This window comes from Drosophila sulfurigaster, chromosome 4 (assembly GCF_023558435.1).
Source record: "Drosophila sulfurigaster albostrigata strain 15112-1811.04 chromosome 4, ASM2355843v2, whole genome shotgun sequence".
Lineage (NCBI taxonomy): Eukaryota > Metazoa > Arthropoda > Insecta > Diptera > Drosophilidae > Drosophila > Drosophila sulfurigaster.
The window spans coordinates 2,088,178-2,149,125 of NC_084884.1; the positions used below are offsets into that span (position 1 = coordinate 2,088,178).

The 60,948-nt window shown below is 35.1% G+C and overlaps 3 protein-coding genes across 3 annotated transcripts in view; 2 read left to right on the forward strand and 1 right to left on the reverse strand.

The window, feature by feature from the left end:
* The window catches only part of LOC133846937 (eukaryotic translation initiation factor 4E transporter), a 10,449-nt gene extending 2,932 nt beyond the window's left edge, over positions 1 to 7,517 (forward strand). The window contains 6 exon segments of the mRNA XM_062281649.1: positions 1 to 257; positions 2,439 to 2,553; positions 5,900 to 6,073; positions 6,127 to 6,561; positions 6,641 to 6,946; positions 7,017 to 7,517. The exon segment at positions 1 to 257 is cut by the window's left edge and continues 249 nt beyond it. Of these exon segments, the coding sequence (XP_062137633.1) occupies positions 1 to 257; positions 2,439 to 2,553; positions 5,900 to 6,073; positions 6,127 to 6,561; positions 6,641 to 6,946; positions 7,017 to 7,138 (1,409 nt within the window). The 3' untranslated portion in view covers positions 7,139 to 7,517.
* A 2,367-nt stretch (positions 7,518 to 9,884) lies between these two features.
* LOC133846887 (metabotropic glutamate receptor) lies at positions 9,885 to 30,402 on the reverse strand. The gene is given in 10 exon segments (XM_062281598.1): positions 9,885 to 11,454; positions 12,120 to 12,415; positions 12,488 to 12,661; positions 12,664 to 13,201; positions 14,104 to 14,210; positions 14,285 to 14,538; positions 17,076 to 17,154; positions 17,157 to 17,885; positions 17,888 to 18,368; positions 30,164 to 30,402. Coding segments are annotated over 9 exon segments (2,934 nt in total). The 5' UTR covers positions 18,255 to 18,368; positions 30,164 to 30,402; the 3' UTR covers positions 9,885 to 11,064.
* A 2,149-nt stretch (positions 30,403 to 32,551) lies between these two features.
* Positions 32,552 to 53,145, forward strand: LOC133846938 (eukaryotic translation initiation factor 4 gamma 1). The gene is given in 27 exon segments (XM_062281650.1): positions 32,552 to 32,750; positions 33,212 to 33,483; positions 35,575 to 35,725; positions 35,728 to 36,387; positions 38,495 to 38,795; positions 38,798 to 39,135; positions 39,208 to 39,391; positions 39,454 to 39,564; positions 39,645 to 39,654; positions 40,791 to 40,842; positions 46,151 to 46,661; positions 46,664 to 46,732; positions 46,735 to 46,917; positions 46,920 to 47,441; positions 47,444 to 47,764; positions 47,767 to 47,829; positions 47,832 to 48,271; positions 48,402 to 48,639; positions 48,696 to 48,868; positions 51,154 to 51,655; positions 51,781 to 51,825; positions 51,828 to 52,000; positions 52,063 to 52,090; positions 52,093 to 52,208; positions 52,279 to 52,501; positions 52,558 to 52,659; positions 52,715 to 53,145. Coding segments are annotated over 25 exon segments (5,535 nt in total). The 5' UTR covers positions 32,552 to 32,750; positions 33,212 to 33,483; positions 35,575 to 35,617; the 3' UTR covers positions 52,777 to 53,145.
* Positions 53,146 to 60,948: the final 7,803 nt, after the last annotated feature.

The window sequence follows — 60,948 nt, forward strand, 5'->3', positions numbered from 1 at the left end:
TTGCTAATGCTCAAGATCTGTATAAGCCCATTGCTCAAATTAAAAACACGAAATACTGTCATATCAACAACAGCGCATTGTTAAAAATGACTCAAATTTACCACATGGACATAATAATGACTCAATGCAGTTGCCACAAAATATTCTGCAAACTCCAGTTATGCCGAGTCCTCTTGATGCTATCTTACCTGGACCTGAACATAGTTCTTTACCCTTGCAAACGCAAAAACGCGTCGATGTTCAACACCTTCTTCAAAGTAAGTTGTTACATAATTTTGCCGGTGCTCATAGAATCTGGGTCCAGTGAATTGAGATGTTAAACAAAAATGTATACCCACCGTTTGAAATCGTTTGCCTAGGAAACAATTTTTTTTTTTAAATATAAAAAAATTTTATAAAAATTAAAAATTTGTTTTCAAGATTTTTTTTTATGAAAATTGCTTTAAAATCGTTTGCTCTTAAGTTTTTCAAAAAATTCGATACAAATTTAAAATCTATCACAAAGGGGCTCCTACATCACATCCTTTGCAATTTTGTCAAATTCCAAATAGCGGTTTCAAGCATCGTGTTTTTATAATTTTGAATATAAGAGTGGGCAAATAAAATGTTTCCTGGGCGAACGATTTCAAATGCGAACCAATTTTTGTAATAACATCTCAATTCACTGGACTTAGCTTTATTGAGCTGGTGCTACAGCGTTACTCTTTATTTGTACAAAAACACAGAAATTACTAGTGATTTGGGACACCACCAAACGTCAAACCACTGAAAAATGTTCGCTCTGCCACAGAATTCCAAGTGATAAGATATCTTCTTTATTTGATTTGTTTACTACAAACTTTTTTCATGTATTGTGTTGCCACACAACACATGCTAAAAATGTTTTTGAAAATTGCATAATAAATACAGAAGAAGTAGAAAATCTATTATAACTAAATTACATTTTTCTTTACTTATTTTAACCAAGTTTTAACTTCATTGAATTCATTTTTTTAAAACAACAAAAAGAGAATCCTAATTCGGATACAAAAAGTGGTATCACTGTATATCAAATATCAGCACCAAACACTGAAGTGTTGTGCTGACTCAAGTGATTTGACTGGTGATTTACAAAATGTTAATTTTCATAATTTACTCCACAGAATATATTACTATTTTAACACAGTTTAATAACGAATTGAAAACTCGATAAATCAATGACATTTTTTACATAAAAGTTAAGTAGTTTTATTCGTGTTTTAGCATAAGCACTGGCAAATATTCTGTAAAAAGAGCTCTGTGCCACCACAAGTAAAATTAAAGTAAATTTCGAGTGGAAGTGTTTTTGTGGCACCCCTGATAGTAATTTCACAAAATATACTCTTTCACTCGAAAAAGTTAAATAACTTTACTTTAATTACAATATGAGAATCAACTTTCTAAAAACAGATCACGTGCGGGCACTTTTTTGAACAGAATTAGAGAAGAGACACACAAGCTAAAACAAATTTTTTCGGTTTCCTTTAAATTTTTGAGAATGTTTTTTTCATGAGAACATTTTTTTATAGTTTTATCATTTTATATATATAATTTAAGCATATTTAATTGGTATACAGAAAAAAGCGGTTGTCATTTACATGTCCCATATTCCACGACATTAAATACCTTTTTAATTTGGCAAACAAATTTTAATTCATGATCTAAAAGATCAAAATTAACAATTCTATCTTAATCATAAAAAAACTAAATATAATTTAAATTTGACCAGTTATATGTGCACCAAACTAAAACCAATCTATTAACTTAATAATTTTTCTGTTCCGAAAATTTCACGGTGCAAGTTGTTGAATACATTTTTAATACACCGTCTTTGGAATTAAATTTACCTTTGTTTAATATTTTAGGTTAGGTAGGACTGGCTGCCCCTGCTAGGGCGAAGCATAGATCAGTGGAGGTTTGTAGCTGTTCCGGTAGAGGGTATCTTCATCTCAGCAGTCGCACAGTGTGGATGCATTTTTGGCAAAAGCCAGCAGCATCCTAGGTGGTAGCCGTGAAACGTCACGAAGATCGTTGTGGCACGGCGAATTGACGTATTTCAGCCGGAGTCGGGATAACGCTGGGCATCTGCAGAGAAGATGCTCAAGTGTTTCCTTAACTCCGGACTCGTTGCATTTCCTGCACTGATCACTGTTCGTAGTCTGTAGTCTTTTCTTGAAAGCTGCATGACGTATTTGGTTAAATTATAGTTTATTGAAGCACACATCAGCCTTGCAGTTTTGCACGAGATGGTATTACGCCAACTGGCGTCCCACTGAAGCTTAGAGACATATAAGCACATTGCACATGTTGCCGACATTAAGCCCTACCCCTCTTTGGCAAGAGTGTCTGCGATCTCGGATCCAGTAGATACGCACGAACGCAGATGCGTTGAGCGACTCAATTGCTCTTCTGCTTTCCAGGACAGCAAACTGGTTGTCAACAAAGATGTTAATCGAGTTGTAATTGTGCTGTATAAGCCGAGCCACTTCTGCGGCCTTGCCAATGGCAAAGACTTCTGCCTGGAAGATGCTGCAAGTATACTCCCGCACCGACGCCTTCGTCCATATTCGACCCGTCGGTGAAGAGGTTGAGGGTTTCGGGAATGCGTAACCCTTCCTGCCAGCAGCCCGGTTCGACGTATACCGTTTTGATATGGTCAGTACAGGTGATGGATAGCTTTCCGTGGCCTGTCACCACACTAGAATATCGTAGGTGAGGAAAGGGGAAAAACAAAGATTTATAGCCACCGCATAAGATGAGAAAAGTGGCCCAAGTGTAGCTAAGCATCTTTTTGCCATATACAAGAATCCGGTAGCCTTCTTCAACCTTTCTAACACGTTGAGCTTCCATGTCAGTTTGCTTTCCAGGACCACACCTAGGTATTTTACTGCTTGGCTCGGTTTTAGCGTAGTGCAGTCTATTTTGGGGGACCACATAGGTACCTTATACCTCTTAGTGAAGAGGATAAGGTTCGTTTTGTCCGCGTTAATGATAAGCTCGGCTGCTTGGACCCAAAGCTTCGACTTCCCGCAAAGTAAGTTCCATGACGGAACTGAGGGTGGTTGAGCATTTCCCAGTTATCAAAATGCTTATGTCTTCGGCATAGGCAATTAACTTGGGAGGCTAGTAAATTTTTGTAACAGGCTATTCACTAAGGTAAGGCCCTTCCTGATAGCGTCAGTAGTGATATTATTGAAGGCGCCTGAAATGTCAAGAAAAGCCACCAAGGCATATTCTTGAAGTGATCTGCTTTTTCAATGGAGGTTACAAGAGCATGTGGAGCCATCTCGATTGACTTGCCCTTTGAGTACGGATGCTGATCAGGGGTCAACAGATGCAATGAATTGCTGCTGATGTGCAAATCAAGTAGCTTCTCCAAAGTTTTTAAAAGGAAAGAGGTTAGGTTGATTGGCCGGAATTCATTTGGGACCACATGGCTGCATTTGCCCGCCTTCGGCAGAAAAATAACGTTAGAGGTCCTCCAAAGAGTGGGGATATAACACCATCCAAAACTAGCCGAAAAATGTCCGGTAACCAGGCAACAATCGCAGCATTGCTGGCCCATCAAGCCCGGGCGACCCTAACCCTCATAAAGAAGTCGATAGCGGCAGTTATAAGACCGGCAAGGATCTCATGACTGGGAGACCAGTCACTATTCTCTGTTCCAATACATCTCGGGAAATGAGCTGAGAGCAGCGCCTAAAAGTTTCAGCACTGCTCTCCGTCCACACTTCATCGCCCGACTTGAGTAGACTGGGACTAGAAGCGTGCATCTTTCTCAATCTGGAGGTGTTTTTGAGGTTGTCCAGGTTTGAGTAAAAGGCTCCCCATGAGGACATTTTAGATGAGCGGATCATCTTCTTGTAGGACTTCAGGAGAAACTTACACTCGTCCCAGACATAGACTTTGTCCGCATTCTTAGGAAGTTGAAACAGGCTTGTAGGCTCACCACGAAGCGATGAGAGATCTGGCTTCCTGTCTGGAGAGCCTATAGGATTGGCGAAATTCTGTACCGAGTTGATTGTTCTCGGCAGACCTAGAGAATTAGGGAAGAGAATGGATAATTTCACCCAGTTCGTGTTACGGCGATTTCTGAACGGCTCAGCCGTAGAGATCCTATTTAATGGAATATTAAACAAACTTCCGGTGGAGCGGGTCCGTCGTGGGCCATATATCAGGATACTAGCACCATACATCCTTCACAGCTCTCCAGCACCACTATTGCTAAAATTAGGTAGTAGATGCTATCGAAGGTTTCTGTACCAAAGCCGCGTAGATGGACCCTTCTAGAGCGAAGAGGATCTCCACCGAAGCCATTTTTGACTTATGGAGGTTGAGGTGCAGCTAACTCATTAGAGCGTTGCAAACCTGCGGAAGTCCTGTCTCCATGGATAAAACCCCCCACCTCCTCAATCTCGTCAAGTTGAGGGGCAGGGTGGCATCGGTCATGCTCTCTAGACCGAGATCTGCCTCTACTTCCCTGACCTCAACGTGAGTCTGTCCTTATCGATCGAATTTCCTTTTTGTGACACCATTTTCCCGTTACGCTTATACAGCAGATCCTCGGCCTCCTTTTTGATCTGAGTGGTCAACCTTCAGCACGAACCAATCACTCGTCGGAATGGCCGGCTTCTGCTTCTTAAGCAACTGAAGCGTCCGCTCGCGCTGCACGGCTATAGGGAACAGGACCTTTGCCTTCGGCATGGACGGAATGTTATTCCTGTCCACCACGTCCAGGTTGGCCCCTCCCATAATCCGTCCAGTTCAGGGACAGGACGGTCGCTTTCAGCCAAAGCAACGTTAGGTCGTCCTTGCATGTCAGGATGTTAACGCCATTGCATCCAGCCATTGGGGCGTGTCCATCCTAACAAACAGTGCGTCGACCAGCTTACTATGGGTCAACCGCCACCGCTCTGCAGACATTTTCCCGTTAGGGCCCCTGTCGATGGGAGCAACAGCGAGATGCCGCTTGGCAGTTTCAGCAACCGTTGCTCTCTGTCATTGTCTGTTGCTGTCCGTTTGGCTATTGTTGGTAGAGCTAGGTACTCGTAGTCTTTTGCTCACTGGAGCCCCTCGAACCATGGATTCTGCTTCTTGCCCGAAAGACAAGAAGCAGAGGATTTTGCCAGCCAATAATAATATTTTAAATTAGGTCGCAAAGTAATTAAGCCCTTGCAATTTTTACCATATATTTAAATTGCGTGGGGCGGTAGCAAATGTAATCAACATCTAAAACAAACCTCATATGCATGCAACAAATAGAAGGTTTGATAACAAGTAAATGGTAACTCTATCCCCTATAATTTTTATATTTAGGTATTCTTATAAATGGTCGAACATACATACCCTGTATATTATATATATATATTAGCAGTTAACGATGGGTACGGAGACACCTCCATTTGGCATAAAGTTATACAGAGGTGTCATAGAAAATAGTTCTAATGCAATCTCGCTTTAACATCACTACAGTGGTACTAAATAAACAATTGAAGAAGACGACCACAACGAACATGTAATCAATTTTGTGGAAATTACAAAAAATAAACGGTGTTTTCGAAATCATTGAAAATAGAGGTCTGTGGCACCTTAAACTGGAAGTGCTGTTTTTGGCACCCCAAATAAATATAATTATACGGCAATCAACGACTACTTCGATGGGATCTTAGCTGATTTTGTTGACAATCTGATATATAGTATTTTGTACTCTACATACATTTTAATTTTTTTAATATTGATTAGTTCTTAATGTTTTAAATTTACTCTATGCCGTCAGTAAGCACTTTTTATAATTAAAGAATTGTGTTCGTTTTTTATATTTTACAGGTGTCATTCGAGGCGATGTATCTTTCGAGTTTTTAGAAAAGAATTGAATAACCCCAATACAACAGCTCAGTCCAGGAGATGATTGCAACGGTTCTGTTTGAATGTACTAATTCCGGACGGTTTGTTGCTCAACAAAAATCTTTAAATTTGCATAATGATGCAAGTCCTACGAATGTTGTCAAGAATTATCCGTTGTTGAATAGAAATCATGGTGCTCTCGTTTCCGAAGGTTTGCTTAATGATAATTTTATTTAAATTTTTTTTAATTCAGTGTCCTTTTAGATTTATTTTCCAATATATCAAATCAAGTTACTAATCAACATCAACAACCCCTGAGACATAGCAATTCGCCGACCCCATTGGCGTTTACACCAACTTCGGTCTTGAGGAAAATGACAGCAGATAAGGAAACAACATCGTTATATAGCAACAACAATAACGCCATCAACTATCAGCAACAACAATATCATCAGAATTATCATCAATTACCTACGTCGTTTACAAAATGTTCAAATGTACACAATATGATGAATGATTCATCAGTCATTACAGCAGGTATTAATTTGCAGCCTAGAATGATTTTGGGCGGCAATTACGCAATCCAAAATCAGAATCAGTTGAATAACCCACAAGTGTCGCCGAAAATACTGCCGCAACAGATGTCACAATCTCGAGGTCAACAAACCTCGAAATGGCCACCAGCAAGTAAATCATATGGTATGATTAAATTTGTAATCATTATAACAAATCTACAAATCTCCTAATGTAATAAATGCTTTCAATACATTTAATTCAGGACGCCCAATTCTTAAAGGAAATATGAATTCTGCACTGACAGTGTCTTCATTTAACAATATGCAACAACAAATTAATCAACAAAGACTTAAGTCCATGCAACAAACAGATGCAATAAACTCTGAAAGTGTTCAAGGCAGTGGACCATCGCCACAACAAAATATACATAATGACGGAATCTCTCAGCAAATACAGCATCAACATTATTTACAACAGCAACAGCAGCAACAATCTAGACTTAGATTAATGCATGGAGATCTACATTGTCCAACTAATATACCAATTAAGCCATCGGCATCCATTATAGGTACTTTTAATTATGTGGGTTTGCTTATATATTAATTAATATTTAACATATACCTTTCATATTCATATAGGAGGTGGCACCGATGATAAAAGTTTGATGAACAACCGGCTCAGCCCGTTGAACTACCACAGAGATGACCACTTATCGCCAACAGCAAATCAATTGTCACAATGGTTTTCCCCGAATTGCTAGCCAGAGCATCTGCTGGTAAATTACCACTCTTAAATATGAACCAAGCTCTTAGTCTGGAAGAATTTGAGCGAAATATACAACATTCCTCAGCTACAGTGCTGAATTGAAGAACCCTAAGATACAAGTCCAGCTAAAAATAAAATCATTAAATTAATCAATTAGCCGAAATGAATAGTGAATTATGTAAACAGCAATTTCTTTGTTTCATAAGTTTTTCCGTTCATATATTGCATTAGTTACCAGCAAAAATGATGTGTATGAGTACATTTTTCAATACATTAATAATTTGATAATACATTTTATATATTTGAACTCGATTTTTCTATTAAATATATTAATATTATAAATATATAATTAACTATAATATTTAAAAATAAAACGTGAAAAAAAGTTTTTCTGTACATAATAAAATCATAAAATAACAACTATGTGAGTCGAAAATAAATTCGCTTATTGTAAAAACACAGAACCAGTTGTTTCCAATTTGTAATATTGAAATTTGTTGACAGCCTTTTGAGGGAAATATTAACGTTAAATTTGTAAGAGTACCCGCAACAGTTCAGATCAAGATCTAGTGGATTCCCATAAACTAAATGTATTCATTATAGTCAACAGCCAAGATATTGAGATATACAGTTCGACGAGACAGTGTCGCACGCATGTCTTTCCATAGTGGGAATCCATTGAGATAGTTCTGTGTAAACATTAATAAGAATAATATAAATAATCTCTGAAAATTAAACTACAATCGGAAGTTATATATGGAAATATTTAGGTTTAATTTTAAGCTGCACTGCTGGCTCTGGTTTTAACATTCAACAAATAAGCTTTTGATTTTTAAAATTGGATGCCCGTTAAATTTTCGAATACTCATAACAGTTTTACGCATTCTTTAGATATCCCAAGAATTAGAAAACAAAATTATCTTTTTTTTATTTTTTTCTAAATGTACACTTTTATATAATGTTATATGTAAACAGATTTTTATGGATACATAATTTTATGCCCATTAGATTGTTGTTGACCACTCAGCTACGTAGTTTCGAAACTACTCTTTGTATTTGCATTTACTTGCAGCTTTAAGAGCAATTACATGATGAGTATTAAAAAAAAAACAAATACAATTTTTAAACCGATACGTATATGAAAGAATTGAAAGAAAAATCGTTTTAAAATAATGAAGAAATGTAATTGTTAATTTATTAACATTTAAATTTATTATGTTTTTCTTGAAATTTGTAACATCAATTGACGAACGTAATATTTTTGCTCAGTTTGCTAAACATTATTTTAATTATATTCGGTCTTTTGTAGTAAGGATTTGTGAGAACACGATAAAAGAATATCATACACGGAACTAAAGATAACAATGCTGATGAAGATTGCCTTGCAATGTTTCCACTACAATTAATTTTTTTAATGTGCAGTACTTAGTCATTGAAAGTATTTAAATAAAATAAAATAACATTAATTTAATTGTTGGGATCGGACCTTCTTTTGGAGATGTCTATATACCTGTATAACATATGTCAGCGCATATTATATATTGCTCTTTCTTTCAAACTTGCGTGCCTAAACTATTAAAAATATTAAATAAAATTTAATTAACATAATTTAGAGTGGTAAAGAATTTTACTAAAAATAACTTTGCTTAGTGATTGCCCGGCATTGTAGCTGGCGCCTTTTTACCAAAAAATTTATTATTATTAATTAAATAAATTTATTAATGTTTAAAATGATTCATAAAGCACGCGGGTTATGTAGGCAATTTGTTTGTAGTTTTTGTGGTTTCTTTTTATAAAACCCTCGGGTTAGGTAAGCATCAAATTTGTCGAGTCGACTGTAAGATACGCGCTACCCATACCGTATAGTACACGATATATCACTACTAAGACCCGAAAGCATTTTTTGCCATACAAAAGAATTTCTTCAATTCAATTCCGTTTACAATTTTGATTCAATCGGAAACAAATATTCATGAATCATAAATATTGTGGTTGTTATTGTACAAAATCGTAACTATTTTCAAAATTACTCTTGCTGGTCGGTTTATTCCGATTTGCCTAGACCAAAGTGAGCACGGCAAAAATATAAGACAAACTTGATCTGCATGCAAAAATAACAAGTAAGAAAGCTACATTCGAGTGAGATACCCGCTACCTATTTTGAATAAAAGCAAAATATTGCGGTATTATTTTAAAAACATACCGAAAGTACTACAAAAATTTAAAAAATTTACCAAATGTTGTATTTGTTTTATTGATATAGTACCGCACTCAAAATATACCATTGACGGTATAATATACCAAATTGTCGGCCAAAGCAACTCAGACCCCAGTAAGTAGGCGTTTTTGCCCATACAAAAGTATTTCTTTAATAACTTCCACAATTTTTATCTGATCGCAATCAAATTTCCAGGAATCATAAATACTATAGTTATTATTGTATATACCAAAATTATTTTCGATAATCACGCCACTCTTTAAATTCCACCTAAAACATTCTGTAGCAATTTGATACACAGCATAAAAACACTATCGCACGCATAGAGCCATACACACATGGTAGTTTTAAGTCGCTATAAGAAGTTTCTTGTTCAAACACAACAAATTGTAAATTTAGTTTTTAGACACTTTCCTCAAACAAGACGCGTATCCCGCATTTTAAAATAAAAAATAAAGTTTATCTATGGATAAAAAAATAAAATCGTTTGTTTTTCTTCATGTAACCGGAAAATATAATTATATTATATTCTTGATTAGCCTCATCAATCAAGATAATATAGTTATAGCCGTCTGTCTGTCCGTATGAAACATTGGATATCACAGACCATAAGAGACAACTCTATATTCTTTTTCGAAAGCATTTATGTTTGAACGTAGAACGAGTTTGTTTCAAGTTTTTGTCACGACCACTTGCGCCCCCGCAAAGGTCAAAAATCGAATAACAAGTGTTAAGCTAGAGACGATATTTGGTACATATCATAATAACTATAGTATTTAAGATTCCTGAAAATTTGGTTGTGATCAGATTAAAATTGTAAAAGTTATTTAGGAAATACTTTTGTACATGGAAAAACTCATTGCAATGAGGTTTTACTTTTATTCACAATGGGTAGCGGGTATCTCACAGTCAAGCACAATCGACTGTAGGTTTCTTACTTGTTTTGAACCGAAAAATATTTTATTGGAATACCGGAACTGCAAAGTATGTAAATATGTATATTTATATATTGAATTTCATACGTGATTTATTAATTCTTTATTTTGTTAAACGCCTGGAATTGTTCAAGTCAAATTAACAAGGTATTTGTAAAATAAAATTGGTAAATTTAAAATTAATAAATTATTAATAACATCTTTGGAACTGGCCCTTAAAACCGGAAGTATTGAAAAAATATTTCTTATAAATAAAAAACGATATTTTAAAATTATAATTTTTAATAGTTCTTTTATAAATACCAATATAGGAATATGTGAAATTCGCTACAAGTTTTCGGAAACTGAGTCACTGTGTAAAGCTGTATTAAACTAATCTTAAAGCCTTAAATTGTAGTGCCTGGCAAGACCAATAATAAATTTCCATAATCAATTTCTTTAAAATCGTCGGCAGACCGTTCCACTTATAAATATAGCAAATTGATTTTTGTGGTGACCGATCTTGTAATATTTATATAAATGTTGACCATAATTGATAAGCCTACATTTAAAATGACTGAATTAATTTCATAGGAAGATTTTGTTTTACTGCATATATCCAACTTTTATCACTCAGCATAATTATGTGTATCTGATTGAAAAATTCTAATGATTCAAACAATTGTCATAAAAATATCTGAGCAATAGATATGGTTTAATGCTATGAAAAAAATGTATGATTTACTTTTTCGATTATGTTGCTTAAAAGTGCTTTATATTTTCGAAATTTCATTCACATTTTGGAGTTGCTTGTGAATCAATCCATGCTTCCTCATTATTTTGAATAATTGTTTGCTTATGTGTTATGTCGGGACTTGGGCTGTTTTGACTACCACTTTGTGAAGCTCGTCCTGACGACGCAGCTATTGTAGCAGCGTTAGCGCTTGCAGATATACCAACTCCAGTTCCGAGGGGCGTGCGGCTATATCCCGAACTTGTTGGCATTGCTTGACCCCCTGCAGTTGTGGCAGAGCGTCGATATACTGTGCTATTCATTGTTAGTTTTCGCACATTTTTATCCGGATGAAAGACCAATATGTATACTTTAGGCGAATAAAGGCAGATCAACGCCACTGAAGCACTTAAGCTAATTGAGATGCATAATGTTGTAATTTGAATCTAAAGGTAGAAGGTATTAAGTTAATAAATATTTAACGTGTTACTTAAACTTAAAATTAATATTTAATAAGTGTTTTATGATTCATTTATTATTTTAAAGTTGCTTTCGATAATATCAACTTAACGAAATGATAAATTTGAAATTTCAATTAGAAGCCAAACAAATTTGTAAGTATGTATATTAAAATTACAATTTATAAAAAATAAACATACCATTTATACGATGTTAAAATATATAAAACATAAATCAAAAATTGATGTTTGGAAAACCCCTGTAAAATTAGAAATTTTAAGTTAAGAATACCAAATATTCAGATTTAATATATGTCTTTTCGTTGACATGCTATTCTCAACTTCTCTTATTTTATACCCACTACCCAAATGTGAAGAGAATATTAAAATATTTAAAACAAAATATGTCGGCAACTCTGATAGAGAATCAATATCAACTATAATGAAACTCCTCTCCGAATTCTCTATACTCAGGATTAATTAAACACTCATATTTACATTACAATTCTTGAAAAAAACATTTTTTCTGTATTTTTGTAATGTGGATACCACAGTCACTAGTTTCAATGATTTAATCATTAGTCTTAATACTCTACCTGGGTAGTGGGTATATAATTTTTATTTGAAATTTGATTAATTTTGTACGAACTCACTTCATACGAGTTCCCGGTACCAAAGTAAATTGGCACAAACGCTAGCCATATGATACATGTGGTATACATTGTAAAGCCAATGAATTTCGATTCGTTGAAATTCTCGGGTATTTTTCTTGTCTTAATAGCATATACTGTGCAAATCGTAATTAGTATCATATTGTACAACTGCGAGAAGAGGAAGGACATATCCTGGATGTTGCACTTAAGAATCACTTCCGTTCGATCTGGGTAATAAAATCGCGTTCCTGGCGGTTCCACAATCATCCATATCATAGTGATTAAGACTTGTATTGCTATTTAAGCAGCAAGAAAGTGTATTGTTAACATAGCAATAAAAAACATAAATTAAACATTAGAGACAATACCGATCAATGATGAGGTTATCACAACTTGAGATTGGGGTGAGATATATTTAAGTCGTTGGGCCGACTTTGATGCAGAGTGAAAGATCCGCGATATGCGATTAGTTTTTGTAAGGAGCGCGCTGTAAATAATTGAGAAGCCGACGCCGATACCGAATCTTTGCAATACGCATGATCAATTGTTGGCTTTGCAATCAGAGCCAGCGTATTGCAGTAACACACCAAAATTCCAAACAATAGAGTGTAGCTTAGTTCACGGCCAGACGCTCGCACAAGTGGTGTATCGTGGTTTTTGGCGAAGAGCACAATAACGAATACAGTCATCGTAATACCAATAAGTGCAACTATCATAGGAACGATTGCAAACAATGAATTCCAGCTCATGTACTGTATGCTTAGAGCAAAGCATGATAATTTATCGGGGTAGGGCCATAGGCCCGGACCACAATCACGGCAAGTGAACTCATCATAAACATACTCGTATGGCTCACAACTGTCACAGATCCAACAGCACGTATCCCCTAAGATTATATAAAAATTATATATTTTAAAACATATTCCGGATATGACAGATAAATCGATTCGATCTAACCTGTTGTTTTTAATCATTCCCGCTTTACAAGGTAATGAGCATGCTGATGTTGGCATTTCCTGTTCCTTATTCCAGACCACGGTCTCCAAATTCAGCTCAAGGTTGTTGAACCATTTTCCAATTACCTTCAAATATGTTACATAACATGTTACATTATATAAATTAATTTTAAGTGTTATTTTTATTTAATTACGTTCTGTTATAAAATTTAACAATCTTACATTTGTGAATATGTCACTACTAAGATGTGTAAACTGTAAGCTTCTAAAAGTAAGGTAGGTACCCCGTAGGGCCTACACTAGCTTCGGACAATCTAAAAGGAGGAAGTATGGATGGATACAATGCTCGCATCACTACGCATCTATATTAACCTCGTTGACAATAAATTACCCACAGACAACACAACCTACGACCTCGTCCTTTTTAGTTAGGACTGAATGAGACATGTTACCGATGTAAGAAGGTTGGTCTCAACTTAATAAAACAACAAATCTTACCTCAGAGGATACAATTTACATGTTAGCTGTCCCACAGACCATAAGGTATTTCACTGGTGCACTACTGTGTACTGACTTACATTAGAAGATACAGAAGTGTACTCGTATAACCCCAAAGTACACCTTCCATTATAAAGTTGATGAGGTCTTACACAAAAACAGTGATTGAAATCGATCATAAGCAATAAATAGGATCATTGATATTACTGATCTAACTATTTACAATTAATTACAATTTGCTTTTACAATTATTATTATAAGAAACTCAACTTTTATTACCTAATGCTCAAGTCTGCAATGTGCAATTTTCACATTAAAATAGAGGCTTTTCGAAGGCAAACCAAATTCATTAGGACTTATTTGTTTTTAATGTTTTAAGTATTTATCAATGGAAAAAAATCTACAGCGATTAAGTACGTCTTAACATAATAAACATATTTACATATACATAACTGCATATTAATAATAAAGAGAATAGGTTTATGCTGATCTCACAATTTGTGACGTTTTAAAAAGTTAATACTGTTTACCTTGTATTGATACCCAGTAGAATTATCCAGTCGTTGATAATTTAATATATCATACCTAGCCAAGCCATCTCCTTGACGATCAAATTTTACTTCACTGCCAGCCAGATCTGCAGCAATTAAGAAATATTATCAAGGTTTGATTAAATGTGTGGTGTTTGTATAATAGAAAGCGAAACAGTACCAACAAATGAGACGTTTAACAAGTAATTATTGTAAAAGTCTTTGCCATCATAGCTGGCCATATCAGGACACGCCTGTGAATGGATGTCAACTACTGGCTTGCGATACCATACGGACTCGCTATGTGCATGACTTTGTTGACCTCCTTCATTTTCATTATTCAGCGTGCACAGATCAGTGTGTAAGTGATGAAGCGCATGGGCAAAGGCGTAGACGGCATCAACAACGAACTGTGTTTTTGATTCTTGTTCATATCTAAAGCAAAACACATACAAAAAAACATATATATTTATTTTCTATATACCTAATCGCTAAATTGTCGTAAATTATCGCTATATGTCGTAGAATAATATATGATATTTTGCTAACACGGCATATGTGTTATATCCTTGATCACCGCCAACGGCAAAGACGACTTAGCTATGTCTGAACGTACCGAAAAATATAGACACATTCTCGCTAAATTATCGTATGTACAGGTAAATATTACATGATATTTTGTTAACATGGAACGTGTGTAACACCGTCAACAGTCGAGACGATGTATATCCGCACGTCTTTCTGCCTTTCCGTACGAACACCTACATTTTATATCAAGGTACTTTTAAATGTTTGCTACGCTAACTTCCGATAACAAAAATACAAAACAAAAAAAATAAATAATATGCATGACTTTGAACCTAGATTCGTGGGTCTTGAAAATAAGGGTTTGGGGAAAAATTGTTTAAATAAACATTTATAAGATAGAAATTGCCATGCACTTTTATTTATTTCCATTATTCAGTAAAAAGGACCATTTAGAAAACCTATATTATTTTATTCATTATTAATGCCGATTTATATATTTTTCAATATCCAAAAATTTGGCGGTTTTACAATTTTAAAAAATTTGCCGACTTTAAAATTTTTCTATTTCCAAAATTTTGCCAATTTTAAAATTTCTTTGATTTTAAAAATTTTGCCGATTTTACAATCTTTTTCGATTTCAGATTTTTAAAATTGTGCCGATTTCACAATTTTTTCCGCTAAAATGGCTGGCACACTCAACCATTCATTTTTTTATTTTATTTATTTATTTTTATTTTATTTATTTTTTATCGTCTTGCTCGCGGCATTGCTGACTGTAAAATAAATGAAAAATGTATAAATACATAATATCGTGTATGATACGTAACGCTCACAGCCTACTTACTGTTATTCATTACTATAAATGCAGTCATGTCGGTGGAGTAATAGCAGTCTCCTGGCTCTAAGCTACCTCCCTACCAATTTTCACTTAAATCTGTTCTGCCGTTCTTGATTTATAAGTGGTCAAACATTATAGACTTTCATTTATATATTATATTATATATAGATTCAAAAGCATGTCGAACGAATGTTTTAGATCGTTTGGCCGGTGTGACCGCCAGTATGCCGGTACAAGCCTTTTGAATGGCTTCTACGTTTACGCAACGTAGATACTTTACGTCTTGAAGCAGAAACGTATTATTCGCAACAGCATTATTGCGACCTTAGAAGAGCCGAGCGCTGCAATTAGAACCCCAGGGCCTCTTCAACTCATTTTGAAATTCAACGTGCGAAGTTCGCACTGCGAACGCAGCGTACGTCACACACTCGGTTCAGTCGCATGCGGAACGATGAGCACGAGTTTGTATGTATGCGTCTATGTATCTATTAAAATGCGTATGCATGTGAAGTTTTGTAACTTGCAGTTGCTGCGCAAACTAGCGATAGAGCACGTCAATTTTGTTTTCCGCGACGCAAGTCTCGAAAATCAAAATGACATCAATTGCTCGTGTCTTAGATGATTGCATTTAAATGGCGCCTCCATAAGGACTGCATTGGCTTTGCTGATAGTTTGCAAGCAAGAATACACACATATTTTGTATTTTTTAAAAATGCGGCTTACAAATTTTCATTCCTTTTTTAGCTTACTTACAGAAGTATTAACTAATTTTGATTTTTGATGATTGAAAATTTGTACATTTAAATATTAAAATAAAGCCATCATTATTTTGTGTAAACTTTATTTAAAACTCTATTTAAAAAATTTGAACTTTAAAAAATAAATACATTCAAATCGGGTAACGATACAATTACAGAAATATATTACAAACATAATTACAATCAAAAATTAAATATATTAGCCAAAATAAGTTTCTGATATTAATATTTAAATGATTTTTTTATCAGTATTAATTTTTGTTTTCTCAAATTTTCTGAAATGTTATTGTTATCTACAGAATATAAAAATAATTTTGTTTATAGTATTTAAATATCAAACTATCGACAGAGCCAATGCATTCCCTATGTGTTTTCATCAGCTGTCGTTGTCATTTTCGATACTTTCGTCGAGGCTAACAAAAAAAATTGAAGTGCGCTAGTGCTAGTTTGCGCGGCAACTGCACGTTGCAAAACTTCATATGCAAACACATACTAATATAGGCGAACATGTATATACTATGTTATATAGACGCATACATACACGAAACCACAACGCGAAGAAATACGCTCGTGCTCATCGTTCCGCTTGCGATCTGCGACTCAACCGAGTGTGTGACGTACGTTGCGCGCTGTCTTCGCACTTCGACCCGAAGAGGTTCCACTATTTTTCTAGTACATTTGTTTACAAAGCTTAAACGATAAAACCGTATCATTTGTTATATTATATATATATTACACACTTATTTTAAGTCTGGTTTAATTAAAATATAATAAAATGGCACAAACGATAATTGCGCAAAAATGGCACAATACTAATCGAAATTTAACAATTTGTTTTAGATACTCACCCAACTTTTTCTGATAACCTTAAGTTATCATCACAAATAACTCTTCGTTCATGGTTTGTTGAATTATCTTCAGAGCTGTTTTTATAGCACAGTTAAAAGTATCTTCCCAGTATTCTGCGAACCAAGGATTACGCTGATTGGAAAGTGGCGTTAATTGCATCATATAACGATCAAAGTCTTCAATAATCTCCGATTGCAACTCAACCGTTATTGCACCCTCCGCTATGTCCTCCAATCCTTCAAGGAGCTTTTGCTGTTTGCCCCACCCGTCGCTTGCTATCCAATGCAGCGGATGCGTTAAATTTGCGCGTTTCGCCGCTTGTAGAATGCGTCGAGCGTCCTCAGCACGAGTGAAAAGAACAACACCTCTAGCACTTGGTTTTAGTAGTTTGCTAATAATTGCATCAAAGACCTTATCATCTGCTGCACTGGGTACTTTCTCAGCAGCAGCAATGCACACATGTCGTTCGCTTGCTTCCTTATGGAACGCTTCAATACCGTATTCGCCATAAGAGCCTTCCGAGTGAATTGTGGATACATAAGACCAGTTAAAGTTCTTTATAATATCGACCAACGCGACGGACTGAAATGTATCTGGCGGCACCGTTCTGGCAAACAGATCAAAGCGTGATTTGTCGGAAAGTGTTTTGGCTGTGGAAGCTGGTGATATTTGTGGTATGTGGAAGAGTCGAAAAAGATTTGCCACTTGCAGAGACACAGAACTGTAAGAGCCGCCGATGACTCCAAACACTGGTCCGGAAGACGCATTTTTCTTCAACAATGGACTGGAAGCATCGGAGCATTCAAAATTGAGGTATCCAAGTTGTTCAGCGATGCGCGCACGAACTGTAGAGATTGATTTAAAGCATAAGTGTCGCGCGAACATGTGTCTAAAATATGTACGCCTATCGTGATACCAGGGAGCAAATTTGAATCATTATTAACTCGGTCAATGGCGTAGAGCATAGCCTCCAATCGTTGCACTCCTCTATTGTAGACCTTGGGCCCGCATGGCGATGCACCCTCGCCTTTCTCATGCACGGGAAACAAACCACCCAGAATTATATCGCCTGGTAGCGATACTGATACTGTATCCTGTGGTTGGGACTTTCCGCCAATTACCACATCTGTCTTCCATATCAGCACTAAAACTAAAATTACTTTTCCATAAGATTTCATTTTAGTCGCTTCTCCGGTTATGATGGTTTTATTAGTTAATCAATTAATCCACCATAATTCATACCATTATTCATAATTTACGTTTTTTTTTCAAATTTCAGAAACATTTATCATCTATAAGAGACAAGTTGAAATATTTTTCAAAATAATAAATTAAACATTTTATTTTATATGAATTACTAAGCACAAATCAAAACATATTAAGACACCCATGTTACATTATATTACATGTTTATGGTATACTATATCCCATTCTTTCTGAACTTGAACATAACAGGTTGGCTGATAAGTCCCCGGTCTGACACATAGATGGCGTCGTTAGTATTGAATTCAAATTATTTTTATATAGTACTAACTTTCAAATGATTCGTGTCAAAATTTGACGTCTGTCAGTCAATTAGTTTGTGAGATAGAGCGTCTTTTGTGAAGCAACTTTTGTTATTGTGAAAAAATGGAAAAAAGGAATTTCGTGTTTTGATAAAATACTGTTTTCTGAAGGGAAAAATACAGTGGAAGCGAAAACTTGGCTTGATAATAAGTTTCCGTAGTCTCCCTTAGGGAAATCAACAATAATTGATTGGTATGCAAAATTCCAGCGTGATGAAATGAGCACGGAGGACGGTGAACGCAGTGGACGCGCGAAAGAGGTGGTTACCGTCGAAAACATCAAAAAAATCCACAAAATGATTTTGAATGACCGTAAAATAAAGTTGATCGAGATAGCAGAGACCTTAAAGATATCAAAGGAACGTGTTGGTCATATCATTCATCAACATTTGGATATGCGGAAGGTCTGTGCAAAATGGCTGCCGCGCGAGCTCACATTTGACCAAAACCACCGTGCCACAAGTCATTGAGAACGATGGCAAAATTCATGAATTGGGCTTCGAATTGCTTCCCCACCCACCGTATTCTCCAGATCTGGCCCCAGCGACTTTTTTGTTCTCAGACCTCAAAAGGATGCTCGCAGGAAAACATTTGACTGCAATGAAGAGGTGATCGCCGAAACTGAGGCCTATTTTGAGGCAAACCGAAGGAGTACTACCAAAATGGTATCAAAAAATTAGAAGGTCGTTATAATCGTTGTATCGCTCTTGAAGGGAACTATGTTGAATAATAAAACGAATTTTGACAAAAAATGTGTTTTTCTTTGTTAGACCGGGGACTTATCAGCCGACCTGTTAACTATGAACAACGATGTATGTATCTGAAAATTTGATCTGAGATTTTGATTTTTTTTTAGAAAACTAACCGCAAAAATAACGAGAATGAGATTATGGTGTTGAAGAAATGTCGCTTAGATGGTCATTCAATACTCTTTATACCCATAGGATAGAAGGGTATTATAACTTTGTGCCGGCAGGAAATGTATGTAACAGGTAGAAGGAGGCATCTCCGACCCTATAAAGTATATACTATATATTCTTGATCAGCGTCAACAGCCGAGGCGATATAGCCAAGTCCGTCTGTCCGTATGTCCGTCCGTCCGTATGAAACACAGCATTTGTTATGTTTGCACGCAGATCAAGTTTGTTTCAAATTTTTGCCACGCCCACTTCCGTCTCTGCAAATCAAAAAAATCGAATAATAATAATTACTATAATAGTTATGATTCCTGAAAATTTGGTTGCGATCAGATAAAAATTGTGGAAGTTATTAAAGAAATATTTTTGTATGGGCAAAAACGCCTACTTACTAGGGGTCTGAGTTGCTTTGGCCGACAATCGTGCCGTCTATGGTATATTTTGAATGGTGTACTATATCGATATACCAAACATAACTTTTGGTATATTTTTAGTATTTTCGGTATATTTTGAAAATGATACCGCAATATTTTGCCCTATTAAAATGGGTAGCGGGTATCTTACAGTCGAGCACACTCGACTGTAACTTTCTTACTTGTTTTACCGTACGCTATTGCCAACTTTAAGTTCGAACTTTTAGGCAAAGTAGTACATAATAATAATAAAAAGAATGGTATATTATTACAACTCGATCAGAGCGTACAAAGCAATGTTGCTCGCTCAAGTCATTAAATTCTTTATTTGACATTTTAAGTAGTGGTCGGCACCAATACATATTTATATTAATATTGGATTTGTGTTTATATTTATGACTTCTTTAAACAATAACAATTAATAAGATCAGAAGTTATACGATGTGCCAAAGAAGCATGCCTTCGGCACATGAATATTTATGCTGTGCGTGTCTGGTTAGAGGCGCGGCAGAGAAAACTGCAAAGACGCGAGATAGGTGATATTGTGCATTGGATCAAATAAACAAAAGTATAAAATAGTCTTGTATACATATATACATACGTATAAATATTATTGCAGCACCATAAAGCAAATGGTTGCAATAATGTTTTTATTTTCAACACTTGCCTACAAACAAATAGGGAAAAATTCACAAAGAAATGTGTATCAATGAATACATATTTAATTTATTAATATTTACTTTATTAATTTGATTTAAAGTCGAATAAATCTTTTAAGTAAAAATAAGGAAGTATAAAAATAAGTAAGAAAGCTACAGTTCAATGAAAGCAGAAAAGAAAATATATCAAATTAATATACCATACCAAAATAATAAATGTATTCGAGATATGCTAATTTGGTATATTGACAAAATACTACATTCAAAATATACTATATAAAATATACCGGAATGTCAGGCAAAGCAACTAAGACTCTTAGTAAGTAGGTGCTTTGGCTTACAAAGGTATTTCTTAAATAAATTGTATAGTTTTTGCCTGATCGCAAACAAATCTTTAGGAATCGTAAAATCTATAGTTCGTCTTTAAAATTCTAAAATCACGCTTGTTATTCCATTGTTGGCGATTTGCTGGACGGGAGTGGGCGTAGAAAACATTTGAAATAAAGGCTCGGAGATGCCTCTTTCTGCGTGTTACATACTTTTCATGGAATCATTATACCGATTGTGAGCATTTTAAATAAATTTAATCAATGTAGTCAATTTCATTCCATAACCATACTTCTTTGGATGTTGACGTACTAACAGCAGTACCATCAAGTGGCCCAGCGATACCAATCAAGGGCTTGTTGACGCGCGGACAAAACAAAATAAATTTGTGAACATCATGCATTAATCGAAAACAGCGTATAAATATTAAAAGACGCTGGACAGCCAATTAAGTTAACTTAAAAATATGTTAGGATATACATATGTATAAGAAGATGAAAAACAATTAAATACCCGATAAATATGCTAATAATAAGGTTTTGAGCAGAGGAATAGATATACTAGAGCAAACTACGTTATTAAGATTATTATAATTCACACATAGAATACGGAAGGGATTATGGCAAGCAAAGTTAGTAGTTCTTCCTGAAATGAGAAGAGGAAGAAAATTCCTAGTGATCCTGGCCGGAACTGCAAAACTAATTTGACTTAACTGCTCCAAAGTGTCTATTTCACCATTAATTAGTCTCTGTATGAAAACAGCACCTTGCATAGTTCTACGGTCAGAAAGAGAAGAAAGGTTTAGTAATAAAAGTCTACTGCGATAGGGTGGTAATCTAATATTAGGATTCCAATTTAAACTACGAAGAGCAAATAACAAGAATTGTTTCAGCACCGACTCAATCCTATCTTGATAAACCCTATACTGGGGATTCCAGACAAGAGATCCGTACTCAAGGATAGGACGAACCAGTGAGACGTACAAAGTTTTGGTAATGAAGGGATCGTTCAACTCTTTCGACCAGCCTTTTATAAATCCCAGAACAAGTCATTAACAACTTCAATTCGCTCAAGAGGAGTGTTATATAAAACATAGTTATTTACATGGGAAGAACCCCTACAAAAGGTTATAAACTTACATTTATTGCTATTGAGATGTAACATATTTACTCTGCACCAAGATTCAAGACGATTAAGGTCACATTGCAACAGTGACATTGCAAGACTATCATTAAATGTCAGGAAAGCTTTACGTCATCAACGTACATAAGTACACGGAATGCTCAATAACAGAAGGGAGATCATTTATAAACATAGTGAACAATAGAGGACCCAAATGATTACCCTGGGGCACACCAGAAGTAACTTGGACACATTTAGATACAAATCCAATATAATAAACATTCTAAATTCTGTTGTAAAGGTATGAGGAGATCCACTCAATTAGGCTATGAGGAAACCCTAAAAGATAAAGTTTATACAATAGAGGTGATGACTTACTGAGTCAAAAGCCTTACTAAAATCGGTGTTAATGGCATCTATTTGCATTTTATTCTTGAATCCTTTAATTACAATAGAAGAGAACTCCAATAAGTTAGTAGAAGTGGACCTAGATTTCACAAACCCATGTTGGTAAGGGCAAATTATAGATTTACACAGATGTTGCGGTTGAGAAGTTATGATTTTTGCAAATGTTTTCGGAGACAATTTAGATATACCGCGATAATTTTGAACTTTAGATTTGTTCCCTTTTTTAGAATAGGTAGAATGTATGACTTTTTCCAGATTTTTGGAAAATAGCATGAGTTTACGGACAAATGAAACAATTTAAAAAGCTGCTTACAGATACTATTAGCACAATACCTTAGCACACAACTAGGCACTCCATACGGACCTGCCGATAAAACAGGTTTTATAGCCAATAGTTCCGTTAAAATAGAGCTTTTAGTAATTAAAGAACCAAAAATACAATTAGATTAATTTAACTAATAAGAATAAGAAAAGGAGTTTTGAAAACTAGGAACAGAATAGGTCGTTTGGAAAAAGACCGCAAATAAATCGGCAATGCCAGGACCATTAGATACTGTCATATTCTCCAAAGACATAAATGATGGCGATGACGCGGATCTACGCTTCGATTTATGGAAGTCATAAAATCGTTTAGGATCACGCTGAAATCTTATTCTGCACCTACTCAAATAATTATTATAACACTCATTGCTATGAGTGCGAAAAGCAGCTTGAGCAACACAATAGCGGAGAAAATCAAGAGAAAAACCTTTCCTTGAAGTTTTTGTAAAGTCTCTACTTACGATTTTTAAATTCGATAATTTCTTAGTAAACCATAACGGTTTATCAGACAAATGTGGAATTCTTGATGGAGCACAAGCATCAAAAAGCGAGTTCAAAGTAGCATAAAAAATTCAACCGCAATATCAAAGTACGTAGACAAAGAAGGTTGCGATCAGTCAGTTTGAGATATAAGCAGGGCAAATTTCTCAAAACACAACGTACACTAGACTCTGACGCAATATAAGGCAGCTCCAACGAAATTTCTCAAGTGGGATGGTAAGGGTCTTCGGGTGAAGATATAGAGAACAGGAATCTGGGTCTAAAACAAAACTAAGGTCTAAAGACCTGTTTAAACAATTTAGAGAACCATTAATCTGAGACAATGATACTCCGAAAAGACTATCAATAACAAGTAAGAAAGCTACAATCGAGTGTACTCGACTGTGAGATACCCGCTACCCGATTTGAATAAAAGCAATATATTTTGCGGTATTATTCTCAAAATATACCAAATATACTACAAAAATACTAAAAATATACCAAATGGTATAGATGTATATCGATATAGTACCACATTCAAAATATACCATAGACGGCACAATATTCCAGTTTGTCAGCCAAAGCAGCTAAGACCCCAGTAAGTAGGCGTTTTTGCCCATACAAAAGTATTTCTTTAATAACTTCGACAATTTTTATCTGATCGCAACCAAATGTTCATAACTACTATAGTTGTTATTGTATGTACCAAAATTCGTAACTCTAGCTTTAAAATTACGCTTATTATTCGATTTTTTCATTTGCGTGGGCGGAAGGGGCGTGGCAAAAATTTGAAACAAACTTGATCTGCGTGCAAACATAACAAATGCTGTTGAAAAAATGATAGCTCTATCTCTTATAGTCTCTGGGATCTAGGTGTTCATACGGACAGACAGACAGACGGACATGGCTAGATCGTCTCGGCTGTTGACGCTGATCAAGAACATATAAACCTTATAGGGTCGGAGATGCCTCGTTCTACCTGTTACATACATTTCCTGCCGGCACAAAGCTATAATACCCTTCTACCCTATGGGTAGCGGGTATAAACACAGAGGGCAAAGTCAATTAAAATTCTTGGCCGAATGTCATGATTTACCAGCAATATTGAAATCACCAAGGGCTATAAAGTGATCACGATCAGAAAGCATGTTATAAATGTTATTAATTATAGAAAAATGAGCTAAATACGAAGCATCATCTGAAGCAGGAGGATATATGAGCAAGAAACGAAAATGATAAAACTACCAAAGGATAATTTTACAGCAACTAGCTCAATATCAGAGATGTGATCAATCAATTCTGAAGAAAATTGAGCATCTACTGTAATAAAAACTCACCATCACGACGTACCTTGCGGTCACGTCTGTATAAGGAAAATCTACTAAAAAATTTCCGTATCAAGAATGTCATTCTTTAACCATGTTTCAATGGCAATGACTATGAAAGGGAAAGATATACTATTTAAGTATAGGTCAGTAAGTTCACTGCAAATGCCTCTTACATTCTGATAACCAAGAAGTAAAGAAGATGTTAGTTTTTTGAACTGACAGACATAGACGAAGGCTTTGAAGTAGAATTCTTGCTACTGTTAGGAAGAAAATCAGGAGACCGATTTTTCTTTTTAGCAACAAATTCTTTGACTAACAGGTGTTCCGGCCAAAGCTATTTACTGCACATCATGCTAAATTGTTCAGCGGAAACATTTATTTTAAAAGATGAAATCTCCCGTTCGTACGAGACATTAAATTTGTCCACCTTAATACTGGCTTGAGATTTGGACTTAATATAAGCCCGAACATTATCAGATGTCGTTTCAGGGGCAAGGCTTGAGACAAAAATCTGTTAAAGCGGTGGCACCGCAACTAACGTGTTGTGGACAGCTACAGCAGGAGCTGGAGGCGATTCTTCAATCGTTAAAGCACTGATGATATCGACTGAGAATTGTGGTGGCGGAATTTCTTCAACCGTCTCCATTTCAGCCGACACCAAAATCGAAGTAGTAGCAGGAGATTCCATGCTTAATGACGTAATGTTGAATTTCCAGAGCTACCGAGGGTTAAGGGGACGGAGAACTAAATGACATTAATTCGCCAGCAGGTGGTACGGATAAACTTGGGACATCAACAGGGGCAGAAAGCTCAATTGGGGCAATCGACCCAGAATCCAAAGCGGAGAAGCTATCGGAGAGTTTTTAAAGCCCGCCAATACATCTTTAAAACCAGTTCGCGTATGCCGTATAAACCCAGCAATATGGCGTTCAGAGTCCCTACAGTGTTCACAAGTCCATCTCAATCCTGACTTGGCTGAAATTAAATCCACAATACTGCCGTTAAAGCCAGCTCATGTGCAACGTTATCGCATAACCAGCAACAAACAAAACCCATTTTGGCACCAACCGGCATCCGGCATTTCTTGTTATAGCAGACTAAGATTATTAAACCAATCAAAAAAAATAAATAAATATAATCAAAAATAGGTCAAATAATTGCATGCTAATATGATCTGTACTTACAAAGAGCACAAAACACAGAGAGTAAGCACAGGGTGTAGTATAATTACTACAGAAAAACACACAACGATTTAACAATCAGTAGTTAAACACAAGTAAGTAGTTAAGCACAAGTAATATAGACATGAAATTGTATGTAAATCACAAAGTTTAAGAATGAAGAAGAAAAACACGTCCGACTGCGACTGCGAGAGAAAGCGAAACAATAGAATGAACGCGAACTTGGTAGGACCAGCTGCCCCTGTTGGGGCAAAGCATAGACCAGTGGAAGTCCGTAGCTGTCCCGGTGGAGCGTATAGGTGAGGATAAGGCGAACAACTGAGATGAGAAGAGAGGCCCAAGTGCAGCTAAGCATCTTTTTCGCCATGTACAAGGCTCCGGTGGCCTTCTTCGCCATTAACACGTTGAGCTTCCATGTCAGTTTGCTATCCAGGACCACACCTAGGTATTTTACTGCTAGGCTCGGCTTTAGCATAGTGCAGCCTATCTTGGGAGGGGACCACGCAGGTACCTTATACCTCTTTGTGAAGAGGATAACGTCCGTTTTGTCCTCGTTAATACTGAGCCCGGCTGCTACAGCCCATGCCTTAACTTCCCGCAACGTAAGTTCCATTACGAAACTGAGGGTGGTTGTGCATTTCCCAGCTTGCCCTTCGTGTAAGCCTGCTGGTTTGGGGCCATCAGATGCAATGAATTGCTCCTGATGTGCATATCAAGTAGCTTCTCCAGTTTTAAGCAGAAAAGAGGTTAGGCTGAGTGGCCGAAAGCCATTTTGGACCACGTGACTGCATTTGCCCGCCTTAGGCAAAAAGATGACTTTAGAGGTCCTCCAAAAAGTGGGGATATGACACCATGCGAGGCACGCCGTGTAAATCTCCGATAATCATGGAACAATCGCAGATTTGCTGGCTTGCAGCATCGCTGGTAAAAGTCCATCGAGACCGGGCGACCTTACCTTTGCAAAGGAGTCGATAGCCCAAGTAATTTGGTTTGTATTGCTTAGACCGACAGGAGGTCTCATAACTGGGAGACTAGGAAAGAGCTGCCAGTCATTGTTCTCTGTTCCAATACATCCCTGCTCTCCGTCCACACTCCATCGCCCGACTTAAGCAGACTGGGACTGGAAGTCTGCTTGAACAACAGCTTCCTTAGTCTGGAGGTGTCTTTAATGTTGTCTAGGACTGAGCAGGAGAGCCTTCTCCTCTTCTTGTAGGACTTCAGGAGAGACTTGTACTCGTTGGAGAGAGAGTTCGCCACGAAGCGATGAGAAATCTGGGTTCCACCAAGGTGGCTTCGATCGTCTCGTCGGTCTGGAGACCTTACAGGATCGGCGGAACGCAGATAGTAGCCCTTCTGAGAGCACATTAATAGATGTTTCAGAACGTGAACTTAACTCAATCACCAAAAATGAATGTTGCCGATTAATAACCATTGTTGGCCGTAGCATTATGCATGCAATTCCTTAGAGCGGTTTTAAGAAAATTGACCTTTTGTTAACCCGCCAAAACAAGTTAATTTCGCACGTGCATTGAGTAACTGGAATCACGGCGGAACCAGTCAGGCCAAAGATGACTCAAAGCGGACCACTCTAGTGTAATTAAGATGCTTAATCTCGTAATAAATATAGAACATTTTGGTAAATTTATACAGTATATTTTAACGTTTTACAATTAGAAGCTACCAAATTATGAATTAAGCGATAAAAATAAAGAATGGACTTGCTATTCTGAATAACCTAATGTGAACATTTTAAAGGTTTCATTTTAGTTTTAAGCGCTGTTTTCGGTAACCTTTATGACTCCAAATTTAACACGGAACATTTGCTTTTTAAATAAATGCACAATATAAAAAACAGATGAAATCACATTCATTGCCTATTTGTATGGGATATATTATTGCAACTTGGCTGCAATATTTTTTGATTTTAAATTTCATATTAAGTCTTGCGACTCGAAATATTAATTAATGCTATTTCGCTTCATGAGTAAATGCATCAGAAACATTATTTTAATTTTTTTTTAATTATCGATCTTAATGCTTTTCTTCATTTTGCTGATATGGTTGCGGAATAATGAGTTGTCTATTTTTTCGCACGTGGAACAGTTGATTTGACATCCACATACATTTCAGTACCGGATACGCTCGATACGCTCTACAATTTTCTTGTGTTGGGATACGCGGGACGAAATAAAGTCGCAAAAATTTTGCATTTTTGTTTTTTAAATATGGAGTTGCGCGGGAAAACACGATTTCGCGCATCTGGGAACAGGGCCTTAATTAATAAGACAACAATTCACTACAAGTTAATAAAAAATGTACTTGATGATAGAAAACAGTTATTCATAAGATTGTATATCCACTATTCATAGGGTAGAAAATAATGTATGTAAGAGAAATCATTTCCGATATATTTATAAATTTTCTTGATCAGCGTTAACAGCGGAGTCGATACAGCTGACCGTTTGTCCGCATGAACACCCAAATCTCAGAGAGTATACAATATATTAACAGCACTTGTTTCCACGCACATTAACTCGAAAAAATTTAAAAGCATGCGTCATTTGTAAGCAACAGATTTGTGCTATATATACATATTACATATGTTTCTTGAAATTTTTTCTTGCGATCATATACAAATTGTAGAGGTTATTTAATAAATACTCTTATGTGACAAAGAAACGCCAACTGCAATCGGGTCTTAGTTGCTTTGGCTGACAATCTGGAACATTTTTAACTCGAAGGTATATTTTATTAATTGTTACGGTATATGTAAATAATATTGTTTTATTAAAAATGGTATGTTACAGTCGAGCACACTCGATATTTCGTTCAGCAGTTCCCAGCACAAAATAAAAAGTATCGATACTTCGATACTGATATGTTTGTGAGTGTGCAATTGGCTGTTCCACAGACAAATTTTTCGCAGACTTTGGCAAAGGGATTTCATGCAAAAACATAATAAAATACTATACAATAAAACAATGAAAGAAAACGTGTGTAGGCATTTTCTCGTGAAAAGAATAAAGCACAATTTTTGACGTACGGAAAAGCCATTGTTTTGCAAGTTCCACAAATTTTAGGGACCATTTTGGCAACTAAATTTGGCAGAAAAATTTGGTCCGTGTGTATGAACGCCTATAAGATATAGAAATATCATTTTTCCAACAGCATCGCAGATCAATATTGTTTTAAATTTTTCAAGTTCACTTCCACTATCGCAAATTGACATAACTCGAATGACAACTGTAATTTTGAAGCTAAAGTTGCGAATAGCGCACGAGCAAACTCGATGGTAGCTTTTTACTTATTATCCTATTTTTCTCAGAATCTAGCTTTGACAGCATTATCTTATAGTATCAAATCTCGAGAGAAGCAAAAATTCGATTTGTGTTTCTTTGAATTCTGTACAGACATAAAGCCAACTGTCAATTGTTGTAACTAAAGTTTCGGGCTCCATTTCTGTTCATGCTCGGCAATAAAATGCTATCAAGATGCGCTAAAAATCATTATACAGTTGAAAAATAACCTCACACAAAAAATCGTAAATTATAGCCGAGTGTTCTGGACTTTACGAGACCCGCTACCTAACATAAACAAAATTAATATAACGACAAAATACTAAATTAATCCAAAGGCTATAAACATACATATGTACATACATAGATATGTAGACTATTCCGTTTAAAGAATGTGTTCTCTACAGTACAATATGTACCGTGTTGTCGACCAAAGCAACTATGTTTTAATACATATATATGTAAATATATTTGTAGTTACATGCATACATATGTATATGGTATATGCACTAGAAATACACAAATAAAATATTTTTAATACATCAATACATTTATGTATGTATGTATATACATACATACTTATGTACATATTTGCAACTAATACAAAAGACTTGTTCAATTCTCGCTACACTCATCCATACAGAGATACTTACACATACATATTTAACTAAATAAACTATTATAAAAGTATATAATGCTGAAATAATAGCCCTGAATATATAATACATACATAGAGAAATAAATATCTTAATTATGTACACTTGTATATATGTAATGACATGCGTACATATGTACATACTTATGTATTAAACGATTCATATGTGCGCATATGCATTATAGGGTGTCCTATGTTACAGGATTCTTCACCTATGCTGGTTTCTGTAAATGTGTGGGTGTTAAGACAAACACTGATGTGTCTTCCAAGTACACACACATACATACATACATCCAGGTCCCCTTAAGTGGCACCAGCGCGTAATTTTATCATTTACAGTTGTGACACTTACAAATATATATATAAATATATATATATACATAGTTATGTGTGAGTTACCACTGGATGTACTTACCGCAATTGTAATTGTTTAGTTTAATATTTTCTACATTTATTAACAAAGTCCTTGCTCAATATAAATTTCAGTTATAGGTGCACACACATCTGTGCATACCATTAACCGTAGATAAACTGATTTCCTCATGATAAGCCCAAGCAGTTCTTGTACAAGCAGCAGAAGCTAAAACCATCGGAGTAATACAACAACAAGCGGAGGAGCCAAACATTAGAGAGGTTGCCATCATGAAAAGAACAACAACACAGCAAAACAGAAACAACAGAATCCATCTAACTGTCCATCTCTCCCTGGATGGCCTTTTTCAGGAGCGTAAGCACTACTGCAGCAGCCGCAATGGACCTTAAAGAGAAACGTCGCAGCATTCAAAGTAGCAGCAGCAAATACACACTCGTAGGTCAAATTTGCAGCATAGGCCACTCTTAAAAAAACCCTACAACAGTAAAGAGCAAAAGTAAAGAGATGATGGCTAAAGCTCCATTCCCAAAAAGCTTTTATTTTGTACTCTATGGCTCTTGTTGCTCCTCGTTTAACAGCAAACGCATTATGCATACGATTTAACTAAGAATAAAAATAATAATCAGAATATTTACTTTAAAACAAGTAAGAAAGCTACAGTCGAGTGTACTCGACTGTGAGATACCCGCTACATAGTTTGAATAAAAGAAATATATTTTGCGGTATTTTTCTCAAATTATACCGAATATGCTGCAACAGTATTAAACATAGACGGTAGGCGTTTTTGCACATACATTTGCATTTCTTTAATAACTTCCACAATTTTTATCTGATCGCAACCAAATTTTCAGGAATCATAAATGCTATAGTAATATATACCAAAATTCGCAACTCTAGCTTTAAAATTACGCTTGTTATTAGATTTTTGGATTTGCGGGGCGGAAGTGGGCATGGCTAAAATTTTAAACAAACTTGATCTGCGTGCTAACATAACAAATGCTTTCGAAAAATCATAGCTTTATCTCTTATCTGAGATCTCTTATCTCTGAGATCTAGGTGTTGATACGGACATGGCTAGATCGTCTCGGCTGTTGACGCTGATCAAGAATATATATACCTTATAGGGTCGGAGATGCCTCCTTCAACCTGTTACATACATTTCCTGCCGGCACAAAGTTATAATACCCTTCTACCCTATGTGTAGCGGGTATAATAATAATAAAAGTATTTTTAGAGTACATCTCCAAAGACATAACGGTGAAAATATGTACATATATTGACGAAGAAGAAAACCCTCGTTATTAAAATTCGAAACCGCTTCGATTTGACTCGATTCCAATAACAGCTCGAACAGTGAGATCACGGCAGATCGATTAATTATTAATCGAAAATAAAAACATAGAAAATGTACAATTACAGTAGAATCCGGTTATAACGACGCCGCTTATAGCGTCTTAATTAGTTGCATTTTAAAACCTATGGCAACCATAAAATATACAAAATTTTATTTTTCAACTTTTGGTTCGTAGGTGTTCCCTTAAAAGTCGCTATAACCGGATTCTACTGTACTTCTTTTTTAATTTTTGTATTTAGTCAATCTCCGTCAAATTTGATGTTTTTTGGAATCGGAACCCAGCACATTCAGAATATTAGGCAATGTGGATGGCACACATTAAATAATTGATAGTAACAATTAAATTCAAAATATACATGCATATGTAAATTAATTATTAATCGAAAATAAAAACCAAGAAAATGTAGATTTACTTCTTTTTTAATATTTGTATTTAGTCAATCTCCGTCAAATTTGATATTTTTTGGAATCGGAACCCAGGACATTCAGAATATTAGGCAATGTGGATGGCACACATTAAATAATTGATAGTAACAATTAAATTCAAAATATACATGCATATGTAAATTAATTATTAATCGAAAATAAAAACCAAGAAAATGTAGATTTACTTCTTTTTAATATTTGTATTTAGTCAATCTCCGTCAAATTTGATATTTTTTGGAATCGCAACCCAGGACATTCAGAATATTAGGCAATGTGGATGGCACACATTAAATAATTGATAGTAACAATTAAATTCAAAATATATGTACATGCATATGTAAATTAATTTTTGTCGTTGCCTTAAAGTGGTCCATAAAGACAGCAAAATACAGTCGAAACTTATTTAACTTATTTAATTTAAACTTGTTCCATGTATTAGGAATCGTTTTGAATTTAAAATGCAAACATGAAAACTAAGTTGATTTTTCACAATTTTTTTGTAATATTTCGATAACGAATAATATTTTTAATTTCTTCGTGCTATCGGTAATATCGGTAATTTGCGACTATTTAATAATCAACAATGTGGAAACAGTATATCGAAACCGTAAAATCAACTTTGGATTTTCAATACGATTTCGATATCGCTAATATCGATGCGATGTCACCATTCCCACACAGCACATTGCATGTGGAATGAAATTGTAGAAATAAATTGTTTTTTAAAATTAACATATTAAAAGCGAATATACCTTAACTAACTAATATACCACATTTACTGTTTGGAGCAGACGTTGTTGTCTTCAGTACACATACAATTGCTTGTCAATCTATCGTCGAATGCTGCAGGTAACAAATGTTGCAGAGTCGAATGTAAAAAGTAAAATTACATGATGACATATAAAAGTACACATAGTGCAAATCGTTGACGTTGATCACCTGCAATATATTTTCAAGTTATAAAGTATTCGAAAACGCATTACCACGCGGCATATTTGCATTGGTTGTTGTTTTCCTAAAATTTTCTTAATGTCTTCCACATTTAATTTGAAAGTTGCGTTTGCACGCATGTAAGACAACGTCGGCAAATGTGAAGAGTTAAGCATGATTGTGAAGTGTTTTGTCAGGACTTTTGACATGTGCTGGAAAAGTTGCAACAAATGAGTCGAAACCTCGGCAGCATTTATTGTGTATACATGTATGTGCGTCACATATATTTATGTGTAGCGTGCACATCATAATAACAGTGTTTATTAATCTCAACTACATACATATGTAGATAAATGTTTCATATTTTTGCTTAATTTCAGGTCCAGTCTTTGGCATATTATCAAACTGCTAAATTCTTTTAGGTGAGCTTGCAATAACCAATCGTAGAGTCTACTAACTTGTCATCTCTTGAAGTAGTATTCAAATGGTTGTTTGACGCATTGTCAGCGGGTAATAATTCGCCCCGATCGCTACGTATGTAAAACGGACCGAGCCGTTTTAACAACATTGTGAGATTTTCGTTATGCGACCTTCACCAACAAATTTATCAACACAAACGGAAATTTCAAGAAACATGCAGCCCCAAAATATGGTAAGTGAATTCTTAATAATGCTTGGCAATGTATCAAAAGTAAGTTATACCTATCGTAAGCCCGCAACCCAGTGGGGTAATTGTATGTAGTACAAATGTATATTACAATTCAGCGTTTTCATTCGAGACGATACACTAATATGTCTGTATGAGCATCAAAACCACATAAAACATAAGATTAAGAGCTACCATTTGTCTTATATCCTTGCTGACATTGCAGTAAGGCCAAGTTTGTTTCAAATTGTTAACACGCACAACCCATCATAATCTTAAAATATATTATTTAGTAATATAAATTACTCTTAGCTTCTAGACTTAAATGGGTGCCGGGTATCTTACAGTCGGACATAATCGACTTTTTATGAACTTAAAATTTTTTTTTGAAATTTCAACTTTTTTATTATTGGTACAACTTTGATGTTAAGAGTTGTATTTAAAATTCATTGATTTTGATACTGTAATAGATGTTATTTGTGAAAATACAGGTTTCTGTATTACTAAAAGATTTTCACTTTTAGAATAGTTGAGTCATACTCAGGGTTGCCAATGCAAATTTATACATTTCCCCAAAAATCGGGATAAAATTCCCCAATTTGGGGACAAAAATCCGCTGATTCCCCACAAATTCCCCACATAGGTTTTTTTTAAATGAAACAATAAAAAGCTGAGTATAACTATATTAGTATTTTTAATTAATTAAAATAAAAACTCAAACAGTTAACATTCATATTGTTTTCCATATTTTTGTGGATAGCATTTTGCTCGACGGGTTGAACTTGACGCTGCCGCCTAGTTTTTAATGCCTTCTCTTGCAGCCATAAATGATACAACAATATCTGTATTCATTCGATTCCGGTATTCCGTTTTCAAATTCTTAAGAACACTAAATTTGCACTCGACCGATGCATTTGAAAAAGGCAGTATCAGCAACGACGAAATAACAATTTTCATATTTGGAAACAAGTATTCTCCCGCAGCGTTTTTCAGACGAAATACTTTACTCCAGTAACATTCAGCATCAATGTTATTTTGAAGTTCAAGCCCATGTTGACAAAAATCCAGCATTGCGTGAGCTCGCCATTCATCGTCTAATTTTTGTGCTGTCCCAAATTTATAAAGGACAGGAAATCAAAAATTTAAAAATCCCCGCATTTTCCCCACATAATGCCAATCCCCAATAAATCCCCAATCAACTTAAAATTCCCTGCACTTTGGGAATTCCCCACAAATTGGCAACCCTGGTCATACTATTTGATTATGAGTATTTGCTTTGAAAAATTTCAATATTATGTTGATTTTGATTCGTACTAAACTTCTTTTCTGAGATTTTTACTTATTTTTAATTTCCTTTCGTTCAATTTCAAATCTTTATAAGGGAACATCTGACTTCTAAACGCAATAAGAAAACAAAAATCAGTAGTTGTTTAGCAATCACGAATAGTTAGAAAATTATTTGTTAAATCACTTATTTTAAGGGCTTTGAAAACTCGGTTTAAAAAAATTCCCTACTTTGTACTTACTACGACCCTATAGAATGTCCACAATATTTAAAATTAAAATTAAATTTGATATGCAGATTAAATAAAGAGATATTTTTCAAAGGTCTTCCATATTGTGATATATGTTATCTTATTCTAATCCACTTCAAATTGTTGAAGTTCTATGTTCCAGTGAGTTGGAAACATGTTTGTTATCGAAAAAGTTGGCTTTTCGCGGTCTTCAAATGAAGAAAATGTTATTATTTCTTTTTGTTTAAGTTTTAAACTAAATGTATTCGAAGTTTTAATCTTCAGAAATAATTTCTGTCTATTTACCAGCCTTTTGATAATCGCAAAGATTTGAATTAGAGAATGATGAATAAATCTATAAGAGGTTTCACAAGATGATTAACTTCAATGGTTCACTCATTTTCGATTCGTAGATGCCTTTTATTCCCAAATTTCTCACTTTTGTTGCTTATTTTTGTTTATGTCGCTGGCTTTATTTATTTTTGGTTTGTATTTCAATTTGAATTATGTTATATTTATTGTTGTATTTGCTATATGTTTTCATGTAGCGACGACAATATGAAATATTTTCAATCTGTTGTAGATTTTGCCGATAAATAAAAAACCAACAAAAATATGCCTCAACAATGCAACCGGTTGCTGCAGGTTCAAAGCAGCCATCTCTACCGCAACACAGTACAACACAGCCGCAATTTCAGATAAACAAGGCATACAATGTTGTATCAATATTAAAACAACAACAACCACAAATGCTCAACAGAGTTCTCATATGCCTTCATCACATCAGGCACAATCACATCAACAAAATCAGTCACAGTCCCAGCAAAGCTACGCAAATGTGCTAAACCATCGACCGTCGATGGCTCCAACACTCACAGTTGGATCTCAACAACCGCCGTCGTCAGTGATCTGTAGTGGCGGCAACATAATGAGTGTTAACAGTTGTCAAATCAACACCAGCGAGATGAGTTCAACTGCAATCTACAATCTTGCCGGTCCGCATAGGGCATCACAATTGACTGGCGCCAGCAGCGGAATCATCGACTCGAAATGTCGCTTTGTGGGAAGCGTTACAGCGTTATCTGTATCAGATATGACGAAAAGCTGCGCCGGTAACAATACCACAAGCAACAATGCTATAGTCTCCAATTGTACTACACACTGTGTCAACTCTAACGGTACTGCTAACGGGAGTAATCACAATCAAAGCATTATAACATTGGCCAATTCGCATGGGCTCGCTGTTGGCAGTTCTAGTGCCCCACCTTATGCTTTACATGACAAGGGTCTTCTAGGCGTTGTAAATGGTGTTAACGTCAGTTGTATCGATAATAGGAAATTCGACTATAAAAACAGTAATCTACTATCAAATAGTAGTTTCCAACCAACCCAAGAGGTAAAATACATGACTTAAACAAATCAGCGAAAATTTATACAGCATTATCTGTTTTATTTCACAAGTGTATTTGTATGATATTATTATATCTCCACATAACTGGTACAATTTAATTACAATTACAATTTTTATGTGTATTATTTCCTTTTGGGGTAGCAATCGATTTGACCACGAACTCTTATTCATATTAAGATCCAGTATATACTTGTTCACTTTTTAAAATAACCTTGAAGGGTTTATTGGGATGCCAGTCTATTCATCCGTCACCTACCTTTTAGGAACTATGTAAGCTCCAGACAACGGGCTACAAACGTCCTTCTTGGGGTGTATTTTTGATACCTTTAACACAAAGTAGTAATGTTTTTACTTGTTCTTTCTTAGTATGTTTTTACGTTCAAGTTAATGTCCGCTCATTCCGATTAGCAACAATGGAGTGAAAAGATTTGTTAATTTTTTTCGATTCTCCATAGTTTATTTGATTGGTAGGTCCATATGGTATAAAGAAGTTTCTTATAGTAAATTATGCTTTTCAACTAAAAATAAGAGTAAAAACCTACAACCAAAACTTTTTTATATAAGCTCATTTGATTTTATAACTTTGTGCCGGGAGAAAATGTATGTAACAGTCAGAAGTGGGCATCTCCGACCCGATTAACTATAGATCAGCAACAGCCGAGACGACAGAGCCATGTCTTTCTGTCCGTATGAACACTTAAATCTTTGAGACTATTTGTTCATTTTGATTTTTGGTACATATAATCACTAACCATGTAATACATATGTAGAGCTTTAACTCTTGAAACAGTCGAGCGCTGCGATTAGAATCCCATAGCCTCTTCGGCTCATTTCGAAATTCGATGTTCAAATGCAGTGCGCAGAGTACGTCACACACTCAGTTCATTCGCAGATCGATTTCGTAACGATGGGCACGAGTGTATGCGTCTATGTAACTACATGCTCGCCTATATTTATTTAATTGGTTGGTCCATATGAAATGCATTTGAAGTTTTGCAACGTGTAGTTGCCTCGCATATAAGGAGCTAGCGCTAAAATGTGTACACGTATTCTCGATCGGGAATCGAACTTGAACACCACAATATGTTAGGCTTGCAAACTATCAGCATAGCCAACGCAGTCTTTATGCAGTCGCCATTTAACTGCAAACATCCAAGACACGAGCGATTGTTATCGTCTTCATCTTTGAGAGTTTCGTAGCGGCAAAACAAAATTGACGTGCTGCTTATCTGCGAGGCCACTGAACATTTGAAAACTTCACATGCATACACATCCCAATATAGGCGAGCATGTAGTTACATAGACACATAAAGACAAACGAAAGCACAGCGCAACGAAGTACGGTCGTGGTCATTGTTCCGAATTCGATCTGCGACTGAACTGAGCGTGTGAATTTCGAAATGAGCCAACGACGCTCTGTGGTTCTAATCGCAGCGCTCGGCTCTTCTCGGGTCGCAATAATACTGAGACGTTTTGCTTCAAGAGTTAAGGCATCTGTGTATTATATGGTTAATAACTATATTCTATAAAATTCCTGAAAATTTTGTTTCGATCAGACAAAAATCAGTCATTAAAGAAATAGTTTTGCATGGGGAAAAACGCTTACTTACGACATAGTTGCCTTGGCCGACAATAATATATTAAGCCTCTTACCTCTTAAAGTTAATACCGCATTGATTTTCTTTAATTCCAAATGGGTATTGGGTATCTCACAGTCGAGCACACTCGACTTTAACTTTCTTGTTTAAATTATATTTTGTTGAATCTCAAAATACTTCAAGTAAAGTTTAGCGATGGCGTGAGGCTGAATCGCATAATTGCTCGTAATACTGTCAGATACAATGTACCTCCACAAATGTTATAACATTGATGATAAACATATTTGTATTTATTTGCGTAATAATTTTATATTAGCGTTTTGTAAATTTTATTCTTAATGTTTTTTCCGATTTTTTTGGATTTCTATATGATTGAAAATTTATTGTAAATGCAACGTTAAAACAGCTTTTAAATATAGTTTTAAAAATATATATGTAATGGGACACTGCAGTTCAATTTATTTACAATTAAAGTTCTATCGTCGTTATTACAGTTTGTGTCATCGGGCAACAACAGTTCTGGGAACACCCGTTCAAATCCACAAACTGGTGGAATATTTCGTGGACCTCCACCCACATCGAATGCTCCAAGAGGTCCCGGCGGTGGTAGCGGAGGTGCTCGACATGTGCATATGTCAGCAATGTATCCGAATGTAGTGCTACAGCAGTTCCCTCCATTTAGTCAACGCCAACCCACATTTCCAGCACCACATATACAATATGCTCCGGGACCCATTTCCTACTATCCCTATTCATATCTATCAACATTACCGCAACAACCACCACATTCACGAAGTGGGTAGCGGTTAACACAAACGTAAACATTAACAATTCGATGCAGCCCGTGCAGCCCGGAGGTCCCAATGGACCATTGGTCCAGGCTGGTCCAGGGGCGTCATCGCCACAAATGCAACTACTGACTGGAGCAGTACAGTCGGGTACAAATACTGTACTCGGTGTCGGTGGCACTGGTACCGGTCAAGTAGGTGTTCCTCCAATGGTAGGTGTTGGTGTCCTCACACCGAACGTAACACCATCGGTACAAGCGCCGCCTTCCAGTAGACGACGTCATCAACATCGATTGCAGATTATTGATCCAGCAACACGAAAGAATATTCTCGACGATCTGGATAAAGTAAGTGCTACCCAAATATACCTAGGGACTGAACTCATAATTTTCATTGAATAATTTTATTCATATTTTCAGAATAATTCGACTGCGGACGAATACCAGGATCAAATATCTGTTTCACATCAAGTGCCTGCGGCGACATTAGCCGCCGTTGTTCAACCAGATATGTCTTTATGCGCTCCACAGTCCGAATCAATTCTTACTGGTGTGGTCCTTCAAGGCAGTTTAGAAACAAGGGCCAATGTTCCGTGTAAAATAGGTATAACACCGATGTCATAATTTCAATTTGATTTATTCTTATTAACAATACCTTTCATTTAGATCAAATCTCCGCTCATCGCCAAGATGGGGGTCAAACCCCAGTAGTATCAGCCATGTCCGATGCACCTTCTGTCGAAATATTACCAACTCCACAAAAGACCAAGAGCAAAAGTAAGCCAATTAAAAGTAATTTCTCATCCTTCAACTTAAAGCCACGTCAATTTAATTGAATTGCAATCATTTACTTGCAGAATTCCTATAGTCGCTTCAAAAGATGAAACTGAATTGTCTTCTACATTTGCAAATGGTAAGTCCTTCATAATTCTCAAGTCTTATCACATATCAAACAATCCTACAATCCATGTAATTCTAAAGCTGCCTTATTTTTAAAGCTACTCAATAATATCTACCGTCTTAATGATTCGTGAATATATATATTACGTACTGTCTGCTTTAAAATCAAGTGAGAAGACTACAATCGCGTTCGATTGAAAACCTGGAAATAGCGTATTTTGTGTAAAAGAATAAAACACATGTTAAAAATAATTTAATGGAGTAAAATTTTGTACTTCTCTGACCAGCATAATCTTGGCAAACAGCGTGCGCATTCTGTAGGTAATAATTATTAATAATCATTAATACTTATTAATTAGTAATCAGGGATTCTTTTATTTAAATGCGACATTTTAATATGTTGTTCCTCGCTAACGAAGTCGAGATTGAAGGGGTACACCATTTCAAGAGTATCTGAAAATTATATTGAACGCATTTTTATACCCACTACCCATGGGGTAGAAGGGTATTATAACTTTGGGCCTCAAGGAAATGTATGTAACACGCAGAAGGAGGCATCTCCGATACTGTAAAGTACATATATTTTTGATGGGTCAACAGCCGAGACGATATACCCATGTCCGTCTGTCAGTATGAACTCTGATAAATGTAGGTAGACAAAATTAATATTAATATTGATGATAAATATGAAAATTAAAGAGTTCGCTCCTACGTACCGACAAGTTGAATCATGACCAATTGTGTCCCTGGTTACATGATTTAACTACAAATGACTAAGTAGCGGTGCTCAATACTTGTAAACTTACAGGCGAGCTTAGGGAAATTATAGGCGCGCATTATTATTGAGGGAACTATGCCTTCAAATTAATGACTACCGCATTGCTGTGTCTCCGTTCACGGTCTCTCAATAATTAAAGGCGATCATAGTTTCGCAAACTTACCGTTGAGGATCTGCACAAAGTGCAACATCTGCATTCTGTCAACATCACAAGAATGCAATTTAATGACTTCAAAAATATTTTTACTTTTATTTGTATAAGATTCCCAATGGTATATAATAAAATGTTCTATCAATAAATTGCTTAATTTATATTATTGATCAGCGTGAACAAAGAAGGCGTTGTAGTCATGCCCGCTTTCTATCAATCAGTCCGAGTAAGAACTATGCGTATAATAATATGCCAAACAATACTAAAATCTACCGAAGTTTATTTCTGTTATTCTGATATAAAATAAGTAAGAAAGCTACAGTCGAGTGTGCTCGACTGTGAGATACCCACTACCCATTTTGAATAAAAGCAAAATATTGCGGTAATAATCTCGAATTAGAGCACCACAACTTGCTCGGCTTGCACTCTACCACCAAAGCTATCGCATTACTTATGAACCCTTTATGTATACAGATACTAATATAGGCGAGCATATATATACACAGCGGGCTCGAACCCGAGTACCAAAACATGCACATGCTTGCACTCTACCAATAGAGCTATCGTGCCTCTATGCATACAGATACAAATATTGAGGAACATGTACATACGTATACGTATACATACAATGCATATATAGAAGGCGTTTTTGCCCATACAAAACTATTTTTTCAATAACTTAAACAATTTTTATCTGATCGCAACCAAATTTTCAGGTATCACAAATACCATTGTTATTATTGTATATACCAAAATTCGCAGTGTGAAAACAAACTTGGTCTGCTTGCAAACATAACAAATGCTTTCGGAAAAATTTATAGCTCTATCTCTTATAGTCTCTGAGACCTAGGTGTTCATACGGACAGACGGACAGACAGACACGGCTAGATCGTCTCGGCTGTTGACGCTGATCAAGAATATATATAATTTATAGGGTCGGAGATGCCTTCTTCTACCTGTTACAGACATTTCCTGCCGGCACAAAGTTATAATACCCTTCTACCTTATGGGTAGCGGGTATAAATATACCATAGAGTACAAAGTACCAGTACCAGAATGTCAGCCAAAACAACTTAGATGCAGAAGTAGTCTTTTTATCCATATTCCCAATTAATCCCAATATGTGAAATTTTTATCTGATCGCAACCAAATCATATTGTAGCTATAATAAAATATAAAAATATATGTATATCTTATATATCATATTGTAGCTATAATAAAATATAAAAATATATGTATATCATTTATTGGGTTGGAGATTTCTCCTTCTGCCTAAAATAATAATATTAAAATATAAAATTCAAATTTTTAAAGATGATATACTATCAAAATCTCATATACGCTATAGAATCGGCATAACCAAATGCAATAAATCATACACCAAAGAAATGTAAGTGTTCTACAATTAGGAAATCAAATTTGCACACCAGTAACTCCATTATTTAATCATTCGAAGCACTATTGGAATACAATGAGAAACAGACCCTATAAAGTATATAGATTCTTGATCAGCATCAACAGTGGAAACGATCTAGCAATGGCTGTCTGTCCGTATGAAACACTGGATTTGAGAGACTATAAGAGAGAGTTATAATATTTTTCGACAGCATTTGTTACGTTTTGCCCGCAGATCAAGTTGGTTTCAGATAAAAATTGTCGAAGTTATAAAAGAAACACTTTTGTATGGTTACTTTGGCCGACAATCTGGTATATTGTGCTGTCTTTGGTATATTTCGATTATAATACTACAAGTATATTGACACATCAAATTTACTATTTGGTATATTTTGTAGTATTTTTGTATAATTTTTGGTATAATTTGTGAACAGTACTGCGATATTTTGCTTTTATTCATAATAGGTGAAGCACACTCAACTGTAGCTTTAATAGTTGTTTTTCACTTTGAATATACGGACTTATATGTTTATACCCGCTACGCATAGAGTAGAAGGGTATTATAACTTTGTGCCGCCAGGAAATGTATGTAACAGATATAAGGAGGCATCTCCGACTCTATAAAGTATATATATTCTTCATCAGCATCAATAGCCGAGACGATCAAGCCTTGTCCGTCTGTCTGTCTTTGTGTCTGTCCGTATGAAACACTGGATCTCAGAGACTATAAGAGATAGAGCTATAATTTTTCGACAGCATTTGTTATGTTTGCACGCAGATCAAGTTTGTTCCAAATTTTTACCATGCCCACTTCCGCCCCCTCAAATCAAAAAAATTGAATAAAAAGCGTGGTTTGAAAGCTAGAATTTTGGTGTATACAATAATATCAATAGTATGTATGGTTTCTGAAAATTTGGTTGCGATCAGATAAATATTGTGGAGTTATTAAAGAAATACTTTTGTATGGGCAAAAACGCCTACTTACTGGGGGTCTTAGCTGCTTTGGCTGATAATCTGGTATATTGTGCCGTCTATGGTATATTTTGAATGTGGTACTATATCGATATACCAAATATACCATTTGGCATATTTTTAGTATTCTTGTGGTATTTTCGGTATATTTTGAAAATAATACCGGAATATTTTGCGATTTTATTCAAAATGGGTAGCGGGTATCTCACAGTCGAGCACACTCGACTGTAGCTTTCTTACCTATTTTGATCAGCGTTTACGACAGATTTGATAACGCCATTTCCATTAGAGAAACAATTCTTTACGGAGATCAGTGTTCGCTCATTTATTTACATATTATTACGTTTAAAAATTATGCAAACTGATCTAAATAAACCCCATCGGATACAAAATGATTGTTAGTTCGGAAACTATTTCATGGGGAGAGTTGGGTACAACTAAAATTCTTTGATTAATATTGTGACTAATTACTTAAATTTTGTTAAACATCTTCATCAAAATAATAAAACAAAAACAATAGGACTTACGTTACGGGAAAGCTGACTGACTGACTCACAAAACTGTGCTTTTGGAATTAGCAAACGTTTACAAGGCTTTGTCCGTCGTTTGGCTATCGGACCAAAAGAAGATTTCAACCCAGTTTGGGCTTTAAGATTAAACATTATAAATAGAATATTTAAGACATGTTCGCATCAATTATGTCACAGATACTCGTAATACGCCATGTCAGCGGTATATAGATATTCATCTAATTTATTCTTACTTTCTACAAATGGCATACAAAGAAAATTATATGAATACTGATTATTATTTGCTCTGTAGTAAAACTTTTCTCAACCAATCTGATTTAAGTTGTCTGGAACTGTTTCTTATGCTCTCGAAGAGGTGTCATTCCTCTTTCTATGCAAATTTCATAGATATGTTCAACTATTTCAATATAAGCATGCATACTAACACGTATGTATATAACAGAGAGATAAGATGAAATGGCTAGGGTTGTTCTCATATCGTTTTATTCTAGTATAACCGCATGCGTAGGAGCTTATCTAAGAAAGAATAAAATTGAATGCTCTTCTCTCTCTTTATCTCTCTTACTTATATGCGCAGAGTTGTTTTGGTTCATTCATTTGCTTCCGCACACGATCACCACGTGTTTTGGGAGTAGTTGCGAGAGTGATACAATTGTGTGTCATTGTGTTGGTATTCACGTTTGCTTTAGCCCTGAGATATTAAGGCTATCTTGCTGTTATAGTAGCTTGTTTATGGCGCTTTCTCCTCTTACTGTTTGTTTTGCACAGAAACGATTTTAGTTTTGCTTGCTCCCTGCTCCCTACTCAAACCGCGGTCGGTCCGTCGTTCGTTGATCGCGATCATTCTGATTTCCATTTAAAAGTACTGCTGCGATTTAATATCAGCTGTCTATGTATAGAACTTTGAAATAAGTTGACGGGAGGGACATGTTTTCGCCTTTATTGAGAAAAGAAATATTGAGTATTCTAGAAGTAGAGAAGCACAGATTTCTATAGACTTCTTGTTGATATTATTTATGTATATATTTTTGCGAGCACATCAGACACATTTAATGAATTCACCTACACAATTGGGTTAATTTACTTTTAATGGGAACCATTCCAACAATTAACGAATGACCTTTATATATATATATATATATGTAAATCCCTTTTCATTATTGCCAAAATTGCTGCGAAATCTATAATGGACAGAATTATCTATAGTTGATCTACCTATGGGTATGTTACATATTGGGTAAATTCTCGTAAGTCATTTTTGCGAAAAAACGTAATCAAAATTTTTTCCGGAAGTTTTTTTTATAAATGGCAAAAGGAACGATACTGAGAATATTGCAATTTGTATTAATCAGGCAACATATGACAAATAACAGAGAACTACTTAACAAATTTCAATGAAGTAAATCATAGAATCCCTTGTACTATTTTTTTGTTCTTTTTGTGCTTATCTTATTTTCACAAATAGAAAATGGTTTTAGTAAAACCTTGGCAACCTTGATTAACAGAATAATAATAATAAAACAAACATGTTAATACAAGCTCAAAGTAATACATACAAGCGTATACACGTACCCAAATGACTATTGCTCACAATAAAAAGTTCAAAAATAATTATGTCAATAAATTTAAACAAAATTCAAGTGTCTACTATTAAGAGTTTTATATTGGTTGTGGATTTTTTGGGAGCACATCTGCTGTGATATAGAAAATATAGAAAAGAAATAAACTAAAAATACAACATTGGAGGCGTCTGTCTCTTCGGATCGCTGAGACCTACCTATCAAAAGTAGTCGGTGCATATGCAGCCAAACATGGCTAAGCTAACTCGAATACAGATCAAAAATAGGTCTATCTATAGACATGTATTAGAAATTTTGCAAATTTTTATGTATATATTTCACGGAGAGTATTATTGCCCCATTTATGTGACAAAAAATTTCGAATAAATTTTTTTAGCAGCTTGAAAATAGGGTGAAAAGATTGGAGATAAATCTTCCCAATTTTACTACATTGAAGCTACATTGAATTTCTGTGCCTGAGAGCGTCTTAATCCCTGTCCTAAAATTCAATTTAAGGAAGACCAGAAGAAGTAGAGAGAAGCAAAATTTCGCTATAATTATGATGTATTCTTTATTATCACCTGCTAAGCTAGAAAACTGGAAAACTACGATTTTTTATTTTTATTTTATATTTATATATTTATTGGAGTAATGGTGATTACATTGCATTCGACCTATGTAAAAATTGTATACAATAATTTCGATAAAAATAATTAAATGTTCTGATTCCAAAACAATCATTAGGTATAAGTAAATGAAAAATCATCAGTATTAATTACTAAGAATATTCGCATATTTAACTACATGTATATTCTCTTTTCGATTTAGTCAAAGTGGATAATGCTGCGGCAGAAGAAAACACAGCTATTGATACGACGACGAATGAGAGTAGTATACAGCCCAAGAAACAGCCAACAGAATCTGTTGCACTTCAAAGTCATCAACAGCATAATTATTCGCAACTGCAGGAGCAATCGCATCTCGAAAACCAACAGCAACAACAGCAAACACAATCAAAGTTCATGTCGCCTGAGCAGATTGATATTGTTGAGGTCGATCCCAAAATCGATTCCGCTAAAATAGAAATGAAGTATCATCGTTAAAACAACAACTAACATCTGAGCATCTAGTAGCTGAAATTTCCGACCATGTCTCCAACATGCCCAATATGATAGAACAAAATGTTTCAAATATACAAGTAGTGGATGGATTTGTTGGGCAGACGACTAATGATTCGACGATGCCCTTATCGCTACCCCATCAAATCACCTCTCACGAAAGTATCCCTGATGAAACTGATCGTGCTCAAAATTTGTTACAGACTGAAGGAGAATCAAATATTGTTGAATCAGTTAAAGAACAATCTGCTGAGAGTGTGGATAATATTGTTACAGCAGAGATTGCACCAACAACTGAAGCAACACAAGTAATACAACCAAGTATTGTATTGAAAGATAAAGAGCGAAATGAGGAAGAGGAAGGAATATTGATCGGCACATCCGCCTCCAGCGCAGAATCGTCTTCATCCTCATTTGCTACATCGTTGATTAATTATAACAAAGATCAATGGTCTCCCAGTAATCCGGGTGGCAAAAACAATATGATCGTGAGCAACTGATGCTGTTGCGTGAAGCGAAAGCGTCACGTGTACAACCCGAAGTCAAAATGTTTCAATACTACCGCATCCAAATCTCATGCCACTATTTATGCGCAACAACAATAACAACAGCAATAAGCGTGTACAATCAATGGTGGGTGTAGTTGGAGGAGGTGGTAATCGTAACAACGAGTCTATGGGTGGCAATTTCGTAGGCAAACAATCGCATGTTTCCATGTCCGGTGTGCAAGCGGGGGCAGAAGTAGCATGAAGGGCATGATCCATGTGAATCTGTCGCTTAACCAAGACGTCAAACTCAATGAAACTGAAAATGCTTGGCGTCCGCGAACCCACAATAAACAAGATTACACTGACACTGGTGAGGGCTCCAACAATAAGAACAGTCATGAGAAAGATGAACTTGTGCGCCGCGTCCGTGGTATTCTTAATAAACTAACGCCTGAGCGATTTGATACTTTGGTCGAAGAGATAATCAAGCTGAAAATCGATACACCCGATAAAATGGATGAGGTGATTGTACTCGTGTTTGAGAAAGCTATTGACGAGCCTAATTTTTCTGTTTCTTATGCTCGACTGTGCCATCGGCTAATTAGCGAAGTGAAGGCGCGCGACGAGCGAATGGAAAGTGGCACTAAAACAAATTTGCAGCATTTTCGAAATGCTTTGTTGGATAAAACAGAGCGCGAGTTTACACAGAATGTGTCGCAAAGCACGGCCAAAGAGAAGAAACTTCAACCGATTGTAGATAAAATCAAAAATGTCAAGATCCCAATGAGAAGGCGGAGCTGGAAGCTCTGCTCGAAGAAGAAGAGCGTAAAATTCGACGTCGTTCTGGTGGCACTGTTCGCTTCATTGGGGAGCTCTTTAAAATATCTATGCTAACGGGCAAAATTATTTACTCATGCATCGATACACTGCTTAATCCGCATTCAGAGGATATGCTCGAATGCCTATGTAAACTGTTGACGACTGTTGGCGCGAAATTTGAGCAAACACCGGTGAATTCTAAGGTTTCCAGTCGTTGCTATTCACTCGAGAAATCCATATCACAAATGCAGTCGATTGCATCCAAAACCGAAAAGATGGGGCCAAAGTCAGTTCGCGAGTGCGTTTTATGCTGCAGGATGTTATTGATTTGCGCAAAACAAATGGCAATCGACCCGAAATGAGGCACCCAAAACCATGGGACAAATTGAGAAGGAAGCAAAGAATGAACAGCTATCGGCACAATATATGAACTATAGTGGCTCATTATCATCATCGTCCTCAAGTGCCAATGGACCCCAGGCTGGTGGTCCAGGTGGTAAACGTGATGATCGTGGTAATGGTCGATTTGATGGACGATCCACTGGTGGAGGGTATGGTGGCAGTCATAGTCAACGCATTGACGTAGGTAGCAATCTACGACATCAACAATTAGGCGGCAACAGCAACAATGGAAATAGCAATTCGAATAGTGGTGGTGGAGGAGGAGCTAACAGTGCTCACTCCAATGGCAACAATGACGACAACACGTGGCATGTGCAGACTAGCAAAGGTAGTCGCTCTCAAGCAGTTGATAGCAACAAACTGGAAGGTCTGGTAAGTCTTTTTATGAAATTGAGAAAGTGATGCGCAAAATTAACAAATAAATGTCTTTTTCGATCGTTTTGTTATCCGATAGTTGAATAAGTAAAAGTGTATACTAATATAAAACTTGCTATGCTTCTAGACATTACAACTTAATCAGAATTTGGATACTAAGAAAATGGGAGGAGTATCTCAATTTATTTGGAATAATGCTAGCAGACAATCTTCAACACCAACCACAACACCGTCAAATTCATTTGCTGCACTTTCTTCTCTCATTGACAAAAACATGTCCGACCGTGATCGTGATCGCAGTGGACCCAGAAATAAGGGATCTTATAACAAGGGGTCCATGGAGCGAGATCGTTATAACGACCGAGGTAAGTGATTATAATTACTAATTGTTTAGCACAAAATATAAATTTTCATTTCATAGGCATCCACTCTAGAACTGGTTCCTCACAGGGATCGCGGGAGAATTCTTCGTCACGGGTTGCACAGCAGCACTCTCAAAACCGCGGTGGAATGCTTAACTCGACTTCATTACAAAAATCTGCTAGTCACTCCAAGTACACACAACAGGTGCCACCTGCGAGACTTTCTAACAAGGTATGTTTTTTTATTTATTTTTTCTATGTCCTAACTAACTTACGAGTATAGATTGCGTAATAAGTCAATTTTTGAACCACAAGTCAACATTAATATAAGTGTTTTTACAAGCGAACTGCAGTTTATGTTATAATAGAAAACTTTTAACTCAGCGTGTCAACTTATTAGTATTATCATGATTATTAGTTTGCGATTATGTTTTAACATACTTTGTGTATTTTCTTACTCAGACAAATTAAATTCTTAAATTTTTCAATCATTGAAAACAATCAAGAAGATGAAAAATATAGAAGAAAAATTTAATAAATTATTATTAAATACGGAAATAATTGCGGCACTAGGTAAAATAAATAAGTATTTATTTGTATGTATGTATTAAAATTAAATTAAATTAAATAATTGACTATCCTTTTGAACTTATTTAAATGTAATTTAAAAATCGATCTATTGTGTTTAAGCAAGTTAATTTGAAAAAATTAAGCGACACAACTTGAAACGCAATATTATTTGTTGAATAAAAGCGATACAGGACTAGACTGGGCTGCATCAATGAAAATTTCGGAAAATTACAACCTTCCGCCGCATAATTCCATAAGTGGGTGCGGAGATTCAATGAATGAACGATACAGTATCGCATAATTCTTCGTCTTCATGCCTAAGTTTGTTTACTTTTGCACCCTATCATTCAAACGGATGCGCTTGGTCTAAATAGTAAATACTTTTTGAATCCTAGTATAAATAAAAAAAAAATGATTTTTGGAAAGAGTAAGTTTCACATTACAGATCTAGATCAAGATAAATTGTATAAATCAAAATAATTTTTACATTTATTTTCGACATTTTTGAAATACTTAAAACAATATGACTAAAAATTTGTCATAAATCTATGTAGTGGATTTTAAAACAAAACAAGAAAGTTACAGTCGAGTGTGCTCGACTGTGAGATACCCGCTACCCATTTTGAGTAAAAGCAATATATTGCGGTATTATTTTTAAAAATATACCGAAAATACTATACAAATACTAAAAATATACCGAGAGGTATATTTGGTATATCGATATGGTACCACATACAAAATATACCATAGACAGCACAATGTACCAGATTGTCGGCCAAAGCAACTAGTAAGAAGGCGTTTTTGCCCATACAAAAGTATTTATTTAATACCTTCCACAATTTTCATCTGATCGCAATCAAATTTTCAGGAATCACAACTACTATAGTTGTTATTGTATACACCAAAATTCGCAGCTCTAGCTTTAAAATAACGCTTGCTATTCGATTTTTTTTGATTTGCGGGGGCGGAAGTGGGCGTGGCAAAAATTTGAAACAAACTTGATCTGCGTGCAAACATAAAAATGCTGTCGAAAAAATTATAGCTCTATCTCTTATAGTCTCTGAGATCTAGGTGTTCATACGGACAGACACACAGACGGACAGACGGACATGGCTAGATCGTCTCGGCTGTTGACGCTGATCAAGAATATATATACTTTATAATGTCGGAGATGCTTCCTTCTACTTGTTCCATACATTTCCTGCCGGCACAAAGTTATAATACCATTCTACCCTATGGGTAGCGGGTATAAAACATGTTATACAAGAATTTAGAAGTGTTAGAAAAACCAAAGATTATGCGTGCAGGTCAAATAACACTGTGTTACCTAAGGGAAGTAAGTTGGCACTTTACTATTAATTTTTGATATACACAATAATAACTATATTCGTCATTAAATTTGTTTGCGATCAGATAATAATTGTAGAAATTCTGTAGGTGTGGGAAAAACGCGAACTTAATACGGGTTAGTTTGTTTTAATGATAAACTGGTATGATTTGAGCTCCATATATGTATATTTTTAACATTTTTAATGGTTTTGACGTTATTTAAAATGAATACCGCACCATTTTTCTTTTATTTAAAATGGCGAGCGGGTATCTAACAATTGAGCACAAGCTACGGTTGAGTTGTGCAGGCGGCATAAAGAAAAATAATTGTTACACATGATTCTAAGCTCGTTTTTTTTATGCATTAAATATAGATCTAGAGACAAACAAAAAACTGAACAAAAACGATATTTTTGAAAAATACAAAATTATAAAGTTTAAAATTACAATTGTTGAAAATACCGAATTGCTTTTATATGATGAAAAATTTATATCCAGCTGAGATTTATTGCACAATCTATCTTATATTAATATTTTGGTGAGTTAGTGACAGTCAATCAAGAAAAGTTTTTAACAGTACGTAGTATATAGCCTACTAATGCTTACATATTCCATCAGGCTATGGGAACCGCTCTTAGCAACAATAGCGCCGGAAACGTTGGCGGCATCTACAGAGGCAACGATCATCAGTTGCCTTCATCAATGGCCTCATCATCTATATCTAATTCTGCATCGCAATCGAGAAATGTTGCGCCACAAGCCGTGTTTGTTGAACCACGCCCCACTGACCTGAAGCTTTTTAAATCAGTCGTCTCCGATCTTATCGATCTGGCGACGACATCTAAGAAAACGGACACTTTAACGGTAGTCGAATGTTTCAAACGGATATCGGAACAACAACGCTGTGGCTTTTTGTTCTATATTCTTACCGATTATTTGCATTTAGCGAATGTTGATAAACAGTACAGGCGATATTTAGCTAATATGATTGCGACGCTTATCCAGGAAAATTATATTTCCGTCGAGCACTTTCAGCTTGCATACAAAGAATTTACCGAGTATGCAAACGATTTAATCGTTGATATTCCAGATTTATGGTTATATGTTCTTCAATTTGCTGGTATGTATCTACGCTATTTATCCGAAACAGAACAGGGTGGCTAGAAACTAATTCTAGTCATTTTACTTGCCAATTTGACATCATCTGGCACTTCAACAACGCAATCATTTTGTCTATAATTGTAGGTCCCCTCGTAGTAAAGAAAGTTTTGACACTCTCTGATTTGTGGACTAAAATCTACGAGATAATCCATCTTGCGAGGGTAAACATTTCCTTAAAACTTACTTAACATATTGTACACGGGAAGTTGGACCTAACTTTACTCGAAACATGTGGAAGAAGTTTAACATACGTTGGGTTGACTTTATGCCTGACAGCGAAGTGAAAAATTTCATTGAATCCAATGTAAGTTGTCTCTTCCTTTCTTTACATTTTCTTTGTAATACATTATACGTTTGTATGTGAAGAGGTTTGAATACGTCGAGAGTGAATTGAAAAACCAGTGATTGAAGAACGCATGTCCTTGGAGAAGCACATCGAAAATGTGATAGAACATATTGAACACTTAATAAAGGAAGGTTCAACTGCAGATTGCGTCATTGATTACAGTAATGTAAGTTGTGTCTCTATTTTAATTTATTGATCATAAAATCTTAAATATTTTTCTATATCTATTATTCTAGGGCAATATAGTTGTTCCCGATAAAATTTTTATTAGAGGCTTGACTAAAACTCTTTGTAACTTTGCAATTGTCTATAAAGAACATAGTTATAAGCTTGAACCTGAAATTTTTCAAAAAGTTTGTATACCAGTTTTGCAACGTTATATTGATTCCAACGATGACCTACAACTTGAATGCTTATATGCAGTGCAGCTCCTTGTCCATAGCTTGGAGCATCCTAGAGGTTTGTTAAATCCGATTTCTTATAAAATCTTGTGTCAAGTATAGTTCTCTTTTTAGGATTATTAAGTGAATTATTTGGTGAGCTTTACGATGGTTATGTAATACAGAAGGAATCGCTGTGTATTTGGCGCGACTCAAAAGAGCAATCCGCTGGCAAGGGTAAGAGTTTAATATATATAAAAGAAGTAACTTAATACAATATAATTGCTTGTAGGTGTGGCTGTGAAAAGTCTTAATCCATTTTTCAACTCTATATTCAATGATGAAACCAATTAATGCATAATTGTGTACTCGAAGATAACAAATAACGCGAGATAGGGCAACAAACATAAACACATAAAAATATCAAATTGCAAGAAAAAATTAATTTATATATGTATGTATATATATAAATATATATAGAAAGATCATGGAATAAGGCCCAGAGAAATTCGTATGTTCTGCCACAATACACGATGTTATTGTATAGTATAGTATGTTTATGCAATCCAATAAAAACATATAAATTGTATAACTGTGTAAGCATGTGTACTATAAATAAAGCAAACCTAAAGAAATTTCAAAGTTGTAATTGGTTGCTACCAAAGTAATAATGCTTACTATCATATGAGAGCGTTTGCAGAGAGCTAGAAAGCTGATAGGTTTAACACATATAACAAGAGTGCGATTTAAAACAAAAAGTTTATTCGAAAAACAAATTTTTGAAAAATTATAGAAATAATGGTCAGCCTAATCGTTTACATTTTTATCTCTAAGAGATTAACAATCTATTTGTAATTTTATGAATGATAAAACCAATTTAAATATAATGTTTTTAAAGGTGAATCAACGCCCAATTCGTATTTGTACTTAATTTGGTAATATTCAAAATGTTATACAAATCAGAAATAGAACTATAATTTTCGACAGCACTTGTTATGTTTGGACGCGGATTGCTTCCAATTTTGCCACGGTCACTTCCGCCCCGCAAATCGATAAAAACCGATAGCAAGCTTAATTTTAAAGCTAGTATTTTTCAGATAATAATTAAGAAATACTTAAGTATGGAAAACAATACTAAATATTGTCTTAGGTTTACTTTAGTATTTGTACGGTATATTTGTAGAATAAAGTTTTATCGAAAATGGGTAGCGGGCGATTACAATAATATTTTATTAAGATAAAAACAAGAATTTATGAATATTTGGAGATTTTAGAGATGCATAATACCCATAATGTCAAACATGTCTCCACTGTTGCTCGCTAGTATACGAGCACAGCAGAACAAGTTGCTAACAAGTTTATGCCGTTATTGATGGCTACGTATGCAAATTAATCAATTTAGATGTACTGAATAGAAAAATATATATTTGTTTGTTGGGAGCTGCAAGCTTCCGCTTTATTCGGATATTAAATTAGAACTAAAAAGTACAAAAGTGAACTTATGGTGGAAGTCAGGTAAGATGGGACAAAGCTTTTCTATGTTTATACAAAACGGATGATGAAATCAAAGATCGATGTGTGAAATGCAATTGTGTTTACAATTGCATTTTGACATGTCAGCATTCGCTGTACGTTTTAGGTTTGCGCATTATGATCTGGGCTTTACGTTAATTGTGTTTATGCTAAAGCATGATTGTTTACATTAAAAATAACTGCGCAATTGGAATTGGACTAATTGGAAATATGCTGAAGTGAGTGATCGTAAGTGTTTATATTTCCAATACGATCTGTTATGTAAGCTGAGTGATAACTCCCCTTCCTAAGATAGTATCGTCTCCGACACTTAATGGTTTTTAACAAATGTTCGACTTTTTGATTTAATTTACTTAAATCAAGCTCTATTTTGATTTGGTAAATTATAATTTTGATTTACAGAATTATTTGATTTTAAAAGGTTACAATAATTGAAATATGCGGGCCGGTATTTAAGAAGCTTTATCACAAAAATATTGAAATTAATAAAAATGTTATTTTAGAATGATTATTTTCTAAAGTGATAAAAATTTTTGATAAAACGCTTATATTCTCCATTTGTAATTCTGTGATATTAGTTACTTGGTATTCAGTTATTAAATAGTTTGTACATTTTTTGTCTTTTATATAGTTTAATATATTTTCTTTTTCATTAAAATAAGGTGTATTATTGATTACGACCATATTTTTAAAAGTAACTATGATATAATTGAAAAAGACGAAACATCTAAAAGGTCTATTAGAGTAATGTTTAATTCTTCGTGGTTAAACATTTTTATCATATCTTCTTTGGGCTGATGAAAAACTGGGTTCACTATCCATCATAACTGATTTTGCAAACGGAAAAACTTGAAGTACTTTATTTTCCATGTTAGATTTGTTTTCTATTTGATTCACTACTAGAAATTTTGAATATGCATATACGCAAGTTTTAATTAATTAATAATTTTTCTGCGTAAAAAATGTCAATGTGCAATTGTTCACCCTCTCGTTCTGGAATGGGTGCTTTAGATATTGGTATTAACTTGGGATGCCTGTTATATTTATTTTTGTTACAAATTTCACAATAACGAATATATTGTTGAAGTTTTTTATACAAAGTTGGCCAATAGTAATATTTAAGAATTTGTTTAAGATTTTCATCGAATCCTCTTTGTGCTCGAGCATGTGTCTCTTCTATAATTATTTCTTGATCATCTTTGTTTTCTATATCTTAAATGAATTTTCTTGTATTAAGGAATTTATTTGTAAAAGTGTAATAATATTTTGAATTTCATACTAATCTTCGGGAGTACGATGAATACCTGTTGTAAGATTTGCTGGGAGGAATTCTTTCAAAGTGGCAATTAAATTATCGTCTGTATCGTATTGTATAATGTGCCTTGTTTTATTAAATACTTCGTATTTTTCATGGATTGTGAATCTATTTTTGCAATGATCAATTGTTGTTTGAATTGATTTAAAGGTTTATTAGTTTCCTTTATTATAATTTGACTACAGCAGTCAGCGGAATGTATTGTTTCAATATCGGACAATTCCTCAATGTTTTCGTTAGTTATGTGGTTTATAATAACTCTTGACAAAGCGTCTGCAACGACGTTTGTTGCTCCTGGCTTATAAAATATTTTAGGAGAGAATTCTTTAATAAAATGCTTGCCATCTTTTCATTTTTGATTAGGATCAGTATTGATTTCTAGATTGGTTACTCCGTACAAGTAATTTCTGAGATTTGTTAATGTCAGACAATGGCATATAATTCCCTTTCGTTGGTTGCATAATTTCTTTCTGTTGTATTCACAGTTTTGGAAATGAAGGTAATTGCTTTATTATCTTGGGAAAGTACGGCTCCTATAGCTAAATCGGATGCGTCTGTTGTAAAGACAAATTACTTTGAATAATCTGGCTGTGTTAATTCTACTTTTGTAATTAACTGTGATTTCAAGTTTTGAAAGGCTTGTATTGCGTCTTCGTCAAGTGTTATTTCCGTTTTCCTTGATATATGTTTTGTAATAGTTTACTTATATTGTTAGGCGGAGGAAAAACTACAATTGTTTTGACCTTAGTATCTGTTTTTATAATTTTGTGGGATACTATATATCCAAGAAGTTCAATTTCTTTCCGCAAAAATTTAGATTTCTAATGAAATTTTCATGTTTGCATTGAATAAGATTTCAATGATTTCTTGTAAATCTTCCGAATGTTGTTTGGCGGTTTCTGAAAACACTTTTATGTCGTCTATGTAAATGTGACATGTTTTGCCAATTTTATCTCCTAAGATATTATCCATTGCTGTCTGAAAGATTCTTGGTGCATTTGTTAATCCGAATGGTAATCGGAGAAATTCATATTTTCTATTGTTGATGGAAAATGCTGTTTTTCAATGTTTTCGTTTTCATTAGATGATGAAAACGTGATTCAAAATCTATTGTTGAAAAGAAACGTGCTTTTCAGGTTTAAATAATATTAATGTAGGATCTGGCATTGGATACCTGTCCGGAATGGTATTATTGTTCAGTTTTTTAAACGATTACTAACCGCTTTTTGGAGTACCGTCTGCGTTAAAGTCTTTCTTTCCTACTACCTATACTAGCCTTTTACTGGGTCTTATTATATTTTCTTCTAACATCCTATTAATTTCCTTATTAACTAAATTGTTAACTGAATGCGGATAGGGATATTGTTTACAGTATATTGCATCACCATTCAACGTTCTTATTTCTCCTTTGATATCTGTTCTAAAGGGAAAACACGTTTGAATTTTAGAATGCTTTGTTATTATATCATAGCAATTTGTTGTTCCAGATTTTCCAAGTTTACCATTTCATTTAATGAATGACTGGATTTGTTTTCTGTGTTTGTCTTTGAGGATATCGACGTGTTTGAACGTCTGCTATTTTTGACTTTCTTTTTGCGCGTTTTGCTTTCAGTTGATCATCACCGTCTCTTGATGACGATAGATGATTCATGATAAGATTCTTGAAATAATAATTGAAAATATTTATATTATGGAAATGCGTAATAAGGCTGAAGCCATATACTATTTTAACTCTTTTTCTTAATTGCTAATTCTTCGCCGTTATTATCAGGCATGCTCCGGTATTCACTTTTCTTTTTCGTTTTTGTTTTGGGACCAAAACCGAGATTTTCGTTTTCAGGTGCTCCGGTTTTCACAAGTTTTTGGTCGTCGTTTTGCTTTTGGAACGTTTCATTTTTGACTGCTGAAACAGCTGACTTGTGCTTTGGTCAAAAGTAAACAACGCGTAAACAATAACAACAATGTCTTTTGTATGTCCAATTTCCTGCGTGGATAGAACTCACATAAGGATATTTTTATCCCGCATAGTTGATTTATGCTTCCCCTGAATGAAATATATTTGCCTTTTGTTTTTTACAAAGAAAGATTTTAAACTTTCTTTAAGAAGTCAGTTGAACGACAATCAGCTGTTTCCCACAAAAACAGGGGATGCCATCTTATTAATGGATTTCATTCCGGTTATTCCAACAATTCTTTTTATAACATTTTACTTAAGTAATGAAATTAAATAAATTAATTTTTATAAAATATATTTTACCCAACTTCAACAAATTTAATGCCATCTGTTCCATTATACAAGTATTTTTAACATGCTTTTTCATTTCATCAAAAGTATAGCACCTTAGGCGATAACTCATGGTGTCGGACTTATCGGTCGCTCACCAAAACGAAAATTGTTGTTGCCGACGGAAAAATTTTATTTCCAAATTTGAGGTGGGATCAGAAATTAGTCGTTTTAAAAATAATTACAAGCCTAATTGATCATCTAGCGGTCTTAAAAGAACGACAATAAACTAATGAGTCAACTACTTTTTTTCCTTTTGCAAATAAGATCCGATTTAATATCGAAAAACGCATTTTCTTTTCATTTTGGCAAGACAAATTTTCTCGTTTTGCAATTCGAAAGTATCTTGTGAAAGTGAGAACAGGAGCACCAATTTTTCCGTTTTCGTTTTAAAACGAAAACGAAAACAAAAGTGAATACCGGAGCATGCCTGATATAGCAAGCCGTTGCTCCAGTATCAATTAGTATTTTTAGGTTTTTATTTTCTTTCTTATCTTTTCTGGAGATGAATGGGAGTTGTCCCCTGTTCTAAAAATGGTCCTCATCAAGGTTATTGATACGCATAACTTTATTTGATTGTTGTACAGAAACAGAAGCATGATCTCATTTCATAGGATGTGAATGAATTTGATAATAAGGTTTGTTTAGAATTTGAATCAATGGATGTATTTCCATTGTAGTATTCTAGCACGGTCATTCTGCCTTGCCTTAGAACACTCAATTCTTGTTCAATTATATAAATTGGAAGCTTATCGCTATAAGCGAGATCGAATCTAGATAAGATGGCTTCTAAATTTAAGACTGTGCAATGATTCGGTAATGTGTCGTTCGCTTTCCCTGTCGCTTTGTTTCTTAGGATAGTAGGCGCGCCTACGTATCTTCTACTGTTCTCCTTATACATCTTCATATACGCCAACTGACGTATTGGTTAAAATTTCCCGAAAAATCGTGAACAGATTTGACAACATCGAAGGATTCGCCACAACCAATTGAATCGTTGATGACTGTGGTTTTATATTCTTCTACTGTATATGTGTTAGTCGAGAGTTGCAATTTTAACTCCGCAATTTGTTCTCGAAGAGCCCTAGTTTGATTGGCTATTAATTGAGTAACAAGATCTGCCGTCAAATTGTTAATTTTTCGAAATCACTTATCAATTCGTACAGGGTTTTTATACCCGCTACCCATAGGGTAGAAGGGTATTATAACTTTGTGCCGGCAGGAAATGTATGTAACAGGTAGAAGGAGGCATCTCCGACCCTATAAAGTATATATATTCTTGATCAGCGTCAACAGCCGAGACGATATAGCCATGTCCGTCTGTGTGTCTGTCCGTCCGTCCGCCCGTCCGTATGAAATACTGGATCTCAGAGACTATAAGAAATAGAGCTATAATTTTGTTTCGACAGCGTTTGTTATGTTTGCACGCAGATCAAGTTTGTTTCAAATTTTTGCCACGCCCATTTCCGCCCGCAAATCAAAAAATCGAATAACAAGCGTAATTTAAATGCTAGAGTTGCGAATTTTGGTATATACAATAATTACTATAGTAGTTATGATTCCTGATTTGGTTGCGATCAGATACAAATTGTGGAAGTTATTGAAGAAATACTTTTGTTGGGGCAAAAACGCCTACTTACTAGGGGTCTTAGTTGCTTTGGCCGATAATCTTGTCCATTGTGCCGTCTATGGTATATTTTGAATGGTGTACTATATCGATATACCAAACATATCATTTGGTATATTTTTAGTATTTTTAGTATGAAAATTTGATAATAATACCGCAATATTTTGCCTTTATAAAATGGGTAGCGGGTATCTCACAGTCGAGCACACTCGACTGTAACTTTCTTACTTGTTTTTATTTATTTACTTATAAACAATTAAAACAAGTAAGAAAGCTGATCGAGTGTACTCGACTGTGAATACCACTACCATTTTGAATAAAAGCAATATATTTTGCGGTATATTTCTCAAAATATACCAAATATACTACAAAATACTAAAAAATACCAAATGGTATATGTGGTATATCGATATAGTACCGCATTCAAAATATACCATAGACGGCACAATATACCAGATTGTCAGACAAAGTAACTAAGACCCCAGTAAGTAGGCGTTTTTGCCCATACAAAAGAATTTCTTTAATAACTTCGACAATTTTATCTGATCGCAACCAAATGTTCAGGAATCATAACTACTATAGTAATTATTGTATATACCAAAATTCGTAACAACTTTAAAATTACGCTTGTTATTCGATTTTGATTTGCGAGGGCGGAAGTGGCGTGGCAAAATTTGAAACAAACTTGATCTGCGTGCAAACATAACAAATGCTGTCGAAAAAATTATAGCTCTATCTCTTATAGTCTCTGAGATCTAGGTGTTCATACGGACAGACGGACAGACGGACAGACGGACGGACGGACAGACGGACATGGCTATATCGTCTCGGCTGTTGACGCTGATCAAGAATATATATACTTTATAGGGTCGGAGATGCCTCCTTCAACCTGTTACATACATTTCCTGCCGGCACAAAGTTATAATACCCTTCTACCCTATGGGTAGCGGGTATAACAACTGAAGCTCACGTGGCTGCCGTCAGGTTGGTTTTAGTCTTGGTTGGTTTTAGTCTTCCTTCTTGATGATTTTGGACCTCCTTCTGTAGGATAATCGTTGATATAGTTGGGTTTTTTTAACTTTTCAACTAAAAATGAGTTGACAACTTTTTATTGATGTGCTTTTGAAAACCTTTTTTATTTCGTGTATTATTTTTAAACACACTGCTTTATGTTTACATAACTTTATTTGAGGTTTTCTTTTTTTTTTTTTTATGGAACGCTCTCACATGTTTGAGTTTCAGAACACACGTCATTTCCAGTTAAAGGAAATTTTTAATGCCCTTAATAACTTGTGTTATTCAGCACTTGTTTTGTTTTCGGAACACACGGTTTTTTTCCAGCTATAGGAAATTTTTGATGTTCACGATAGTTTTGAGTTCGAGTAACGTTTTGTATTATTGGTTACTTTCGATACCGACAGAGGATTCTTGTTTCTCGCGATACAAAGGATTTTAATTACGAATCCTTTTTGTACGTTTTAACGTGAGCCCCACGTTGGGCGCCAATTAATCAATTCAGTTGTACTGAATAGAAAAATATATATTTATTTGTTGGGAGCTGCAAGTTTCCGCGTTATTCGGATATAAAATTAGAACTAAAGTACAAAAGTGGACTTATGCTGCAAGTCAGCTAAGATGGGACAAAGCTTCTTTAATGTTTATATGAAATGCAATTGTGTTTATAATTGCGTTTTGACATGTCAGCATTCGGTGTTGAGTTCACATTTCGGTTTGCGCATTATGATCTGGGCTTTACGTTAATTGTGT